Genomic DNA, 57573 nt, shown 5'->3' with positions numbered 1-57573 from the left:
TGTGGGTGGGCAAGGGCACCTGTGTGGTTCTGAGCAGCCAGGTCTCACCATCCCAGCACACACCTGTGTTTGTGTGCAGTGCCCACCATCCCAGCACACACCTGTGTCTGTGTGCAGTGCCCATCCCAGCACACACCTGTGTCTGTGTGCAGTGCCCACCATGCCAGCACACACCTGTGTCTGTGTGCAGTGCCCCCATCCCAGCACACACCTGTGTTTGTGTGCAGTGCCCACCATCCCAGCACACACCTGTGTTTGTGTGCAGTGCCCACCATGCCAGCACACACCTGTGTCTGTGTGCAGTGCCCACCATGCCAGCACACACCTGTGTTTGTGTGCAGTGCCCACCATCCCAGCACACACCTGTGTCTGTGTGCAGTGCCCATCCCAGCACACACCTGTGTCTGTGTGCAGTGCCCATCCCAGCACACACCTGTGTCTGTGTGCAGTGCCCACCATCCCAGCACACACCTGTGTCTGTGTGCAGTGCCCCCATCCCAGCACACACCTGTGTTTGTGTGCAGTGCCCACCATCCCAGCACACACCTGTGTCTGTGTGCAGTGCCCACCATGCCAGCACACACCTGTGTCTGTGTGCAGTGCCCATCCCAGCACACACCTGTGTCTGTGTGCAGTGCCCACCATGGCAGCACACACCTGTGTTTGTGTGCAGTGCCCACCATCCCAGCACACACCTGTGTCTGTGTGCAGTGCCCATCCCAGCACACACCTGTGTCTGTGTGCAGTGCCCATCCCAGCACACACCTGTGTCTGTGTGCAGTGCCCACCATCCCAGCACACACCTGTGTTTGTGTGCAGTGCCCACCATGCCAGCACACACCTGTGTCTGTGTGCAGTGCCCACCATGCCAGCACACACCTGTGTCTGTGTGCAGTGCCCACCATCCCAGCACACACCTGTGTCTGTGTGCAGTGCCCATCCCAGCACACACCTGTGTCTGTGTGCAGTGCCCATGCCAGCACACACCTGTGTTTGTGTGCAGTGCCCACCATGCCAGCACACACCTGTGTTTGTGTGCAGTGCCCACCATGCCAGCACACACCTGTGTCTGTGTGCAGTGCCCATCCCAGCACACACCTGTGTCTGTGTGCGGTGCCCACCATGCCAGCACACACCTGTGTCTGTGTGCAGTGCCCCCATCCCAGCACACACCTGTGTTTGTGTGCGGTGCCCACCATGCCAGCACACACCTGTGTCTGTGTGCAGTGCCCACCATCCCAGCACACACCTGTGTTTGTGTGCAGTGCCCACCATGCCAGCACACACCTGTGTCTGTGTGCAGTGCCCACCATGCCAGCACACACCTGTGTCTGTGTGCAGTGCCCCCATCCCAGCACACACCTGTGTCTGTGTGCAGTGCCCACCATGCCAGCACACACCTGTGTCTGTGTGCAGTGCCCACCATGCCAGCACACACCGTTTGTGTGCGGTGCCCACCATGCCAGCACACACCTGTGTCTGTGTGCAGTGCCCCCATCCCAGCACACACCTGTGTCTGTGTGCAGTGCCCACCATGCCAGCACACACGTGTTTTTGAGCTGTCAGTCCCACAGCTGCCTCATGTCCAGCCTCCCATCACCCTGTTCTGGCCCTTAAGATGGAGTGTTGTTTGAGGTCATCTTCTGTCTCTGAGGATTATTTGCAAATATGGTTCCCTTACATTTCAGATTTTTTTTTCAGAGAGTTATATGGCCTCGAATCTCATTTGTCACTGAATTTCCTACTGTGTGACTATAATCTTTAAGTTGTAACAAAAGCAGAGCAGTTGTCTCTTTCCCTTTCAAATAGAGCAAAAAATTCCACCAGCGTAATACCTATAAAAGTGGGGATTTTTTTTTAATCTGTGGAACTGTGATTCTTCTGCATATGAGGAGTTTTAGACCCTTTCTCTTATCGTAAGAAATGTGAGAAACAGAACTTTGCCCTAGGTTTTGCCTGTTGTGTGACCTTTGTGCAGACCTGGAAAGCATCTCTCTCAAGGTATTTTACAGAATTTCCCCGGAGAATCTTTTAGAAACTGATAGATCTCTGTGGATTTTCAGATTAGATACTTTTAAATATCCATAAGAAAGATGTCTTGGTGGTCACAAATCTCCTTGGTAGGACATTGTTCCTCACTCCCTTTGTTCCTTCTCACTGTGTTTACACAAGGGAGAAAAATCCAGAGTGTGAAAGATCCAATTCTCCACAGCATCAGAAACTACTTTGATTACACTCCATGGAGATAGTTTGTGTTTCTAGCTGTGCAGTTAGAAGCAGAATTAGGTAATAAATCCCAAACTATGAATATAATGGAAAAATTATCTTGACACAAAACCATGGAGCTTCCTCACATATCCCCTGTTCTTCAAAGTTGTCATATTTGATCAGTGAGGTAAGTAACATTCCCAACATGTATTTTACAGGTTGTACAGATACCATGTTTATATAGTTTTCTAATAAATCTTGTATAAATAGAGCAAAAATTGGCTGTGAAGACAATATTTAAATTTGTTTCATGCAATACAACTTTGATATACATCTGAAAATTACCTATACAAATTTAAGTAGCAGAAAGGTGGTCATGTTTGTAGCGAAGGAGTCCTTTTGTTTACTCTCTGTTCTCTGCCACAATGCATGATGAAGGCAGACATTAAATGAAAGCAGCAGTTTGACTCCAGTTGCTTGCTGTCTTTTCTATTCTCTTGTTGTGCCCCACCCATCCTCACACAAACAATAAGGAACCTCAACTAGTCCTGCTCTACTCACTTTTCCCTTGTACCAGTGTCACTTGGCCTTCTCCAACTAGTATTCTGCAACCAGAGTTTAACCAAAGCAGTTCTCATCTCTCTGTGGGTTATGTTAGCAGTGTATTTGGTCTTTCAAAAGAAAGGAAGCTGGTTAACAAGGATTAAATATGGTAAAATCAACATGTTTATGTACTTTTGGTTGTTTGGTTTCATTTTAGAGGAGAACCGATTGCTTTCCTAAGCAAACAGGATGAAAGTCTGGCTCAGAAAAAGTGTGGCCTTGCACAGACACATTGTGGATTTCAGAAGAAAGACATCCTCAAAAATGGCTAGAAATACAAGGCCTGTGTCCTGCTTTCTCTTAAGAGTTCCTCTTTTTAGTCAGAAGGATCAAAACTTGAAGATTTCTCAAAGGAAAAAAATACATGGCTTTGGTTTAATTTAAGAAGCCTTTGAACATGACTTATTACATTTATTTTAAGATGCAACTTAACTTGAAATACGAGGCACAAAGAAAAATGTCCCTTCTCCCCTGCTGTGGCATTATTAAGATCCCCATGACAAAAGAACAAAAAGTACTTGAAATTACAAGGATGTTGGGAGGGGCTGCATAACTTTGCTAAGCACAGCATTTCCTGGAAATAGAACTTCAAGTAGAACTTCTCTAGGCAGCATTTAGCTGTGAAAAACTAATAAATCAAAAGGTATCAGCTTTTGATGGAGGCCCTTCATCCTCCATCCCTGATGTTTCCTGTCCAGGAACCAAAACCATCCACACTGTGACACCTTGTTCCTTTGCAAAATAATAATAGAGTTCTCTGCCCTCTTTCATGTGTGGCTTTATAGCTATTCAGTGAAAAGTAAAATTTTGCACAAAAATTTGCATATTGATTTGTTTTAGTTGCCATGACCACAGCAAATGTGGTAGCCTTAAAATGTTTTTTTATCTTTAGTTGCCAAGATAAAATACTTAAGTAAGGATGATTTGATCTGTTTGGAAGTCACAATACACAGCAGTTGCCACATATGTGAGGATGCATAAGGACAAGTGTATTTGTAATGCAACCTCTTTCCTACTGAAAAATAATTGACCACTAATGCTGCTCTGAGTGCTCAGATCTCCAAAGCTTCACTTACAGCAACAGTAGTTTTAATTGGCTTGCAGTGAGCCATACATGTGAAATGCAGAGCAAAAACTGGAGTAGCTCTACGTATCATTCTCCTTTTCAGTAAGATTTCTTCAGTACAAATCTCTTAGTTTTGAACTGGAGTCTCATCCCTTGCTCCCACCTTTCTTCAGAGTAATTTAGATGATAGCTAAGATAAATCCTACAGGCATGCTCGTGAGTGCAATCAGTGCAGAAGAGGAGCTTGTGACTTAGGATTATAAATTAGAAATTTCTATTTGATACAGCACATCATCTCTACTACAACAGAGATGATTCACACAGCGTCCTCTTTTGGGATATGTGTAGTCATTAATCTGTGCTACAGGCTCCACCGAAGAGCATCTGAGCTTAGAATTTGGTCATGAGTTGGTTCCGTTCCTACATACTAAGAATTTACAGTGGAAAAGTTTGCCTGGGGAGTTCTGCTGTATTCCTCAGAAATAAAACCTGTGGTCTTAAGTATTTGAAAACATTACCTTGCCTCCTGTGTATATGAATTATATTATGGTCTAATGGTACAGTAGCGGCATTTTCCCTGTGATTTTGGCTTCCTTCACAGTCACTAGATGAGCACCACTCAGTGGATCAAGTGCAGCAGATTGTTGCCTTAGGTGATGTTGTAGTTTGGAATTATTATGCAAATTTTCTCCCCTGCCACTAACTGCCTGTGCCATTAGTTAACAAAAAGAAGTAGTTACCTGCTACCATCTTCTTCTTGATCGGTTGGGTGTGGGGCAGGCTATCTCTTTTGTTTTTGGGGACTTTTCCAATTTTTTTAGCTGGGCTGAACGCAGGAGGGTGCCCTGGGGTAGAGGAGAAGCCGTTTTCTGGCTGCTCCTGGCTGCTCCTTGTTGCTGCTGCTGCTTCTTGGTGAGCCGCTTCTTTTCTCCTTGCCACGGCTGTTCTCCTGGTTTCTGCATTTGGGGTCCCGGCCTCTGCTCCGGTCTCACCGCTGCCTGCACCGTCACGGCCTGCCCGCCCCGGCTGGGGCAGCGACCCAGGAGAGAGAGGTTTGCAGCTGCTTTGCAGGACACGCGGCGGTTCTCCGCTTCCAGTTTTCCTTCTTCATTTGGAACAAGAGACACAGGGAGAGACAAATTCATCTGGGAGCTCACCCTGCAGCCAGCCGGGCTGTGACACTGATACTGCCCATAAGTATAACTTTTCTCCAGGAGGAAACCTGCTGGTTTGGGGGGGTGTCTTGGTTTGAGATAAGCAACTGCCAACCCCCCCCAAGCACAGAGAGAAAAGCCTCTCTCCTAACACCAGGGAAAGGGAGGAAAAGAGAGGGGAAAGAAAAAAACACTTCAAACTGCATTTATACTAAATCTACATATATTTTTTCACAGAAAGAAAGAGACAATTAGAAGAGAGTACAAATATACACTCACACAAGTCTGCAACAACAACAAAGTCCAGTTCCCCACCTCAACTTCTGAACGAACACACAAATTCTACTGTCTTAACTACACATTACTTAAGAAGAAGCTTATTCCCCAGGGAGACAAACCCAAGCAGAAAGGAGAGACCCAGAACAACATATTTTACTTTCCTGAGGTACCCTGTGAGCCAGTGGTGGGCCTGGACCTCTCCACCCTCCCTGGGACAGCATCGTGTGTCCTCCCAAGAGGAGGGCTGAGAAGCGACTGACTTAACCACTCCCACACTGGTTCCTACTTCCCTGGAGATGATGTCATAATGTGGTATGGAATACAAAATTACTGGCTAGAAGAGGTCAGCTGTTAGCTCAGCCCAGCTCAAGTCAGCTGACAGCTTCGGCCTAGTCCAGACTTCAGAGCCCAAATCTAGGCCCACCTGGGTGAACCATAACAGGGGGTTTGTTTTTTTTTTTCTTGTGGTGTTGGGGAAGCAGTTTGCTCTGGTCTGTTTACAGTTATATCCATACCTACATATATATATAGCAGTTAAGAACAGTTATCCTTCTTGTATCCATTGTCTGATTAAAGTTCCTTTTCTTAAATTTGATAAAGAGTGGCGTGATTCTTGTGGAGGAAACCCCCCTCCTCCGCTTGGGGGTAAACATTTTGGTTTTTCCCCTCAAACCAAGACAGGTGACTTCTGCACTTGCTGTAGAAACTGGAGAGTGTGGAATGAGGGAGGGATGACACTGGAGAAGGGATGAATACCAACCTGAAGAACTAGAATCTAATTCAGTCATTGCCAGACTGAATTCTTGCATGGCACCTGGCAAGTTATTTAAACCCATTTATTTACTAGGTAGACCTGTTTGCTTATGTTAGAAGACTAATATTGTTCTCAGCTACAGCTGTGGAAAAGAGGCCAGCTGTGCTCAGAGCACACATTGGAATCTTCTGCGTCCGTGGCTAAACAGCCATCCTCCATTTCTAGATTAAATGCATAAAGACAGAAAGAATATCGCCCTCCGTGGTCTGTTTCTTCTTTTCTAAATTGTAAACTCAGAATGTGCAGAGTGAGTTTGGCAGATGCCCTGAACACTCAGCTGAAAGGAGTATCATCAAGCCTTTAGCTCTGTCATGGTTTGACCCCAACTGGCAGCACAGCCTCTGGCAGTAGGCACTGTGAACATCTCCATGCCAATCCACATCCAAAGCAACTTCAGAGATTGGGCTTTCACCTCTAATTCCCCAAAGGTGTAGAAGTGCAACATTCAGATATGATGGAGACCACAGAAAGCCACCACAAGGAAGTGAGTTATTTACTCAGTGCCGATGCAACTCTGAGGCAGATGCTGGCATGGAAAATATTAATAGAAAGCATCACAATATAGTTAAATTCTAATACAGGATCTCAGCTTAATAAAACCTTTGCTGGAGTTTGACCAAGCAGCTCTGTGAGTTCTGGTCCATCTGCAGTGGGCAGAAGCTGTGTGTGAACCCACACCCCAGCACCTTGAGCACCACAAGCACATTTACGCTGGCACGTTGTCTCCTTAACAAATCTATCTCAATTTCCTGTGTCTGTCCTCTGAAAATAAAGATCACACACCTTTTCAATGTTTGATCAGAAGAACACAAGCAACTCCCTTCACAAGGTTCAAGGTTCTTTAAAGGGCAAGATGCCCCAGATGAAGGGCAGAAATTAAAAACCAGGCAAAAGCCCAGAACAAGCATCTGTGCCAACACTGGGCACACGGGATTAAAGCGTGTGGTTAGGCAGGACTGCGTGGCCAACTACAGTGCTGAGCAGGTCCCTGGGGGGGCAGTGTGACACAAGGCATGGGGCAGGGCTGGCACTGCTCCCTCCCTCACCAGCACATCTCCTGCTGCAGCACCATGGGGGCTCCCCAAGAACATGGAGCGTCCCTTGTTTCCTAAGGATGCTCCTTGTGGGAAATAGCATTGCCTGTAGCAGTGCAATGGTGTTGGGTGATACAGGAGAACAGGAGATGGTGTTTATTTTTTAAAGTGTAATTCCAATGTATATCTGAGGTGGACAGAGCAGCTCTGTTCCCTAAGACACAGGGAAAACGGGGAAAGTGGCCCAAATTTGCGTGCTATCGATAGGATCCATGTGGGCTGGATTGTGTATGAACATGCACACACACACACACACGCACTCACACACACACATTTTCCCCTCTGTGTGTGTACATACACATTTCTCTGGAAGGATATTCCTTCCCACAATCAGAACTGTGGCTCTGAGTCCCCAGGTGATGCTCACTGGGGCTGGTTTAGGAACTGGAGATCATCCTGGCTGAGAAGCTGCCTCTGTGGGTCTCCTTCAGGTGAAAATCAACAGGTTATCTCACTGTCCTTTAGAGTCAGAGTGGGCCAAAAGCACAGTTATAATGTGCCACTGCCAGAACAGAACATGGCCTTCACCATGGTTTTGCCCAAAGAGATCAAGCATTTTCTGGGTCTTGGCAACAATTTGGTGTTCCATCAAGTCTGTTGTAAGAGATTTGATTTTGCCATTGCTGAGCATGGCTGCAAAATCTAGTTGTCAGGAAGGCACATTTTGTAAAGGGTACTTGAGTCCTCTGAATACTCCTCTGTAAGCTCTCCAAAATAATCCCATTGTTTGCAACAGGGTTAAGAATGCCAAATGGGAGTGCAAAAAATGGGAAATTTGCAGCCTGATATCCCAGATCAGGTGGTTGAAATCCTGTAGTTCACTGCATTCCAAGAACCATGCTGGGGAAAAGAGAACAGTGGTAGAAAGAAGAGAGAAGAGCAACAGACAAGCAGAGATCAGGAGTCTTACTAGAATCCCCATTCTCAACAAAAATGACAAATATTCATATGACTTCTAATGCTTTGATTTCTGAGAGCCTATACTAATTTTGTATCACTTTTCCAAAGATTCCAGAAGTATCTTATTGAACAAAGGCAATGCTTTAACTGTGCTCCAAACTTTGGTTTTTCTGCACTAACCCAACTTGGGCACAATGTAAAGTATAAATGAAGGTGGATGTGACCGAAATCTGTGTGATGAGGTTTTTTGAACAAACCAATGGAAATGTGACAAATAAATGGTGCAGATAAACTGAATGTTTGTTAAACTCTCCACGTTGTTTTCATAAGGTATTATTTGTTCAGACAAAGAGTTATTTTTGATTCATGCTTTAAACAAATGCCTGAAAGTTCTCATATGTCTGGCAGCTTTCAACAGCAGCTTCATCAATTGTTAACTGCCATGCAGAGTCTGTGCAATAATGCAAGTGTATCAGGGTGACATCCAGCACTACTAATTCATGCCACTGCCAGTGAGCTTTTACTGTATTTGTTATGTGAACTTTATATTATTTCCAAATACAGTCTTGAACATAATTATTGGGGTCACCTCTTAGTCCTGAGCAGGGCCGCAGCGTGGATGGTGGTCGGAAGAGCTGAGGCACAGCAGACACCAGAAGGCTTAGATCAGAAGGCTCACAACTTAGAGAGTTTATTCAAGATAGATAACAGACAGATCCTCACAGCTCATACTAGTAGTAGATAGTTACTAGAAGTTCCTATTACATCATCTCTAGTTCCTAGTAGATCTAATCCTCACACAGTAACATCCACACCTTTTATGCTCTCTCACATCCAACATGCCACTACATTATTGGTTAACCAATTCACCTTGCATACACCACAACCTCTCACTGGCTACAAGCGACACACACACTCCAGGTAGATCTCTTCTCTTTATGGTTCACTCCAAACAGCTTTCCTTAAGGGATGCACTCACTGTCACCCCCCCACACATAATGATTCTGTACTTGTGTTTAAGCTACTGTTTAGATCAGCAGATTTTGTTTCATCCCATCTGAACCAGAATGGAACTTTTCATAGCCACCATAACTAATTTCTCTTCATCTCAACTGAACAAGGCTTACTCACTAAGTTTTGGCAAGCAAGAGAACTACAGGCATATTTTAAAAAAATAAAATAGCTTACATACTGTATCAGAGCTCAGAAATGAACTTCCAAGCATCCTGTTAAAAGAAAACCCAGTAGCCCCTATTTGCCTAGAAAGTGTGGCACTTGAGACCAGCCTATCTGCCCTTCCACGTGATCAAGGAAGGGAAAACTGTTCGAAAGCACCTGAGTCCAGAACCTAAAACTCACTAATACTATTTCTTGTGTCACTGAGGCAAAGCCACAGCTATTTCTAGACCACCAACACTGCATTTTTAAATGACAGCCAGGTTTTCATTTTCCCTGCTATGATTAGTACATTAACAAATCTAAGGACAATAGGCAAGAATGCAGTCACAAAAATGAAAAGTATTACTCTGATGATAATTGGGACAATTGGGAAGATAACAAAATGGTACAGAATTTTGCTCTTTCAGGTAAAATTCAGGAATCAGAACGTGGGATCTACTTGCCAGTGAAAAGAACATGTAAAGAAACTATAATAAACTATAATACAGTAAAAACTATATAATAATAATATATATAAATATTATTATAAACTATATTATAGAAACTATAATATAAATTAATTAATTTTTGAAGTCCCCTTCCAAATGCTTAAAAATTGTGTGATGGGATTGTCCCAGGATGAACTGGGTAAACTAATATCACTTTTTTCACCTCTAATCTCCGTTGTTATATCTGTATTATATATATGCATCTGTATATCTATTATATCTGTCTATTATACCTGTAGAACATTACTACAGTAAAAGTATCATGTGTGTCTGTGAACTGTAACTGTACACAAGTGTCCTAGTTCAGCAGCTGGGAGCAGTTTATCACTGTGTGGGTGTGACCAAAGCTGTGGATTCTAAACCCTCAATGCCATTTCCCAGGAACTGTTAACAATGGACCATTGGCAGCAGCTGCCCAGGACACACCTGACCCCTCAGGCTGGGAGCTGGCTGGGAAAGAAGCCTGGGAGAGGAGCTGGGAGAACTCCTCTCTGGGGAGTCCTTGGCACCTCCACACCCACCTGAGGGCTCAGCTCTGCTCATGGGCCAGCAACGATTCCAAAATCCCCCCTGACTGCCAGAGTCAGATCCCCCAGTGTGGAACTCCCTGCCTTGGGAGAGGGACTGGGTGCTCCCACCTGCACCTGAGGGTGTATAATCTTGGGGTTTTTTGGAACTTGGAAAACCACTCATTGGATCCAGGGGAGGAGCAGAACCTGGACAGGAGGAGACCACCACTCTTGACCAGACTGTGATCAGCATCTTCACCAACAGGTTTTTCCCTTCCTTTTACTTTGGACTCAGAGGAACCACGTGGGGCTCAGCACAGGAGCCACCAAACCCCCCTGTGTTTGTGCCTCAGGGGGCTGGGTTATACTTCTGTGTTTTGTGGGTTAGACCCAATTTCTCTTTGTGCCATTGCATTTATTGTAATATTTTTATTAAATAGTAACTCTGACTTCTAATCTCTTTTGTGTTGGGTCTTTATTCCTGCTGCTTTACAGTAAACCAGCACAACAAGTCATATCAGTTTTCCTGCTACATTAACCCAGAGTGTTGATAGCCCAAACACTGCACACCAGGCTCCTTTTGCTTCTGTTTCTACAAAAATGTCCTGCCTCTCTTTGCTGCACATATTTGCCTCTGGATTTGCACAAGGAATTTTGCACTGTGCTGCACACATTAGATCTTGGCTCTACTTTACTATCCACAAAGAACTGTAAACCCTAAAGGTGCCAATATCTCAGAGCGTGTTGGTTCTGGAGTGCTCTGACTCCACAGCAAAGTATCCCTGGGAAAACTTGCCCTTATCCACAAGGACTGTACATACACTTGGCTGATAAGTAAGCTGAATGAAACTTGTGTCAGCTCACAAATGGCAGCCTTTTATCCTGTTTGGAGATCAGCTCATTACCAAGGAAACAGGAATTTTCTTGCCATGTCACTGGGATTGTATTATTTGTTATTATGTTATTCTTCAGGCTCAGTGTTGACTACCAATCTGGATTGTGAAATAGGAGACCATTGGACCAGATTTCCTTTCCTTGCTCCCTTCACTCATCATCTGAGAGTTCAAGGACTGAACAAGGCCTTCTGAAATTTTTATGCTCTGGCAGAAACTGAAACTTGAAACTCTGGCTGGAACTTGAAACTTGAGATGGCAAAATACAGTGTGAGGGAGATATTCAGCTTGTTCTGAAATAAGAAGCCGCAGGGTCACACTTTGAGCATAACTAAGTCTTTCAAAGCTCTCTTGTCAAGCTCCAAGCACCAACTGCTTTACTTATTATAGCGAAAGGGGAATGGCCAATAGCTTTTCAGTGCTGTAATTAAAGAGCTGCTATGAGTTGCTGACATAGCCCTGAATTTTGAGGAACAGAGATGTAGCTGAGTTTCCTGGGACTTCGTCTTGCTTCACATTAAAGGTCAACACTCAAATGTCTTTTTAATCATTTAAATACATGACATTTTATAGATGTGGAGGATCATGAAATCAGTACACAGGGCAATACAAGTCACATTCAAGAGAACTGTCTGAAAACCTTTTATACAATTTAAAATCTTCAATGCGTGTTCTTTCATTCAGAGCCTTGTGCAATTAGACTCAATATAATAAGGACAACTATTTAAAGATATCTATAGGTCTACATTACTACTTTTCTCTCTAATACTCTAGAATTTACTCAGGCTGATTTCTGTAATGCCTGTGTGGCCAGGAGTTTATGGTGCACCATGAAAAATGATTTACTGTCACTGCCTCAGGAAGTGCTCAGTGCCTCATTCCCCTCACATAATTCACTGTGCCAGTGCACCACCTTAACAGGCATTTCTGTGTGTTCTGAGAGTTGTGTGCCTAAAAGAACCTGAGATGACACATAACTGCAGGAAACCTTTCATTGCTGATTCCCTTTTGTTGAAAGTGTGCTTGAATAGCAGGGCCCAGAATAGATGTTCCAGTCAGTAACTGAGTGAGCTTGGTGAGACCTGCTGCATTTGGCGATCCCTTCTTGCCCCAAGTAATGTAAAATAGGCTAAAACCTGTTGAGTCCCCACCATCCATCTCTACTGTGTGCTAGCACAGTTTTGTAGAGTAGCAAGCATCTGGGGAAACGATGCAGGTTTCTCATCACAGTGGTCCTTCCATTAAATTCTTATTGTAGAAGATGACTTTGAATGTTCCATCATGTCCTAAAAAGCCTAAGCATTGTGAGAGTTCATTGCTCTTTCATGTCTCTATACCTAACCATGATCTATAAAGTAGGTGAAGACTGTCAGGTCTCCCTTTAGAGCATAAGGAGATTTTACTGATATAGACATGACTGAATACCCAAGACCAAGAAATTACTAAACTTGTGTGGTGTGAAAAACCTCTTCATGCATTGCCTGTTGGTGAAGAACTCATTCCCATTGCCCTCTGTAAGCAAACTGTTTGCAGCAGTTCCCAGTTCTGCAGCAAGAGAGGCTGTTCAGGAGTGCTCCCAGTTTGCTGTGCTAGATTATGCCGGTCCACTCTGACCCTGTTTGGTGTGATCATGTGGTTATCACTGTGTATGAAATACAATGTTGCAGCTCTGGGGCTGTCTGGAAAACCCCAGTGAGGAGGAGGGGGAGGTTTCAAAGCAGCAGCTGCAGCACCAGTACAGTGCCTTCCCAAGGGGACTGTGGGCCAGCACAGGTGCACTGCCTGTATTCCTGGGTGGCAGTTAATATTTTGAAAGATTTTGGGAGAGTACTTTCATTTGAAACTTTTTCACACCTTCATGCAAAGAAATGACCCCAATTTCCCTCTCCCCCACATCTACATCCCTGGCTTTTGCAGTCACTACAAAGAGATTTACAGTTCTGGAAAACTACAACACTGACTTCTTTCACATTGGCTTTTGAAGCCAACATATTACTGGCAAAGTGTTTACCAGCCAGACAAACCAGGCAAGCTTTTTATGTCCCAAAGATAATAAAATGGTGCTTGGATCCCAGCCTGCCTGGGGTTTCTGCACAGAGCTCAATATAAGGAGATGGCTATTTTAATCCTCCTGGAGCTGCTTAAGCATAGGTTCTCCTGTTGGTTTAGAAGAGTCTCAACCCAGAACACTAAGCCATAAATACATTTGGAGCTGAGGCTGAAGCAGATTTAATATTCATCTCTCTAGTTTTATTTTAAAATATACCTTTAGATATCCTGATGTGTAGCACTGAGTTAATGAGTCACTCCAGACAGTATAAAGATATTTTTGAAAATTCTATAAAGTGAGGTTTTGGGTTTGTTTTTCTTTCTTCCTTTTTTTTCCCTCTTTTTAATTTTTTTTCCCAGTCACAAGTAGACTTACCTTCACTATTCTGTTTTCTTTTATAACAGAATGAGAACTACAGTTGCATAAATGTTAATGAGCACAAAACACCCCTCAGCCTCACAGACACTCCAAGAGAGGTGACAGGACTTCTGGTTGGACTGTAGCCAGCCACTCTGTTGGTGAAGCCAATGGAGTGGTGACAAGGGGCCTTTGCATCCTGTCCAGCAGCAGCACCTGCACCAAACCTCTGTACTCAGAGCAAAGGCAGAGCTAGAGGGAGGGAGCTGAGCAGTGACGCCCTTTCCCCAAACTGCCCCAGTTCATGTTGCCCTATGGGCCTGGCTGGCTGCAATGTGCAAGGTGTACACCATTGTCCTAGATCAGCAGGTGGGAGCAGTTTATCACTGTGTGGGTGTGACCAAAGCTGTGGATTCTAAACCCTCAATGCCATTTCCCAGGAACTGTTAACAATGGACCACTGGCAGCAGCTGCCCAGGACACACCTGACCCCTCAGGCTGGGAGCTGGCTGGGAAAGAAGCCTGGGAGAGGAGCTGGGAGAACTCCTCTCTGGGGAGTCCTTGGCACCTCCACACCCACCTGAGGGCTCAGCTCTGCTCATGGGCCAGCAACGATTCCAAAATCCCCCCTGACTGCCAGAGTCAGATCCCCCAGTGTGGAACTCCCTGCCCTGGGGGAGGCACTGGGGGCTCCCACCTGCACCTGAGGGGAGAGAATCTTGGTGTTTGGGCACTTCTGAGACTACTCAGCAGATCCAGAGGAGGAGCAGAACCTCAGCAGGAGGAGACCACCACTCTCGACCAGACAGTAGCCAGGTGGGGATTGGTCTATTCTCTCAGGCAACCAACAGTAGGAGAAGAGGGCATGGGCTTAAGCTCTGCCAGGAGAGGTTCAGGTTGGTTATTAGGAAGAAATTCTTTACAGAGAGAGTGGCCAGGCATTGGAATGGGCTGCCCAGAGAGGGGGTGAATTCACCATCCCTGGAGGTTTTTAAGATGAGACTGGACGTGGCACTGAGTGCCATGATCTGGTATTCAAAGTGGGGCTGGATCAAGGGTTGGACTTGATGATCTCAGAGGTTTCTTCCAACCCAACTGATGCTATGATTCTGTAGTCATCTGCACCAACAGATTTTTCCCTTCCTTTTACTTTGGACTCAAGGAAACTACGTGGGGCTCAGCACAGGGGCCAACAAACCCCATTGTGTTTGTGTCTCAGGGGGCTGGGTTCTACTTCTGGGTTTTGTGAGTTAAACCCAATTTCTCTTTGTGCCGTTGCATTTATTGTAATATTGTTATTAAATTGTATCTCTGACTTCTAATCTCTTTTGTGTTGGGTTCGTTTCTCCTGCTTGTTTGGCTTTAAACCAGCACAACCATCTTACAGGTATCTACGGAGGTGCAGAGACAGAAATGCAGCAGGGGGAATTCGTTCACAGAGTCAGAAGCTGATACCCAGCATGGGCACTCCTGGCACTCTGTACAGATCATTCCCTTGCCTGCCAGCCCAGAACCCAGACAAGGCACAGCTGATGCCTGTCTACCCTATAACAAGACTTATGTCTGGGTACTCCCTCAGTGTCTCACATTGAAGTTCTTGAGCCAACACCACAACCATGTGTGGTGAATGGAGCAGACAGTAGGGGCCAGCAACAAAAATGATCCTGTTATTCTGAAGAGTATTTCTGGCAGGATCCAGGGGTGCAAAGCAGTGAGGAGAAAGCTGTATTCCATCTTTAGCAGAAAACATCACTTTGCTGTACTGTGTTGTTGACTTGTTTGCTTGAGCCTTTTTTTTAACCACACTTTTGGGCTTTCTAGTGTGTGCAAACAGGACAAATATAGTGACTCACAAGTGTATACCTATTATTTAGATGTTATATAAAGCCCACCTGAGCACATGATGAATTCACATTTTAGGGTTCTGGAAACTTTTGCTGAAAATTTGTTCTGGTCTATTGCCACCTTGCAGGGATCCTTTCTCACCCCCCACGTAACCAAACCCTCAGTTTGTTTTTAACAAACCCTCAGTTTGTACACTGAAACCCTGTTAGTCACAGCAGTGACCACAGAAAAGGTTTTCCTAACATAGGATCCCATTTGGGCTTTTCATGTAGTGGCCTGGGGCACCATCCTGGTGGGTGAAAGGAAAGTTCTGGAGCCTGTTTTAGATAACAGCTCTTCTTGCACATCATCCATATAGTCATCACCATGAACAACATCATTGGGAACCCACCAGTTAAATGGAATAAGCCTTGCCCTTGCACAGCACACAGCAACCATGACCAGTCCCTACATGACCAGGTCCAGCAGCACATCCACCTCTGTTAAGCCATATTATCCATTAGCATTATCTATTAGCGCCAAAAAGGTCAATGTTTAGCTTTGTATATCATCAGTTTGTTATTCATTAAATATATTCCCCGCAACTCAGTAGATGCTTGACAGGCCTTTTCTCAGAAATTCAATGTAATGCCTTGAAATGAGCTGACAATATATTTGGCCTTTTGACTCACACGCATGCCAAGATTAGAAATATTTCTACCTGGTTATAGTTACAGCCCCTGTAAATACAGCATTCAGTCTGCTGCTTTTGTGGGTGCTGCTTAGCCTATTCTAAGCATCACAGTTTAGTCTAGTGTTTAAACACAAGTTATGTTTTCCCAACAGCTGGGAGACCTGAAGTCATGTTTTACTGTAAGAGGTGACACTCAGTCCAGAAATTCAAGAGAAATGAATCCTCTGAACAAACTGAAAGCTGCACTAAGAGGGAGCTTTAATTCTGTGCCTGCTATGATTTTATGTGCTCCTGTAACTCTATTTGAGAGCTGACTTAGGGAAGACAGGCTCCACATCTGATACCAGTTTGAACAGAAAGGAAAGGGGGAAACACTGATTTGAATTCACAGCATTGTATGTCTTCTCTTACAGGCAATCCTGGAGTGCTGCTCTGCTCAGCCTGCAGTTCCCAGCACATTTACCATGTGCAAGAAGGTGCAAGAACCCGTTAATTCAACTTTGTTGGGCTATTCTGCCACAGCAGAAACTTCTCCCATAAGGGCAGATGGAAAATCACTAATATAGAGGGAATTTCACAAAGGTGAAATATAATTTAGAGGGCAGGGCATTGTATTTATGAATTCCTGCTCTAACTGTATAGCTTGTAATGACCAGTGATCAATGTCTTGGGTTTGTGCATCATCCCAATACGAATGATTTTTTAAAAAGAAGTTCTTACCTTGAATTCTTGCAGATGTAATGAAAATTAGGCAAGAGCAAAACTCAGCAGAAAAACCCTGCCATTTTGCTTTGTGCCTCTGGATGCACATTCAGTTCATTTCCAAGAAAGAGAAAATTCTCTGCTGGCCCCTCAGCTGCACCTGATAATGCAAAGTTCACTTCAGAGCCTGACCTCTGGCAGTAAGGAGTTACTGTGCATTTACCTTTAATAACCAGCTACCTAGCAATGATTTTATATCTTGATGTGTCCCTTCAGAAAAATTAAAGGGGCGTTTCCATCTCCTCCTGGTTATTTTATTACATATTTCCTATATAATCTTACTCTAAGACAGCAAAAATATTATTAACAAGTTGGTTTTTAAGGGCTCTGTCTCATACACACATTTTCTGAAATCTCTTTGTCTTCACCAAGTGATTTCTAAGCTGCAAGCCCTAGTTCTACAGCCAATAGGACTAAATACTAATTTTCAGACATAAATTTACAGCTGTTTTGTTGAGGTTTAATCCCAGCCAGCAACTAAGCATGACACAGCCACTTGCTCAGATACACATCTCCTTCCTCCCAGCTGTGGGATGGGGGAGAGAAACTGGGAAAAACAAAAGTGGAAAAGTTTAAGAGTTGAGCTCAAGACAGTTTAATAGGTTATGCAAAGCTTGGAATTCATTCCCTACTAGCCAGTCCCAGGAAAGCAGGACTCCATCACACCCAAGAGTTGCTTGGGAAGACAAACACCATCACTCTGCTGTCCCCTCATCCCTGCTCAGCAGTAACTGAGACATCCCTGAGTTGTCAGCTCTGCCTTCAACACAAATCCAAAACACAGCCCTGTAGTAGCTGCTGTGAAGAAAATGAACTCTATCCCAGTCCAAACCAGCACACATCCTTAGTTCCAACTTTCCAAATGCCTTTTGAAGAGTCAACTGATGGCAGCGAGACCTGAGTTTTGGAACAGTGCAGAACATTGCTGGCTAATGATTTGTCACTGGAAAAAGAAGCTGAAAGACACAAAATGAGTTGCAAAACTCAACATGAGTTTCTGAGATCCCACTAAAACTCTCTTTTTCCCCACTGGAGTGCTTCTGGGTCTTATTTGCAAGGAAGTGTGACCCTGAACTGCAGACAGACACACACACAGATCTATGCAACATGAAATCACAGGCCTCAAGCTCAGTAGGCAGAAAGCAGCCCTCTCATCTTGTAAGATGGGGATTTTCAAGAGAAGTATCCCATGGCTGCTGCTGTGTCTCCAGCTCTTGCCTGCCTGATTCTTCCTCACCTACCAAGACCAGAATTCAGCTCCTGAAGTGGAGGTTTGTAGATCCAGGGCTTTGGGTTGGTCTCTCCTGAGTTTAACAGGGCACAGATGCCTCCAGCTCTCTCAGATATGCCCCTACAGCCAAACATAAGTGAGGTGCAGGCCCTCACTCCAGGAGGGAAGGCAGAGCTGAGACAGCCATAGGTGATGATTAACAGGATGCAGTCCAGTATTCCCATCTCTTATTGCATCCACCAGTCCTACTGTTTCCCTCCTCTCCTCACTCTTTAGGAACCCTCAGGATATTATTTTGTGCATCTGACTTTCTCATTAAAGCATAACGAGTGGTTTGGCAGATGTCTGTTGTCATAAAAAAGAACTTGACTATCACAAATTGCTTCTCCCAGTCTTGGATCACCTGTAGGAAGCACTTGTGACCAGTTCTGTGCCTGGAGCCAACTGGTGCAGGAGAGTCCTATGGTTTTTGCTCAGGATTGCAGGAAGGTATTCCCAGTGCTCAGATTTGGCTGTGAAAGGCACACAAGGACTACCAGGATGAACTATTCTCAGCTTCACCTGCTAGTCAAACAACTAACTGTGTGATCTTTCATAAGCAAAGATGGTGAACAATTTCCTGCATTGTGCAGTAATTTAGAGATGCAGTTTTGAGAGACTGAAAGGCCTGAAGGAAGATGATGTCAAAGAAAGAAGGAACTTATCTGCGATACAAATGCCACTCATAAAATCCCATTATCTGGAAATGGCCACTTGAACAATACAGTGTCTTTTTTGGGGGAATTAGTGTCAAAAAGAAGACAACAAATACTGATACTCTGCACACTGTGTTTATCTACACAGCTACAGACTCCAAGAGAATGAACTCCATAGCAGTATGCGCTAACATTTCAAACACAGACAAGAGCTCCACACTCTGGTGTGGCCACTTACCCATATGTTTGCTAAAATGTGTTTTAAAGAAATACAGTGTCAGCATCTCCTCTGAGCTTTGACACTGCTCACATCAGAGCCTTATTTTGTGTTTTATCACAGCTTCATCTTTGAAGCTAAACACAGCAGGAAAAGGGGTGAGGGTGGTCAGTCAGCTCACCACAGAATTTGCAAATGCAAACTCCAAATATATTCTCTGATGACAAAGTTTCATCTCCTCCATTCACCTTCAACTTCTCCTGTGCATTTGCCACCATCACATCAGTCTTGCATTACCACTGCCTTGGCGGCAGGAGACAGTGTGAGTTAAAAATTGATAAACCCACACCACAGAATTCAACCTGACCTTTCTCACTGGGGATCCAAACCCGAATTTGGGGATTCTCCTAAATCATACCAATCCATGAAAACCCTGCCTGGTGCTGAGATGAAAACCAACTGCTAACAACCTAAAATTTCTGAAAGCTAGAATAAAGTGGCAAGCCCTAAGCAGTTTGTGCAGAATACTGGCAGACAACTTGGTCAGGGAGCCTTTTTTTTTTTACTTTTTCTATGGCTTGCATTTTGGAAGTAAAGAGGTTTCTATAGTGCCTCCCAGTCCATCCCAGTCCCATCCCAGCACCTTCCAGTGCCTCCCAGTCCCATCCCAGCACCTCTCAGTGCCTCCCAGTCTCTCCCAGTCCCATCCCAGCACCTCCCAGTCCCCTCCAGTCCCTTCCAGTCCCTCCCAGTCCCTTCCAATCCCTCCCAGTGCCTTCCAGTCACATCCCAGCACCTCCCAGTGCCTCCCAGTCCCATCCCAGCACCTCCCAGTGCCTCCCAGTCTCTCCCAGTCCCATCCCAGCATCTCCCAGTCCCTCCCAAACCCTCCCAGTCCCTCGCGGTCTCTCCCAGTCCCTTCCAATCCCTCCCAGTCCCATCCCAGCACCTCCCAGTGCCTCCCAGTCTCTCCTAGTCCCATCCCAGCACCTCCCAATCCCTCCCAGTCCCATCCCAACACCTCCCCGTCCCTCCCAGTGCCCTCCCAGCCCTTCTCAGTCCCATCCCAGCACCTCCCAGTGCCTCCCAGTCTCTCCTAGTCCCATCCCAGCACCTCCCAATCCCTCCCAGTCCCATCCCAACACCTCCCCGTCCCTCCCAGTGCCCTCCCAGCCCTTCTCAGTCCCATCCCAGCACTTCCCAGTCCCTCCCAGTGCCTCCCAGTTCCTCCCAGTGCCCCCCAGTCCCCCCCCGGTGCCTCTCAATCCATCCCAGTGCTCTCAGTCCCTCCCAGTGCCTCCCAGTCCTTCACAGTGCCTCCTAGTGCCCTCCCAGTCTTTCCCAGTCCCTCTCAGTCCCTCCCAGTCCTTCACAGTGCCTCCCAGTGCCCTCCCAGTCCCTCCCAGTCCCATCCCAGCACTTCCAGCCAGCTTTGAAAGCACAAGCACAGCCTGAAATTTCTCTCATAGGTGTGGAGCCAAACTGGTTTCTGCTGTTGCAGAAGCGTAGATTGTGAAAATGCAAAAATTCCCAGGGAGATTCTAAAAATCAGAGCATACTTTGTCATGGATAACTTTCCAAGAACACTGGCAGAGAAGCTGAAGGCAGGAGATAAGAAAACCCTGAGGATAGCTCAGTCCCTGCCCTCCTACACATGGCCTCTCTAGAGGGGATGATTCTCAGCTTTAAAAGCAGCCTCAGCAGCTTGTCAGACAACTGGGAAGCCTGATCACAAACCCATTCATGCTACAGAAGCCCACAAAATTATATTTCCCAGCCTCCATCAGGTCTGGGAAGGTCCTGGATGCACCAACAGCTGTGTGCTGGCAGCTCACAGGGTTCCACACACTCAACAGGACCTTCTCTGCAAACACAGGACACAATGTCCCTCTCTTTTGGACAAGGGCACCTGAAAAGTCATGTTCAAAACATTTTCCCTATAGCTTACACCCTCTTCCTCTTGATTACACCTGGCTGAACCAGAACAAGCAGAATTACAGTGTTGGTTCACAGAAGGCTGAGAAGGACTAGAGGTGTAGTCAAGCACAGCTGCTTTCTGAGAGGCTGCAAGACATCCCTCAGCTGCTGCTGCTCCCTGCAGCCTCCCTTCAGCTGGGCTGGGAGGAAAGGGCTGGGGAGGACCTGCAGCCACAGTCCAGAGACATGCTTTGCCTGGGACCTAGGCAGAAGTGAGCCTTCCACTTCCCTTTCTCTTCATCAGCCTCAGAAATGATGGTAGGAAAAAAAGCAAGTCTAATAAGATCAAAAAATTAAACAATAGTTGGTAAGTAAAGATGCTGAAAATAAAGTTTGACCAATCGATGCTAATACATGCTACAAAGCTGTTACTGAGATGTAGTAAGCTGAAATAAATGGTCTCTTCAATGCCACCTCAGTTATCCATGGTACACTCAGTTTAAGAGGTTATTCCTCAGCTAAAACAAATAGTCTCTTCAATGCCACCTCAGCCACCCATGGTACACTCAGTTTAAGAAGTTATTCCTCAGTCACCTTCAGAAGAGGGTGAACTTATACCATGTGCTCCTCTTTACTCCCCTCCATACATGTCCTGACCATGACATTCTCTTCTGGGGCTGTTTCTTTATGAATTTCCACTCCTCCCTTCTTCATGTGTTCTCCTGGTTCCAAGGGCTTCCAGCTTAAGAAAAAAAAAATCCCTTTCTGACAGTCTGGCTGGTTTTCCTGGGAAGTGCTCATGGTCCCTGGGAGTTATTCCCAGTCCCACACAGTGTCTCACTTCTCTCCCTCCATGCAGCCCTTACTGTGGGCCATTATGCCACACCAGACTGAGCCAAAATTGGAAGCTGAGGGAGACACTCTGGACCAGGCTAGAAAGGCTCTACTGTGCTATGGCCCACAAGAGCACAACTTTTACAAGCATTTGAGCCTCCACTGCAGAATTTCTCAAGTTTCACATTTAAATTCCCCTCTCTGAGGGCTGGAACCTGCCCTGTGAGGACCTCCCTCAAACTGAGGTAGCAAAGTTTTCGGGGAGTGTTGTGACCCAGAGGCAGGTTTGATTACATCATTTGTTTGGGGTTGAGTCTCAGAGCTTTATAAAAAGCAGTCCTGAAGGCAAGGAGAGAGAAAAGGGGAGAGCAGGGCAATGCTCCTTAGCAGGAGCTCTGTTTGAGTGCATTCTGCTGCCTGCCACATGTCCACAGGGGAATTTCATCAGAGAGCAGAGAAACTCCTGGGCTGCTGGAATACTCTAAGCCTTTCCTTGAGATGTCAGCCAAGAGCTTCAGTGCAGTCACAGTGGCCACTGGGCTTATTTTCCTCCTGAAGGCACAACTCTCAGTGCAAGCGCCGTGGAATGGTAAAGTCTTTCAGCTTTCTATTTTATTGTAACTTATTGTAGCTGTGCATGCAGAAACCTAATCTTTTAATCAGTGCTGCCTCAAGACCATGCTCGAGGTTTATTGTATATTGTTGCAGTCTGTGGTTGCTTGGAGTTAGCATCCTTATTTTAATTTCTCAGAATAGGTATTCTGGCAAATGCAGGAAAGGGAAATTTGCCTTCTCATTTAGTCTGCATTACAGAGCTCTTGCATGCTCAGGATGTCTTGCCTTGTGAGCTTTTTGTTTCTCAGAGACTCAGTTAGTGGAAGCATCACATCTTTCCCTCTGCCCTGATTATTTTAAACTTGGGGGGGGGGGGGGGGGGGGGAAGCAGCCCCTGAAGGAGCCCATACACTAGACCTCCTTCTCTTGTACTTAAACAAGATTAGTTGCAGGAGGTCAGCACTCCTCACTCTCCTTTTAGGATTTAATATTCATATATCCAAGCTGATTGTAATCAATTTTCATCCTTTCCAGCTAATTATAATCCACCAATGTTATTATGGGTTACAAGGGAGAATCATTATAAGGGATTGTGTTACTCAGCTTGTTTAATCACAGGACAAATCCTGAAGGTTCAAACATAATCCAGAGCTGTTGCCTTCATGCAGAGCTTTGTCCAGACAAGCATTTTACCACATTTTCCCCATGAGCAGCATAAGGTGTGGAATGTAAACTTTTAAGGTCATCTTCTTGTTTTGTACAAGTATCCTCTGCAAAATGCCTGTATTCTGTGGCAGAATCTCCCACTTGGAGAGCAGAAGTCTCTAGAGCTTGGTGCTTTCTAGAATAAACCTGATGCTTTCTGGGTGCTTTCTGTGACCACACAGAAGGTTTGGAATTGAAAGGATATGCTGAAAAGATATGATGCATCCTGGAGGGAATGCTGGAGAGTTTCTATCTCAGAATTAATATCAAGCAATGACAAGAGCTGCAGCATCTGCCTGTCTCTGACATCTTCCCAAGCAGATGATCCCAATACAATGATTTCCACTTTCCCAGTCCCCAAGTGACATTGGTAATGTATAATTTCCCTGGTTATTGATCAGACAAGGGCAAATACGTTGGCTCCAGGAGCCTCCTCTGCCATGCAGGGGCATGTAACTGTGTTACTTACCAACACTCATCCCAACGGGAGCAAAGAGGCAGGAGGGTGCTCACAGATACAGAGCTGTTGGATGTTCCCTTCTAGATGAGATTCCTCCAATTTTGGGAGCTTGTGTGACAGTCTGTCTCATCCTCAGCTCATTACCAGCCAGAAGAAGGGTAATAACAACCTGGCTCACAGTCTGAGGTTGGAAGCTCTGGATGTCTATTCAGACAAAATCGAGAAGATTCTGCCATCTCTGTCATCTCCTCATCTCCTGCCCTAAGTTAGATGAAATGAATTCAGATGTGCCTCAGCCCTACCTACTGTGCTGTAAAGCAGCAGGAGAAATGAACAAAACACAAAAGAGATTAGAAGTCAGAAATACAATTTAATAACAGTATTACAATAAATGTAATGGCACAAAGAGAAATTTGGTTTAACCCACAAAACACAGCAGTGTAACCCAGCCCCCTGGGGCACAAACACAGGGGGGATTGGTGGCCCCTGTGCTGAGCCCCACATGGTTCTCCTGAGTCCAAAGCAAAAGGAAGGGAAAAACCTGTTGGTGCAGATGATGGCAGAGTCTGGTCGAGAGTGGTGGTCTCCTCCTGTCCAGGGTCTACTCCTCCTCTGGATCCGACGAGTGGTTCCCCAAGTCCCCAAACCCCCAGATTCCCTCCCCTCAGGTGCAGGTGGGAGCACCCAGTGCCTCTCCCAGGGCAGGGAGTTTCACACTGGGGGATCTGACTCTGGCAGTCAGGGGGGATTTTGGAATCGTTGCTGGCCCATGAGCAGAGCTGAGCCCTCAGGTGGGTGTGGAGGTGCCAAGGACTCCCCAGAGGGGAGTTCTCCCAGCTCCTCTCCCAGGCTTCTTTCCCACCCAGCTTGCATGCTGAGGGGTCAGGTGTGCCCTGGGCAGCTGCAGCCAATGGTCCATTGTTAACAGTTTGTGGGAAATGGCATCGAGGGTTTAGAATGCACACCCACACGTTGCTAAACTGGTCCCACCCACTGAACTAGGACACCTACTCTAGTTACTATGACTGTGCTGATCAGTAAAGTCATGATGGTGGTGAACTGGAGATCATCAAAATGCTCCAGGATTACTGTACTCAGGAAAAGACTTGAAGCTTTTCTTTATTTTTGTGTCATGTGGCATAACTGGCCATAATATTGAAAACAATTGAAATTGATTGTTGTGAGGTTATTCTATGTTATGAAAATAATAATTTTGACACTTCATACACAATGTAGTGGTCAATAAGAGCATGAAGAGTAGCTATTGAAGTTAAACCAGTATTTCTTCAAGCCCAGCTCAGATGAGGATATTCTAAAACCTGCTGCCAGTCAATTTCTATCTTCATGCAAGTTTTACCTACAGAAAGTTCTGAGCAGAGGACATAAGGAACCCCCCAAAAAACTCACTAGGAGATCATCCCCTGCAGTGAGAAGGAGAGAGGAAAATAAGATTTCTCATCTTGAAATCTAAGACAGTGCATGAATTCTTCTATGAGAGGAACCTGGGTAATTACACAGCTTTGAAAATTCCTGTGTAAAAGAACAAGTCCTAACAAACTGAAGGCAGAGAGTTTAGTGTTCCAGGTACATATTAATACAGAAGAGCAAAGTGCAGCTGTTTTGCACATCCCTGCAAATTAATCCCAACCGTTTCATGCAGCATTCCTTGGAGAAGAGCTGTGTCTGTGACCACATTTCAGAGCACAGAAATGCAGCCAAGAGCCAGGTATTGAGCAGATGTGTGCATGTAAGGGGAAATATTTACATGCACACACTCACAGGCACACCCAGGGCCTGCAAGATCTGTAAGTCAGGACTGTTTTCTGAGCAGAAGCAAAATTCAATTTGCAAAGAATAAAGATCTGCATCAGCCCCATAACCCAAACTGTTCAGGTCACTCAGGACAAGCACCTCTAATTGCACAGCAATGATTGTAGGTGTCAGGACTAGAGGAAAAATAATTTCAAAGAGTATATAGTAAGTCAAGATATTTCCAAAGATGTATAGAGACACTGTCCCAAGTTCAGTTCCTTAAGCAATGGGTGAGTATTGATCATTTTAACATTCATTCAACCTCCAGCATTCTCTGAGCTATGTGGGTTCATGTTTCATACTCTCTTTTTTTTCAGTCTGTCTATTCATTTCTGTTTCAGGTGGCAAATGCCAGAGCTGCCCTGAAATGACTGCCCATCATTACCCAGTGGAGCAATTGCCAATCCACTGATGGTTTTCAAACTCCTCAACTAGGCATGAAGGGGTTCATTATAGCTGCATTCCATTTAAACTCCCCAGCTTCCTAACCAGAAAAAATTCAGGGATATACCTACATACAGACTCTGTGGCTATTCCTAAAAAAAAAAAAAAAAAGAGAGAGAGAGAAAGAAAGACAGACAACAGTACAACAGTCAACAGTTTATGGGCAGGATCACAGGGAGAATTATGGTTATAATTTGGGTGGGTGAGGAAGGCTCATAATCTTTCAAAGTGTCTATGTTTTGCTCAAGAGCTGGGACTAGAAAGAGAGATAGAAGTTCTGCAAAATTCAGTATATGGGTTTTAGTAGCAATGCATTTCTTTACAGAGTAAGATGAATTTCAAATATTCACAATAATATTTGCTTTGTCTTTAAACAGGGTCAAAGTGGTCTTATATTGGTAAGTACTAATTCTTACATACTAAGTTGTGGCTTTCTTCTGTATTCTAAGAGCGACATGATAAATGTATTCTGCTGAGTGCTTGCTGGGTTCACTATCTTCAGTTTGGATCTGGTCAATTGCGTTGGTATCTGTTATCCATCCATCAGGTTTCATATCTGGGTAACTGAGAGTCAGTTATTGAGTTCTAAATTGCCTTGCGGAATGGCAGGACCTTCAGCAGACTAAGGCTGGCCCTACAACTGCAGAGGTTCCCCAGAGCCCTGTGTCCTCACCGGTCCCAGGCCAGCAGCACATTCCAGCCCAGTTCTGTAAGGAGAATTCCCCCCCAAGCACACATGGGTTTTCATTTTCAAGTTGAGTCAAAGTGCAGCAAATCACCTGTATCACAGTACCGGAAGTCCCTGAGAATCCCAGTAGTGACAAAGAGTAAATCACATTCAGGAAATCTGTGGTAATTTGTAACTAGTCCTTTTAGTCAGCCACTAATCCAGAAGGACCTCATGCTCTTCAGAAAGAAAGAATTCTTCTTCAGAAAGAAAGAAGAATTCTTTAGTAAGAAAGAAGTCTTCTTCAGAAAGAAGTATTATCTAGAAGTTTTCTTTTAATTGACCAAATCCTCTAGCCAGGTATTTTCTCACTTAGAGCAGCATTTTATATGCCACAGCACTGGGAATCTCAGCCAAAAATGCTTGTTAAAGCTCCTGGTGCTGCTCCAAGATTACACAAAGAGCCTCTGAGGCCAACTTTGCCACCCAGAGCTCCTCCCTTGGCCATGCTCTGCTGTACCTGCCTCGCTCCATGTCAGCAGGAGAGCTGCCAGCTCACAACCCTGGCACTGCCAGGGCACAAACACCCCTCCCAGTTTCACAGGGGAGAGGCCAAACTGATGCCTTGAGAGACCCCAGAAAATCAGGACTCTGAGCCAAGTTAAAGTGGTAAGGTCAAAAGGTAGATTCTTTAATGTCTAGGCTTAGGGCCTTCAGGAATATATGATGATATGCCTTTTTAAACTCTGATTTCCGTGGTTTTTATAATATTGTCCACCCAATCCCCAGTTCACACATCTCTTGGTCCAGCCCCATCCTGCCCCGGGCACACCTCATCAGGATTTGAGTCTGGGGGACAGTGGGACCCTCTCTTCATCATCTTTCTCTACCTCAGCACACGCAGGGCCCTTGGAGCTTTTCCAGTGTTCTTTAGACCCCAAGGTTGTTGGCTTATGTTTATGTCTCATGCTGCAGGCCTTCTAATATTCTTCAGCCTTCTACCTCGAAAGGGGTTTAAATAACTGGTGGAATTTTAGACATTGATGTGGGTAGGGGTTAGAAGACATAAACATTGAACTTAAGCTGCCAGAAATATTAACACACTAAATCTATGTTTTAGTACAGTTACAAGTACTTCTAAAATCTATAAAAATGAAAAAATCAAAAACCCCTGAGGCATAGTCCCTCCTTTTTAAAATGGACAAAATTAAAAAAATTTGTCCAGATTTTACTATTTATACTTAGCATTACACTAAAAGATAAACAACAACTATAGCATTAAGTCTTACATCTAGCTATTATGCAAAACACTAATGATAAACATAACTAAACAGTTGTTTTTAGGTTCAGTAACCATGAAGTAAGTTTGTGGAGACATTTAAGAGTTACCTGATTTAGAACTTTAGTTTGCTTCTGAATTGCAGCCAAATCTTTATTAATTCTTCTACTTTGGTCTAGTAAGAATAGCAACTAGTGTTGATGACTTTACACACATCTCCCTGTGGGGCTTGTAAGAAATTGCATTCTGTATAAGAAATTGTGATTTTGGAGTACCAAATGAGACAAACTATGGACTTCTTGTGAAGCTGCAATAGCATCTGAGGTCTGATTTTGGATGATTTCAGAAACGCCTGACACAACTTGGGTAACAAAATCCTGAGTTCTCCACCTTGACAGCAGCCAGCAGATAAACCTCACCCTGCTGGACAGTAAGGAAAACAAGACCTCTTTTACTTCTTTTACCATCAAAGGAGAAGTTTTGCCCTCCTTCCCTTGCTTGAATTAGTTACTTCTCCCTTTTTGGGAATTTGGGTACCGGTGTTCATTTCAGAAAGTGTTCTCAGTACCCACTTTCACCATATCCTGTGATGCTCTTCCATACTGCAATCTGATTTCTACATTCTAACGTGCTGGAGGATAGAGGGAAGGTTCCCCCAATAGATTATCTTTTTCCTGCAACTACTGATTTCAACATATATCCAGAAAAACATAAAAGAAAATATATAAAAGCAAGTTCAAAAGATTAAAGTGGCAACTGAACTTGTACTGAATAGTACAGAAAAGCAGAGGTAGAACATTGATCTGCACAGAGAAAAACAGCTATTAGAGAGACTGCACTAAGCCAGAAAAGAGCCTCTCTATACTCTTCTACTGATCCTGGTTCCTTAAGGTGGCCCAAACCATCCTCCTTTTCCCTTTATCCCTGAAACACTTTGAAGTGCCTCTCACTAGAATTAAGTCAGCAGGAAGGCAAATCAAATCAAAGCATTATCATCACAGTGCAGACTGATGGCAAGATGAAAGTCAAGATATAAGACTAAGGATGGAGTGAGAGCAGATTTGTTGGGTTGGAGAATATGTAACACTGAATGTTGGTGCAGTGTTGGCAGCTCAGGGCACCGTGGCAAAGCAAGAAGACCCTGTATGTGATGAGGCCTTGTCTTGTCAGAACAACCTTTCCAAAGACAGGAGCATTTGCCTGGTCTGTAATGGAATCTATTACATTAAGTACAATAAAAATAAAGGTTAGCCTCTCCTCTGTTTACTTAGCCAGACTGCAGGAATGCTGTTTGTTCTCCCTGTTCTCACTGCTCTGTATGTAGCCCAAGCAGAAGTGCCTGGAGGAAGGACCACAGAGCAGAGAGCTGAGGCAGGAGCTGCTCTGTGTTCTCTGAGGGGCTGCTTCACCCTCTGGGGAATGCATAGAGGCAACCAAACATGCCATAAGAAGACTGTTTCCAGTTAAAGAACTCAAGGAGTTGTTGTGGTGCCCCTTAGCTCAGGACAGAGTGTCCACACAGCTCCTGGCAGTGCTGCTGTGTGGCTGTAATGTGCAAACCTGGGGTTCTCTGCCCCAGGACAAAATTGGTAGAAGTGGATGTTAGGCTTCAATTCTTTGGGTTCTGGCTTTCTGTTTGTGTGATGTAAGTGGGCTGGAAGGAAATCAGAGAACAGAATCACTCCTTCAGAGTGGACAAGCAGCTACAGTGGAGAAAATCAGTTTCACAGACAAGTTGAAAGGAGTGGTGCCAATAGAATTATTAACATGCTCTAGCAGCAACAGTGCCAGCAGAATTATGAATGTGTGTAGCATGTGAGGAGACAACCTCCTGTTGCAGTGTAGACACAAGAACTGCTGTTACCAGACACCAGGCTAATTGTATTTGCAAACTCTTTCATTTTACAGTTGCCAAATCCCCTGCCTCAGTTCAGTGGGTGCTGAGAACCTGTGCTCAGACCCCTCCAGTGCCCCTTAGGACATGCCAGCTTGAGTGAACACAACTGAAACATGCCCCAGACTTCTCACAGAGGGTTTGAATGCAGGAGCAGGGACAGCTACAGCCCTTGGCAATTCCTCTGCCTCACCAGCTTCCCTGTGGACATGTGTGTGGACACATCTGGCTCTGGGGGATGGGCATAGCTGGCTGTGTGCCCACAAAATGGTGTGCCTGAGCTCTGGGGGAAGTGAGGCGCACATGCTTCCTGTGGCAGGCAGCCTGCTCTGTCAGCCTCACGACCCATCCAACCCTGGGCTGGTGGCAGCTCCACAGCTCCAACCTGGCTGAGGGCAGGGCAGAGTGCTCTGCCAGGCTGCAGAAATGCCACACACATTCCTGAGGGTTCTGACTCAGGGCATTCTACCATACATGGAGAGAACTTGGGTGGACTGTGAGAAGCTTGAGCAACATAGATATTAATTGGTCATGAGAGCAAAGGTGTGTTGCTAACACAGGGGTCTCATAGGCCTATTTTATCTTTGTTTTAAGTGATCCAAGAGCTGCTCCTGGGAGCAGACCCCACTGTTGTGCTGGGAAGCTGACAGTTGGCAGAGATGGTGCAGCCTTGGTGCTGAGGGTGTTTGGCTCAGATCACTGGGCAGCCAGACCATCCAGAGCATTATTGCTGCTTTATTTACAGACATCTTTTATGATACAGCCATGAGGGTACAGTCAGGCTGTTTACAGCATGGTCGGGTGTGCTGGTTTAAAGGTAAAGTGGCAGGAGAAATGAACCAAACACAAAAGAGATTAGAAGTCAGAGTTACAATTTAATAACAGTATTACAATAAATGCAATGGCACAAAGAGAAATTGGGTTTAACTCACAAAACACAGAAGTAGAACCCAGCCCCCTGGGGCACAAACGCAGGGGGTTTTGGTGGCCCCTGTGCTGAGCCCCACATGGTTCTCCTGAGTCCAAAGCAAAAGGAAGGGAAAAACCTGTTGGTGCAGATGATGTCGCAGTCTGGTCAAGAGTGGTGGTCTCCTCCTGTCCAGGTTCTGCTCCTCCCCTGGATCCAAGGAATGGTCTCAGAAGTGCCAAACCCCAAGATTATACACCCTCAGGTGCAGGTGGGAGCACCCAGTCCCTCTCCCAAGGCAGGGAGTTCCACACTGGGGGATCTGACTCTGGCAGTCAGGGGGGATTTTGGAATCGTTGCTGGCCCATGAGCAGAGCTGAGCCCTCAGGTGGGTGTGGAGGTGCCAAGGACTCCCCAGAGAGGAGTTCTCCCAGCTCCTCTCCCAGGCTTCTTTCCCACCCCGCTTGCATGCTGAGGGGTCAGGTGTGTCCTGGGCAGCTGCTGCCAATGGTCCATTGTTAACAGTTCCTGGGAAATGGCATTGAGGGTTTAGAATGCACAGCTTTGGTCACACCCGCACAGTGATAAACTGCTCCCAGCTTGCTGAACTAGGACATAGGGGAATATGGTGCTGGAAGCTGCTGTTAGAGAAGAGCACAGGGTGGATTTGGGCAGTCTGAGGCTGCACTCCCTGTACAGGGAGCACCGGCAGCAGTGGCAGCACAAGGGGTCCTCCTCCCATTCCCACCAGCAGCTTGCTGCCTTAATTTGCTCACTCCAGCAGCTGAAGAGCAGTGTTGAGTGGGGAGAACAGACCCAGGGCACAGCCATTGCTCTGCTGACACTGTCCTGGTGGGATCCTCATGGCAGCAAACACATTCTGAAGCATCTGAGTCTTCCCCAAATGTTCCACAAAAGAAGGAAATCAACTATGAAGATAATCTTGCAACATGTTAATACCCTCTGGGAGTTGTAGCATAGGCCAGTGTTAGTACATCCACATGCTGTTCTTTGCTCAATAGTGATCAGACAAAGCCTTTGTAAATACGATTTGATTCCCACTGAATTTATCTGAATGTGCTGGCACAGGAAAAGGAAAATCTGGTTCACAATCAGTCACTCATTTTCAACAGACCTAGCTGAGAAATGCCTTCCAGCTGTGTGTTTATCTACCATGGAAATCTCAATTTCACATACGTAATCCCAAGCTGCAGTGAGCTCAGCTCTTTGAGACATGAGTTTGGAGGCACAGACATTAGAGACACCATGTGACACAAGGCAGAATTTCTATAAAAACTGGGTTTGTGCCAAAAATGTTTTTTGTTTGGTTTTGTTGTTTGGTTCGTTGGTGGTTTTTGTTGGCTTTTTTTTTGTTTTCTATTTTGTGTTTGTTTTTTTTTAATTGAGCAGTAGTGAGAAACAAGCGAAAACTGCTGTAGCTTAAAGGTCTGTGAGTGGAGTTGCAGATTTATGTCAAGAAAATGATAACTGCTAGTAAATATCAAGGTCCATAAAGACTGTGATAACTATATGTCCTAGTTTAGCAGGTGGGACCAGTTAACACTGTGTGTGGGTGATCATAGCTGTGTATTCTACCCTCTCTATTAATTTCCTAAGGACAATGGGCCATTAGCAGCAGCTGCCCAGGGAGTCATATCACCTTCACACCCAGCCTGAGGGGGTGGAGCTGCTAGTGGGCCATCAACAGTTCAACAATACCCCCTGGCTCCCAGAGTTAATCACCCATTGTGTGAGTCCCCGCCCAGGGGGAGGGACTGGGTGCTCCCTGAGGGTACATAAGTGGTGGGTAAGAAGATCTTGGGAACTACTTGTCAGATCCAGAGGAGCAGCAGGACCTTGACAGAAGGAGATCACCACTCTTGACCAGACTACAGCCCTTGCCTGCACCAACAGGTTTCTCACTTCTTTTTGCTTTAGACTTGGGGAGTACCACACGGGTCTCAGCACAAGGGCAAACAAACCCCTTTGGGTTTGTGCCCCAGGACACCGGGTTGTACTGCTGGGGTTTTGTGAGTTGAAAGCAATTTCTCTTTGTGTCAGTGTATTTATTGTAATATTATTATTGAATTTTAGCCTCTGACTTATAATCTCTCTCGTGGTGAGTTCATTTCTCCTGCTGGTTCACCTTTAAACCAGCACACTATAGCATTTTATAGAAAAGAAAAAAATCTTTCCTTCTGAACTGGTGATGTAGGTGTGGAAGTTCCCTTATTCTGTTGTCAGCTCTCAAGGGCATTCAATTTATCCAAACACAGTACTGAAAAAATGATTGGTACTTCACAACATGGTTGTCACTGGCTGGGACTAGACTTCTACTTTATACATCAATTACCTACTTAATTATCAAGTCTCCAAACCTGTGATATGTAATATATTAAAATCTTCTTCAAACTCACTATCTTTTCAAACCTATTTTTAGTTTCCAAGTCCTTTTACAATAAAGGCTTCTCACTGATTTTTCTGACACTGCAGAAGTTTTCGCTCTCTGGCAAGTGTTAAATTTCAGTGTCATTGTCTTGCACTTGAAGTTTAAGCCTAAAAAATCTGTTATTTCCTGATATATCCTGCTGGGAATGTATTCTTGAGTATATATAGAACTTATGTTCTGGATGTATTTATTATTTTCCAAAAAGTAGGTAGAGGATAGTGTGCAGTTTTCTATAATGTCAGCATAACATTTATTAGCTTTTTAAAGAATTTCAGTAACTGCAGGGTGTAAGAGGAGAGAAATCATTGTGACTATCAGCAAACTGGAGTCAAAGTTTTAAGTTACAGCAACATCAAGTTCTATGTATAGTGAAAAGCACTGACTATCTGTGCTGCAAACTATGTCATGTGTCAACCTGTGTCTTGAATAATCTTAACCAGCTTTAAAAAGGAAGCCAGTCAGTCTTAAAGCACCAGAACCGAACCTGTCTCTGTCACACACACAGTTTTAAGTCAGAATCACCTCCACTATCCATATACTTGGCAACTGTCTTGCATGTAAATAGAGTGAGCCTCTAATAACATCCTCCTGACTGGTAATTTCCTTCAAAGAAGATCTGACCTTGCTTTGCTGCTGATGACCTCCTCTTCAAAGAAGCCACAGGGAATATTATAGGTCTGGAGAAGAAGCCTTCTAACCAAAGGCTCAAAGGACCCCATCTGCTTAAAAAGAAGTGAGAAACTGTATCCTTTGTGTTGTAAGCTCCTCAGTGAGGAACAAAAAAGTGTGGTGACAACAGACTCACAGCTAAGATCAAGCTGCTGAGGAGAGTAATTATCCACTGGGCACTAATGAAGTATCTTTTACCTGAAAAGCCTAAAAGAAGAGTATATGTTTATTCCTTTTTGAAAGATATGGCCTCATTGAAGAAGTGGGTCCAGGGAGGTCCAGGCTGGTGATCTCTGCAGACCTTCCTGCCCTCAAAAGGATCATGATGAATGTTCAGAGACAAGGAGGAACAGAAGTTCCAAGTGTTTCTCTTGGTGTTTAAATCCAAATATTCTCAGCTTATAGCTTTGGAACAGCTGCTGGCTGGTAACGTGTAATTAAATCAAAGGCACAATTAAAATTCTATTGATATTAGCTATTCTTTGTAGATCCTACCTCAGGCAAAAGACTGTGATGAAGAAAGGTTTCACCAGAGTTTGAGCAAGTTATTGCAGGTCAAATTATCATAACACCTTCCATTCTTGCAAGGTAGCTTTGCAGTGTGGGTTATGCAATGCGGCTGAATAGAGCCAGACAGTTTGTGCCCTAAAAGTCTGTGCACTGAAATGTGGGGACTTTCGTCTGTCAACATGAAGTCACTTCTTTCAGTAATTCCCTTCAGAGGGCTGGAGGAGCTGTGCGCATTCCTATGGCTTCCATAAGAAAAAGTAATTCACATCAGTAAATAACCCAAATACTGTCCCAGCTCCAATCTCTGCTTGTCACAGCCATGGGCTCTGCAGTGACAAAGCCATCAGAGAGGCTCAGAGCACTGTGGCTGCCCCTGGAGCTGCTGCCTGCAGGTGCCACCCTGTGCACTGCCAGCCCTGCAGTTCCCCCTTCTTAGGGAATATATGCCTTTTCAAGCCAGCCAACCAAGGACCAATTTGCAGGTGGAGCTTCTGAGATAAGAATGGAATCTATTTGGAGGCTTTGGGCCCACACAGGAGTTGAAAACGAAGCCTGCAGAAAGTCTGTGGAGTGACATTAATAGAGCTCTTTTATAAAGTAAAAATAAGTTGCATTAAGATTGTTTAGATCTAGCAATTTTTGGGAAATACGTATTACTTAATAATTAGCTATAGCTGTGAGATGTGAGTTTGCATGGTGTGTATAAGTTTTAAGATTGTGTGTAACTGTGTGAAAAAATAGTTCTGAATATAGTCCCTCCTGAAACTTGAATATTCTTGTGCAAAACCAGTTTAAATATTGGTAATGTAAACATAGTTGTCTTTTCTTTTGCTCCTCTTCCCTTCTCTCCACAACTACCTAGTAACTCTAACTCATGATGAAGAGGACTGAGAAATAAAATACCCAGAAACCCCCATAAAATTAGATACAGTCAAGTGATTAATTTAATTGTAAGAGTTGAACCCCTGAAAACCCCTAAAAGGCTCAGAATCGAGAACTGTGTCTATGGTGATCAGGCATTATGACATCCCTGAGTGGAACATCCACCACAGTTCAGACTGTCAGGAAACGGAGGGGCAGTGAGATCTCTGTGTGAGATTTGTGAGATGTTGTTGGCATTTGGCCCTTTCCTATCCAGTGGCACACTGGAAGGATAAAATTAAGATTAAAAAAGAAGTCTAAAAAATTCAGAAAAGGCTTCTTTTCCAAATGTGTTAAATCTTGACAAATGTGTCTCTGTTAATTTACACAGGTCCTGATGGAGAGAAGGCCTGGCCAAAGAAATACCCATTTTGTGGAGGAGTATTCCAGTCACCCATTGACTTCCACAAGGATATTCTCCAGTATGACTCCAGTCTCTTGCCCTTGGAATTTATAGGCTATAACGTGCCCTCCACTGACCATTTTACATTGACCAATAATGGGCATTCAGGTAAGGGAGCTCATTGACAGCAGGGAATTATGAAGGGAAGGGTTGCAGGAACTCGTGGGGTTTTTACAGAGGATTGTCAGATGAAATTAAACTGTGTTAACATCAGCTTGCTTACACTTACAGAACATCCATGGGAAACATGGGAATGTGCTCAGTACAAATGGGTCACCAGTAAGCTGAATTTTAAATAAAGAGTTTATTTAAAAACTCTAGGCATGTCAGAATTAATTCTTGAGCTTTTCTTACTACTTTGGTTGTGGTGGTCCAAAAGAGAAACAGAATTTGTGATTCTGTTAAAAGGCAATAAACTGATAAAATACGGGGGTGATGAGTCTCTGAAATTCTGGTCTAATCTAAGCAGCTCAACTGAATTACATGGGCAGGGGAGAAGGAATAAAAAGAACCAGGAGCACCATTCTGTTCCTTTGACTTCAGACAGAACCCTGTTTACTGTAAGATAAGACAGGTAAGAAGGCAGAATAATAATCAGGAATAGCACACGAATGTGCCCTCCCCACTGCAGCACTAAAACAAAGTGACAGGGCAGCAGGTAAAAGCAGAGATGATGCAGTCCAATAAAGATCTGCTATATTGACACTGTGTACAATACCAGTTAGTCCCACCATTTCTCTTTCCTTCCTGAAACATTTGAAGACACAGAAATAAGAAGTTAGAAAGCCCTCCTTCTTTGTATCCTCCTCTCTTGAATAAGCATCAAAATAACCTATTACCGAATGGCCTCTGCTCTGCTCTGCTTGGTTAAAAGATGTCAAACATGCAAAAATCTGTTTTCCTCTCGCTCTCTCAGTGAGGCAAACCTGCTCTATTGAACATCATAAGCCAATTCTTCAGTAAGGGCCAACCTCTTAGGACATGATTCTTGGTTTTCCTCTTGAGCAGTTTCTACATCAAAGCCAGGTTGCTTCAGACTAGGAATGGCTGGAACACCTTTTCTTTGTGAACCTTCTTTTCTTAAAGCCATTCTTGGTCCTGGCTAGAAGACTGTACTGTCACAATTAAATGCCTTGAGCTGGTGTGAGTGACAGGCAACATGCAGAGAGGGAAACATTGTCGTGGACTTCAGTGGTGCCAGAGTGCAGGAGACACAAGAACAACACTGAGAGCCTGGACCTCACACAATAGTCACTCAGGTAAAGGCAAATTCCTTGTAGAGCTTTTGTCGCTGTCAGACCTCACACTGTCGCTGTCAGACCTCACACTGTCGCTGTCAGACCTCACACTGTCGCTGTCAGACCTCATCTCGCCCCTAAAACACAGAGTTTGACTACTTCCTAATGAAAGCCAAGACAAAAACATATCCCCCCTCAGTAAAAAGGGGAATTAATCCCAAGGTCAGTGCCCTCCTGGAAAGCGGAGGAGATGCAGCCAACTCAAGAAACCTCACTTAGATACAAATTAATTGCTTGGCGTAATAAAAAATGAGGTTCTGCTGGAGTGATCACTGCACCATCTGCTGCTGCCTTCTCTTTCAGCTGGGGTGGAAATCAGAAGGATGTTCAGTGTTGTGCTGTAGTTGTTGCTACCTGTAATTAATGTGCTTCACCAGCCAGTTCATACAGACACAGCCAGACTGAAAACAGGAGAGCTCTAAACAAACTTTTTAGGACCAGCATAAAACTACACAGGCTTGCAGCTGTTCCTTCACTGGTTTGAGCCTTGTTTGCCCTGAAAAGCAGGTCTGGGATGCTCCAGAAACACGGTGTATTCACACCAAAAAGCAATAAAGATAAATAGCAGAGAAATCAATCTGTTCTTGATATAAAGTGTTTCTTTGTGGAGCACCAAATGTCTCAAGAGAACAACTGAGAAGTTTCTGCTGAGTTGAGAATTACTACTGTCATTTCTACACCAAAAAAAAAAACCAAACCCAGCCTGTTGTCGGGGAGCAGAAGGGAGGGTAATGCAGAGATCTGCTTCCAGCACCTCAAGAGAGGAAATGCTCATTCTTAAGGCCTGGGATTGTTTTGCTGCTTGACAGCAATGTTCTCAGTTTTCGGAGCAGGGAGGAGAGGGGGACATTTATTTGCTTTTGCCATGTGCTGCTAAAAGAAGAGTAAGAGGCAGAGGAGTTCAATATGACAGAAGATAAAAAATACCATGATAAATATTAATTTGTTAAGCCATTTTCAGCTATTATAATGGAATTAAAAGAAGGCACATAAACATAAGTTTTGCTTTGACACATCAAGAATTGTCTCTTCAAGAAGTCCAAGACAAATTTTCATTCTTCAGGAAAAAGAAACATTTCCATTAGCAACAATTCCCATATTCAATTCCTTTATTTAAAAGAATAGAAAAAGAGTGTGTTCTAAATTATCTTGATTTATCCAGAAAGGGCTAAAGAGAACTTAAGTGTGTATCTCCCACCACAGACTGAGATGGGTTTGAGTTAAAAATCTGCTTTGTCCATGCTCGATATGTAATAAGACACAGTACTTTTATTTGTCCTGTTCTTGAGAGTCATTTGCTGTGGGGTCATTTGCTGCCATCTGGGTTTGCTCTGTTTGCAGTGAAGATGTACCTGTCCCCCACCATGGCCATCAGGAACCTGCCCTTCGAATACGCTGCATCGCAGCTCCACCTGCACTGGGGCAACCGCAACAAGTCTGAGGGCTCTGAGCACACCATCGGGGGCAAGCACTTTGCAGCAGAGGTGAGACAGCTCAGGTCAGGGAAAGGGACAGAGAAGCTTGGCCAGGTGTGCTGGTTTGAAGATAAACTGGCAGGAGAAACAAACCCAACACAAAAGAGATCATAAGTCAGAGTTATGATTTTATAAAAACATTACAATAAATGCAATGGCACAAAGAGAAATTGGATTTAACCCACAAAACACAGAAGTAGAACCCAGCCCCCTGGGGCACAAACACAGTGGGATTTGGTGGCTCCTGTGCTGAGCCCCACGTGGTTCCTCTGAGTCCAAAGTAAAAGGAAGGGAAAAACCTGTTGACGCAGATGATGTCACAGTCTGGTCAAGAGTGGTGGTCTCCTCCTGTCCAGGTTCTGCTCCTCCCCTGGATCCAATGAGTGGTTTCCCAAGTTCCAAAAAACCCCAAGATTCTCTCCCCTCAGGTGCAGGTGGGAGCCCCCAGTCCCTCCCCCAAGGCAGGGAGTTCCACACTGGGGGATCTGACTCTGGGATTCAGGGGGGAATTTGGAATTGTTGCTGGCCCATGAGCAGACATGAGCCCTCAGGTGGGTGTGGATTTGCCAAGGACTCCCCAGAGGGGAGTTCTCCCAGCTCCTCTCCCAGGCTTCTTTCCCACCCCGCTTGCATGCTGAGGGGTCAGGTGTGTCCTGGGCAGCTGCTGCCAATGGTCCACTGTTAATTGTTTGTGGGAAATGGAATAGAGGGTGTAGAATGCACAGCTTTGGTCACACCCACACAGTGATAAACTGGTCTCAGCTACTGAACTAGGGCACCAGCTCCCACTGGTCCAAAGTGGAATCTGTGTCTTGGGGATATGGCTGTAAAAGGCTGCAAGGTTCTGCTAAATCTATTAAAATCTACTTGTAGTGTTTTGACCCATGGCTTCCTCAGTAACCATTGTATCTAAGGAAGTTACAAGTATTCCACACATGTCTTCCATGTAGCAGGGGGGAGTGGTTTAGTCCCCCTTCCTGGGCTGGGGAGCTCGTGGAAGGTGTTGGAGCCTGATCCCTCCGGTTGTTGGTGGTTCTCCTGTCCTGGGTGAGATTGTTTCATGCTTGTTCCCCTTCCTTGAGGGTTTTAATTGTGTTTGTCTGATTCATTTGTTTCTTTTGGTTTGGTTTTGTTTCTTCTCAATTTTCTGGTTGATCAGTCCCCTTCTCCCTTTCCCCTTTCCCCTGGGGGTGGGATCCTACGTACTGTGTATACAGTGGGTTGTAAATGTTAGAAAATATAATTTCTTCTTTTTATTCAGTTTAGTTTCTTTTGAGTATGTTTCTTTTCAGTTTTTTTTCCTTTCCCTTGCTGGGAAAGTTCTGGGAGAGGAAAGGGGGGCCAGTCCAGGGTTGGTAACAGCTAGGCCAAACCTGTGACACTACTAAACCATGGATTGTGCACCTTCAAAAAGTGGACTCTGATGTACTGTCATTAAGTCAAGGGATTAGAATTTAGGCTTTTGTCTTGAGTTGAGCTGGCAAAATGCCAACTGCCCAACACAGAGTGTCAGAGCCTCCCTCTCCATGCCAAGAAAAGGGAGGAAAAAACCCCTGGAGACCTAAGATTTAAACTTTAATTATATGTATTTATACAGGAAGGAGAAAATTAAAAGAAAACAACAATATAACACATGGTTGCACAAGTTAGAAATAACAAAAAATAACTCTCCACTCCCCATCGAACACAAATTTCACTATTTTAAGTACAAATCACTTCAGAGAACTCAGTCTCCTGTGGGACAGCCATAAACCGGAGAGAAAGGCTAAGAACAAACATTTTACTTCCCTAAGATAACATGGTGGTAAGCAGATGCAGGCCTGGGCCTCCTGGGACAGCACAGTAAGTCTTTCTCAGAAGCCATGAAGGAACTGAGAAACTCGTCTTACTCTTCTGTATTTATATTTCAGTTTACATCTTCTGGTATGAAATATTTCTTTGCTTGCTTAAGGCAGGTGATGTCTGTCTCTCCTAATCTACATAACATTATCAGGGCCTACTAAAATTGAGGCTTAGCTAAAACTAAAAGTACTGCATTTCTGAACTCAGAAATAGCACCAGATGACTTAAGCCATTCCAAGATAATTCCTAGGCATTTGATACCGTGGCTCTTCCCTGTAAACCAGGTATATCTTTTGCCTGCTCTGTTTACCTTTACTCTCCTTCTTCCACCAGTGAAGAACTATCTGTTATCTTACCTAACCCTAAGTGATGGATTTGGGTACAGAGATTTACCTCAAAATTATTACAAGAGAAATCACTCAGAATAGTTTGCTTGCATAACAGCACTTTAGGAATTCATTTTTTCTCTAGTTACATTTAACACTGAATTTTGTGTTTAAATATTGGAGTTCAAAGGTAGTGTTTTTCAGAAAAATTTACTAGTAAAGTAGTACTTTAGTACTAGTAAGAACTTGTAGTGGCACAAGTCAAGATGCCTTGAAGCTGAAGTCATTGATCCTCTTTCCCCCCTCATTTTGGGGAGTGAGAAGTGTGTGTGACTTGGCTACAACAGGGTGGGAGTCCCAGGACCTTTTGCTTTTCGTTGACAAGATCTTACCCCCAGAAATCACTGAAGGACTCCCTGTATTGTCTTATCCTGAGGTGGCTGAATTGGCCCATTTTAGCTGTGAAACAGAAATGAAAGCATGACCCAGGTGCTCTTGTAACAGAGTATTTCCTTCTTTGCAGCTGCATATTGTGCATTACAACTCTGAGAAATACCCAGATGTAACAGCAGCAATGGACAAAGCTGATGGATTGGCGGTTCTGGCTGTTCTCCTTGAGGTAGGATGAAGGATCCTTTGGGGTTCTGTTGTTTAGAATATGCTTTCAATCATTATCAATGTACAAGAGTTCCTAGATTATTCAACAAGACAAAGGTTCTTCCTTTTCTATTTCACAAGAAAAAAAGGTCAAATTCCAGCAGCACATACAAAAACAGGAACAAATTTTAAGAAAATAAGAATTCTGAATATTTCCTTGTGTTTTTCCATAAATTAACTTCAGCTTTGTTAAATCCATTTTTGCATTCCTTTACAAACTGATGATTGGCAGAATTTATCAAACAGGAGGCAATAGTGAATTCCCAGCTCTCCTCCTCCCAAGTGCCTGGTGTAGCACAAAGCAGTTTTGATAGAGCAGGAGCAGCTCTGCCTTTGGCCACCAGTGTAATTAGGATTTAAGCACAGTCTTCATGCTCCTAACTTCCCAGATTCTTTGAATCACAGCTTACAGTAAACAAGTAAATTCAGTGACTTTTCAAGAGGACAGAAGGACAGCTTTCCAATTTTCCTCTCTAAAGCCCCACTTACAAAGATAATAATGATCTTAAACAGAATGTTTTTAATAGCTTGTCCATATATGTCTCCTTTTTCTTGAGGATTAGAACTCCTCAATAAGATAACTGTAAACATAATTTTTAAATGTGAGGATTTGCTGCAGCAAAGAAAACCAAAATCCCAAGTTTTCACATTTCCATAAAAAAAGTGAAAATGTTCTACTCAGCAGACAAAGCTCTCGTTAATATTACCCCAGCTCACTTCTCAGCAGCTCTTGGATTTTGACAGTAATTCTATGCTAAATTTCAGTTCATTTGGAAGTTGCAGCTGTGAAAAGTGTCAGAGTATTGTCTATTATGTTAGGGAATAATACTGGAATTCTGGTTATTTCTAAGCAATGGTGTTTAAAAATCAAATTAGGGAACAATAGAGATCAGGTCTTTGGGAAACTGTCAGACAGCTGGTGGCTCTTACAGTTGATCTAAGGACCCCAGTTCACTCCATCTGGTTGTCAGAGGAGTTGCTAAGCACCAATTCTGAAGAATTCATTAAAAAGGACATTAGATTGAAAACTGCTGGTAGCATTTGAAAATCGTGGTCTTGTTTGATAGTTGAGCTACAGCCCTTGCCAGTGGGCTTGTGGGCCCCAACAGTGTCATTCTTTACCTTCCTGGACTGTGAGGAGCAACAGTCTTAAAAATGTTTGTGAGTGGAAAAATGTGGCTTTCAGTAGAGACCAGCAGGTGATCTGAGAAGCTGAGGACTCAAGCCTCCTGCCTCCCCTGTTCTCAGAGGACATGGTTTCCCTCCATGTGCACAGCCCCATGACCAGGAGAGGCCAGCAGGGTCTTCCTAGCACACACCACATGCTACACTGTGGTTCTTAGGGCAAAGTTCTGACAAAGAGGCTATGGTGGCTCTGGAGTGGGAATGCAAGTGTGTCTCCATGCTAATCCTTTGACTTATGAAAGTACCTATTCTGGTACCTGAACATCTGGGCAGTGGAGACACCTTCTGCCAGGTCACCCAGCCCTGCTGTGTGCCCCCAGACCCACTGGGGCTGCAGTGCTTTGTGTTAGGGAATTTATGCCTTGTCAAGCAAGTGAACCAAGGATGAATTTGCAGGTGGAGCTTCTGAGATAAGAATGGAATCTCTTTGGAGACCTTGGACGCACACAGGAGCTGGAAACTGAGCCTGCAGAGACTCCATGGAGTAACATTAATAGAGCTCTTTTATAAAGTTAAAACAAGTTGCATTAAGATGATTTAGATCTAGCAATTTTTGGGAAATATTTGTTACTTAATAATTAGCTATAGCTGTGTGATGTCAGATAGTTTGCATGGTGTGTGCAGATTTTAAGATTGTGTGTAACGGTGTGAAAAAGTTGCTCTGAATATAGTCCCTCCTGAAACTTGAATATTCCTGCGCAAGTTTCGTTTAAATATTGTTAATGTAAATATAGTCGTCTCTTCTTCTGCTCCTCTTCCCTTCTTTCCACAACTACTGTAGCCCATGACGAAGAGGACCAAGAAATAAACTACCTGAAACCCACATAAAACTAGATTCAGTCAACCATTTTATTTAACAATCAGGGTTGAAGCCCCTGAAAGACCGTAAAAGGCTCAGTTGAGAACTGTGTCTGTGGAGATCAGGCATTGTGACAGGTTTGCACAGCTGCTCATGGTGTCATCATTACAGATTGGACCCTTCAACCCCTCCTACGAGAAGATCTTCAGGCACTTCAGGAATGTGAAGTACAAGGGTAAGTGGCTGCACCAGACTGAGGGTGGCTCAGAGGTCAGGGGTCACCCTCAGGGGGAATAAGCTGACTGAAGGGACAGTCCAGAGACCCCACACAAACCTGTCACAGACTGTGAGATTCGTCCAAGTTCTAAGCATTTCTTGGAGGAGTGTATGGATGGCAAGCACCAGGTTTTCCCGACTGGGCCTTACTTATTGCATGTGGTGGGTTTAGTTAATATGGCCACAGTTTATCTTACAGAATTCAGGTTTGCTATCTAAGACAAGATTTGTACAGAGAAAACCTAAAAAGCTTCTTTATTAAACTGTGACAATCTCTGCTGAAATAGTGGTATGACACCAAAAACATTCTACTTACTGAACAGCAAATTCCCCTCAGCAGTGCACACACATTCACAGGAATGCCCTTTTCCAGATCAGAATGTCCAAGTGCCTGGTTTCAATGTTGGAGAGCTGCTCCCCGAGAGGCTGGATGAGTTCTACCGCTATGAAGGATCCCTGACCACTCCTCCCTGCTACCCCAGTGTACTCTGGACAGTGTTCAGACATCCTGTCAGGATCTCACAGGAGCAGGCAAGTTCCAGGAGGGCACATTCAGACCTGGCTGGTGTCAGCTAAAGAACAGTCAGTGCATACCCTCATTTCCTGGATTTCTCTTATCTTCCTGTAAAACTGAAAGATGACCATCACTAAAATCCCTCAAGTGGGAAGAACAGCACAGAACTGATATAAATCCAGATCCCATTCTGTTTGCAGTTAGCACATTTTCAGTTGACCAGAACAAATAAATGACAAAAACCAACATAACAATTGGTACAGTGTCAGCTTAAAAATCTCACAATCAAGTGAGATCAATTTGTGTTTTCACTATGTACTTCCTGCCTTAATACTTTCCAAAAGGTACTTGCAGATTACTTTGCTCATGTCCATATCTGAACCCTACTCACCAAGTATTTTAGTGTTACTGTCATCCTGACTGACTTAGGTGTGACAGGTTGAGTAGATGTTAAGTTCCTAAAAGCATGTGATATGTTATTTGTCAGTCTTGAATCCCCTCATGTTTCTTCCAACTTGTATTTTTTTGGGCCCATTTAATTAACTACTTTTGTTTTTAGGTGGCCACTTCCATACACTGTAAACTCACATTCACTATCTTCTCATCCACATAATTACAGACACTGGGGGGAAAATATTACTATCAAAATCTCTGGTCAAAATCATGTATGTTCCTTGTTATTAAAATCCATTCTTACCTTTGTCCACTCTGTCAGATTGTGTCTTTTCCAAAGTAAAGAGTTCGTTCCCCAAGTAGCCTTTAATACTGCTGAGGAGTTAGATTGTGCTGGGGAGATCACCTGGAGAAGGCCACCATGAATTCTCCCATCCAGTTCTCCTGGAGCTAATCATGGGCAGGATTAGTTTTAGGAGGATGAAACAAAATACAGGTATGACTTTGGAGAGGCCACACTGCTCACACATTATTCTGGATTTGGGCGCACAGGTCACATAAGACCTAAGCATTACTTGGTGTGTCCTGTCCCCTTTAACCACCCCTTGGATTTGCAGCACAGTCCCAGTGTCCACACACTGGCACTGCCTTCCCTGTGCTCTGGAAGCTGATCAGGTGCTTCCCTTGTAGCTGTTGGCCCTGGAGACAGCCATGTACTGCACAGAGAGGGACGACCCAGAGCCCCTGGAGATGGTGGACAACTTCAGGAACGTTCAGGAATTCCAGGAAAGGCTGGTTTTTATCTCCTTCCGTGAAGGTGAGTGGTGTGAGAGCTTCTGTGCACATCTGGAACACTGAGCTGGCAGTCCTGGTGTGCTGCACCACCACACACCCACAACAGGCTCCTTTCATAAAATCATAGAATTATAGAATGAGCTGAGTTGGAAGAGACCTCTGAGATCATCAAGTCCAACCCTTGATCCAGCCCCACTTTGAATACCAGATCATGGCACTCAGTGCCACATCCAGTCTCATCTTAAAAACCTCCAGGGATGGTGAATTCACCCCCTCTCTGGACAGGCCATTCCAGTGCCTGACCACTCTCTCTGGAAAGAATTCCTTTCTGATATCCAACCTGAACTTCCCCTGGCAGAGCTTAAGCCTGTGCCCTCTTGTTCTACTGTTGGCTGCCTGAGAGAAGAGACCAATCCCCACCTGGCTACAACATCCTTTCAGGGAGTTGTAGAGAGTAATGAGGTCTCCTCTGAGCCTCCTCTTCTCCAGGCTAAACCATACCAGGTCCCTCAGCCTCACCTCACAGCACTTGCGCTCCAGTCCCTTCTCCAGCTTCGTTGCTCTTCTCTGGACCTGCTCCAGCCCCTCAATATCTTTCCTGAACTGAGGGGCCCAGAACTGAACACAACACTCAAGGTGTGGCCTCACCAGTGCTGAGTACAGGGCAAGGATCACTGCCCTGGTCCTGCTGCCACACTGTTCCTGATCCAGGCCAGGATGCCACTTGTCTTCTTGGCCACCTGGGCACTCTGTTGGCTCATGTTCAGCCTTCTGTCCCTCAGTCCCCCCAGGTCCCTCTGCCTGGATGCTCTGCAGCCACTCTGTGCCCAACCTGTAGTGCTGCAGGGGTTGTTGTGGCCAAAGGGCAGGACCCGGCACCTGGCCTTGTTAAACCTCATCCCATTGGAATCAGCCCATCTCTCAAGTCTGTCCAGGTCCCCCTGCAGAGCCCTCCTGCCTTCCAGTAGGTCAACACTCCCTCCCACCTTGGTGTCATCTGAAAACTTGCTAATGATGGACTCACAGCACATCCCTTTGTCCCCTTCTCTTCTCTTGCTGCATTGGTCCTTGGGTAGCTGTACAAAAATAAGGAACTCAATATATAAAATTCTTTTCCCCACAATGGGTATCAGTCAAGACCTGCAACCTTTGTGAACAAAGGCGCGGAGATAAAAGAAGGAAGACAAGATTGGCCTTGTCATGCTTAGCAGAAGTATTTGCTGTCACTACAGATACTCAACAGTTGCACAGCTGAGCTGTTGCTGGAGCTGCCCTTGTCTCACCAGAGACATTGGCTGGTTCTCAGCAGTGTCAGGCTTTGCTTTATGCAGACCGCACATCCAAAGGGAATCCCAGTTTTGCCTTGCAGGGGCACTGTTTTGGGGGACTCACATAAAATCAGAAGAGGTCCTTGAGGAATTCAAACCTGACAAATAAAAATCATTCATAACACTGGATTGTATGATCCAGTGTCACAAATTAAAAAAAACCAACAACTTTGAGGAAGAGCTGATTTAAAAGTATGTACACAATGATAATGTAGAGGTTTGAGGGAGGGGCTTGCACAAAATCTGTCTGTGGTGAGGACCAGAGCTGTTCCCCACAGCAAGGCACTTGAAGATGTTGTTGGTGCAAAATGTATTTTTCCAAACCCTTTGTTGTCTTGCAAACAAATGCTCTGAAGCATCTGTGAAGTTGGCACATGCATGGCAGGCAGATGAATCTAGAAAAGCCCCTCCACTGTTGGAAATTCAGAGTAAAGTATTTCTAAAAGGAAAAGCACACTTCACAAAAAAGATTGGCCAAGCAGTAAAATTTCCAGTTCATCAAATGTGTCAGGACATCCTTTCAGCTTTGCCTGCAAGGCTCAGTTTCTTCAGTGTTCAGATGAAAGAACAGAAGCCAAGGAGTTGTGGATCTTGGGGAACGTCACACAGCAGCTGCTGCAGGGACACTTCCCTGCAGGCACAGTGCAGCACCTGGTCATGCCATTGCTCTCGGCAGAGATAATATATCTCTTCTAATGTAAACCTGTAAAGGAGAAGAGTGAAAATTAGAGATCAGCCAAAAAAAACCAAAACAACAAAACAAAAGAAAAACAAATAAAAAAAGAAAAACAAAAATCCTCCAAACAGATAAAACATTTATCTGAAATCAGAGATGGTTTAGATTTGTCCCCCAAATTTGGCTGATCTCTTTGTCAGTTCAGCTGCATCAAAAATTCCAGACAGAGCAGTGTGGAACATCAGCAGCATTTGGCCCTTCCTTGAATCAATCTCCACCTTTAAGATAAACCCCAGAGACAATTGCAGAAGTCCTCCTGTGGCTCGGGACCATTTCAGTTCTCAGGGAAACATTTTACAATCTTTCTAAATCTTCCTGTAAGAGGAACATCATTCTACCATGAAGTTTCTTTTGAATGCCTTCTCTGAAATTATTGCATAAAACTGGTAATTATTTAAATAAGTGTGTCAATGCTACTGTCCTTTCTACTTAAGAACATCTCTTTCATTGAGTTCCAGTTATTTAGATCTTTATTTCTCTGCATTTTTACAGTATTTAACAGTTATGAGCTGACTATATGGCTTGAACCAAAAGCCATGACTTCCCATTCTCCAGCACTGCACTAAATCTCTGCATTTTATAATCTCCAGAACTCCAGGGTCAGAGATGCATGTCTTTAACTGCTGCTTCCCCTGACTTTTACTTTATTTACCATTCCTTCTGCAGTGAACACAGTGGGTCCTCAGGAGCAGCCTGATGGACCAGGAGCATAAGAAACATAAAGGCAGCAGAGCTCTCAGTGCAGCTCAGGGGTTTTCGTTTCTGTTCACTCAGCAGAAAGCTACTGGCTAGAAAAGCAACTGTTTTAACTTGTTTTAACATCAGAGTGGCAGTGATTTAAGGAGAGATGGGATAGCTCCCAATCTTGAGGTGCAGAGAAACAGCAAAATGAATCCTTTTGTTTAAGTACCATCAGGGATCTAAAGATGTTTCCTGCAATGAGTGAAGCCTTCACCCAATGACTTTGTGGTTTGCACTGAGCATCTTGAATGGGGCTGAGGTTCTCACGGACCCTTCTGTCTGTGCAAGGCGTCCACCTTGTAAATAAAGGCCTAGAAAAGTGGCTTTCCCCAGAACCAGATGAGCAGTGTTCATCTCCAAGATTCCCCGTGGAAGCAGGAGTGTGTTCCTTCCAGACATCTCAGAATTTGAGCCTGTTTGGATTACAGTGCTGAGTACTGCAATAACCCACCCCAGCTTTTTCCAGGCAGGCAGCTGAAGTATTGTTCTGTACTCATTGTCATTCCTCCATTTGCATTCTTGCTTATTTGTTGCCAAAGGTATTATCATGTTTCCCATTACTAGCAACAGGTAGGTAAATATTTAAGTCTAAACTGGTTTAGTTGTATCTTTTTTTCTATTTAAAACTGCTCATGAATCACTGCTGAGAGAAGTCACTCTAATCAATCCTTTCTCTTCTCATTTCAACTGTTTACAGTTTGGAGCTCAGTTTCAAAGTCTGACCAAAACAAAGACTAAAACTAAGTACTGGTGGCTGCCAAAACTGTGTGTCACTCTGCATCAGTTTACATGTTAACAAAAAATTAGATTTCTTCCTTTCTGAAAGATCACAAATACTTTCCTGCTGTGCATGAAGAGTCTCTGCAATCTCTGCTTGCTTGTGGGTCTCTAACCTCAATTTTACTGCTTCAAAGTCAAAACTAAGGAAGAAAACAACCTCCTTACCAATTTATCAGCTACCAAAACTGATTTGTTTGTATTGTGTCCATAACAAGTGGAAACCTTATGTCTTGACTGTAACATGACTCTGCATTACACAAGTTATTTCTGGGACTATTCAGAGCTCACATCCAGGACATACACAAGTTATACTTGTTATTTTGCTGGTTCTGTTCCTTGTCTGCTCATTGTACACTATATAAAGGTAGTCATAATATTGTGTTCTATCTTCATGCCTCTTCTCAAGTCCCTCTGCCACCACTTGCAGAATATGGTCATAGAACCATCCCCCAATTTAATCTCATTTAAAATGAGAATTGCACTAGGAGTTCTCTTGTTGCTAGATTCTAAACAAAATACATAAGAAAACTGCAATTTTACCAAATTATCAAATCCTCAACAGCCTCATGATTAATATACAAACTGGTATTGGTTGCACAAACAGTATTTTGAGTAAACTACAAGATGACTGAAGAGTGAAAGAGAGAAAGAACTGGAGTATGTGGGTCTTTCCTACCTGTGTGGGTTGGCAGCTGGAAGGATCCCTTCAAACTTCTGCATCAAGGGTTGTGTACAATGATTGGAACCAGCAGAATCAGGATTTGCAAAACCAGCTGCAAAGGTCCTGAGACCAAGGCTTCACCTCCAGTGTCCTTCTTAGATCTACGACAAATAATAGCCAAAAATGCTATGGTAATGGCAGTGCAGAAACACTTGGGGAATAGCAGAGGTTCTAGAGAGTTCCTCATGGTTAGGGCTGGTTCCCCATGGAATGCCAGTGATCCAAGGTTTACATTTCTATACCCCCGTTTATCTAGTGGGTTTGGCAAGGGTGTGTTGCCAATTCCCAACCACAGCCAGTGAGTTTTGGGGCCAGACTGGTCAGCCAGAAACGAGAAATGCACTTTTGCATCTGTTTCTTCAGCTGAGCTTTCAGCACCTCACTATATTCCCTCTAAATCACACTCAAAGGCAGAAGGTAGAGAGTTCCAACCCACGATCCCAGTAACTACATGTTTCATCAAGGAATCCTCAAACATTTCACAAAAATAGGCTAAGTATTATTATTATTTCCATCCATGGGGGGAAATTTGCCCCAGATGTGACTTTCTCGACGTTGTTGTGAACCAGTGCCAAAGCCAATAATCACATTTGGTTCCCCTTCTGCTAAGCCATATTTTTTGACTCTCACACAGAGGTGACACCAGCTATAAAGACATTTTCAATGTATCTTTACAGCTGACATGACTTAGCAGGGCTGAATTGTGTGGGTTATTGCCCATTCTGCTGTTCCCCAAGAACTGCTCTTTGTAGCCATGAAAGACATTGCTCAGTGCTACTTTTAATAGAAACCCCATTTAGCCTAGCAACATTTAATTACAAAAGCTCATTGACTTAATCAGTGAACCATAGAAAAAACTTTCAACTCATTTCAAAAAAGGTATTCATGGTCCCCTCTAATCTCACGTTCCACCTACCATGGTCACAAAGGCTCCCTCACAGGTGCAGCTCCTCACCTAAAGGAAAGAAATATGAAGATAAAAAAAAAGGAGAAAGAAAAGGTTCCCATCAAAGCGCAATAAAGTGCAGCCTGGTGCTGGGTGCAAGTGCCCAGCCTGGTGCAGCTGCAGCACAGGCAGGGGCAGAGCACTCCCATGGGCATGGGCAGGACACAAATCTCTGGGCCAGGCAAACCCAGAGATTTGGGAAAGAAATCCTGTTGTACACACCTTAGGCCCCCACTTGGCAGGTTTTCAGAGCAGCTTTTGTGTGCCAGGGCTGCCCCTGGCACAGAGCACAGAGGCCACCAGATGTGCCGCTGGACCCCATGTGGTACCAAACTGGGAGTGACTGCAGAGCTCAGTCACCCAGAGGGTTTGGGCCAATAATGAATATCTGAACTTAGGCTCACTCTTAGCAATAACCACGTTTAAAACAGTCTCTAATCTTAAAGGATTATGCAGCAGAATTCCCATATGTTTGTAATACATTCTGGCTGTCAGCATAATATTCCAGTAAAATCAGCTCTACATTTACACAGCTGGAATTGGTTGTGGTGTTCAAACCTGTCAGTGCCCACAAGCTGAGTGGGAACTGGTGTCTAGTTCTGATGATGGTACCATGCTGGCACACTATCTAAGGACATTTTCAAGAGCATTGTCTCAGACAGAAATGCTCCCTACCCTTCCTCTTCAAACTATAGGCTCTTTTTCCACAGTTATCTACTTGGTGTTGTATTTTCTTTTCCATTTGATGCACCTTTACTATTGGACTGGTTTAAAGGTAAAGTGGCAGGAGAAATTAATGAAACACAAAAGAGATTATAAGTCAGAGTTACAATTTAATAACAATATTACAATAAATGCAATGGCACAAAGAGAAATTGGTTTAACCCACAAAACCCAGAAGTAGAACCCAGCCCCCTGAGGTGCAAACACAATGGGGTTTGTTGGCCCCTGTGCTGACCCCCCACGTGGTTCCTCTGAGTCCAAAGTAAAAGGAAGGGAAAAACCTGTTGGTGCAGATGATGTCACAGTCTGGTGGAGAGGGGTGGTCTCCTCCTGTCCAGGTTCTACTCCTCTCTGAATCCGACGAGTGGTCCCAGAAGTCCCCAAACCCCAAGATTCTCTCCCCTCAGGTGCAGGTGGGAGCACCCAGTCCCTTCCCCCCCACCCCCCCCCCCCATTCCGCCAGGGCAGGGAGTTCCACACTGGGGGATGTGACTCTGGGAGTCAGGGGGGATTTTGGAATCGTTGCTGGCCCATGAGCAGACACGACCCTTCAGGTGGGTGTGGTGGTGCCAAAATTAAAATTAATGAAGGATCTAATGGGTCAAATGGGATAAGGTTAAGCTCCAGGGTTTACATTGATATAAGTGAAAATATTTAGATGGAATATATGAAACCTGTCGGTTTGAAAGATTTCTCGTGTTGCTTAGAGAGAAACAGTAATTTGATAAAATATGAAAAGCAATGTGTTAATGAACTAAGAAAATGCAGTTAAGAAAAGAGAGCTCAACGTTAGGATCTTTGGGGAGGCCAAAATAAATAAAAATACTTTCTTTGCCAAACATGTGCATGAAGGTCACTATCAAATATAGCATTATATTCGCCTCTCCAGTCAATAATATTAAGTGTCCTATGCTTTCCCCCTGCCCAGGCTTTGTTGTCTCTGCTGTGATAGGCTGCACCCTGGGAGTCCTCACTGTCCTTGCAGTAATCTTCTGGCTGCTGAAGAAGAAAAGGTAATATATGTGACTATCACATCACTAAGAAAACTAAAAGGCAAATTAAATCTTCTCTCTGACACAAAGAGGTGCTTGTGAGTCCAAAATTTTGGTTTTATCTAAGACATGATCTCTTCCTCCAAAACTTGGATTTGTTTTTATCACTGTAGACATTATTTCCCCTCTATCAGATACTCCAAAGTAATTCTACGATGTTTATTTGGCTGAAAGGCCTCTCAAAGTTGCAGCCTTTGTGGCACAGTGGCTACTGCTCTGCAACTGTAGAAGTGGTTGGGGTTCGTGAAAAGCAAACACAAATGGTTGTTTTCCCACAAAATAACAATTACTGAACAGTGCTCAAATAAACCCTTAAAGGATGCAAAGACAGAAAATAAAGAATTGTGTATGAGCATCAGGGACAACACAAACCCCAGAATATTTCCTGGAGTAGTAAATGAACGGAGGAGAATGAAATGTTAGGAAAACCTCTCCTGAAGGACACAACAATTTAGGGGAAGAAATATGTACTGTCAAAAGATCATTCAGCCACTGTTTTGCCAACAAAGCCAAGTCCTGGAGAAAAATCTAAGGTTGCAAACTTTCCCTCAGCCTAATGCTTTCAGCATTGACTCTGCACACAGAATGTGTTCTCCTGGAATATTTGTAACAAAAAGCTCCTGTGACATCTGCATTGGTACAGAGAAAATAACCTCCTGCATGCATAATGGAACATTTTAAGTAACTGTGCTGGTTTAAAGGTAAACCAGCAGGAGAAATGGACCCACCACAATAGAGACTATAAGTCAGAGTTACAATTTAATGAAAGATGTTACCATAAATACACTGACACAAAGAGAAATTGCTTTCAACTCACAAAACCCAGCAGTACAACCCGGTGTCCTGGGGCACAAACCCAAAGGGGTTTGTTTGCCCTTGTGCTGAGACCCATGTGGTACTCCCCAAGTCCAAAGCAAAAAGAAGTGAGAAACCTGTTGGTGCAGGCAAGGGCTGGGGTCTGGTCAAGAGCAGTGATCTCCTCCTGTCAAGGTCCTGCTGCTCCTCTGGATCTGACAAGTAGTTCCCAAGATCTTCTTACCCACCACTTATGTACCCTCAGGGAGCACCCAGTCCCTCCCCCTGGGCGGGGACTCACACAATGGGTGATTGACTCTGGGAGCCAGGGGGTATTGTTGAACCATTGATGGCCCCTTGGCAGCCACGCCTCCTCAGGGTGGGTGTGAAAGTGATAATGACTCCCTGGGCAGCTGCTGCTAATGGTCCATTGTCCTTAGGAAATGAATAGAGGGTTTAGAATACACAGCTTTGATCACCCCCATACAGTGATAACTGGTCCCACCTGCTGAACTAGGACAGTAACTAATGGTGCTTTTCCGTAATTGGCACTACAACTATTTAATACATTTGTTTCATTTTAGTTGCAAAAAGGGAGGGGAAGACAACAGAGGAGTCATCTACAAACCAGGCACATACAAGGAGGAAGAAGACATCTCCAAAATTTGATGCCCTGCTCTGTCACAAAAGCCCCTTTTCATTCACAGCACTGATTTACTTTGGATTGGTGAAACTCATCTCTTGTTCTTGGCTAATGATAAGCCCCAAGAGAATTCTAAAAACAGATGTCAGCCAGAAATTTTGTGAAGCCCTAGTTCTCCCCTTGTTCTCTTGTCTTCCAGGGAGATAAATCAGTGGACCCTCTGAGCTGAGCTCCTCACCACGCTCTTTGCATGTTTGCTGCTTCCTCAGTCTGGGGGCTTTAATTGAATTTCACAGTTCATCCTAAACTCCAGATTTGTGGTTGGTTCAGCACAGGTTTTCCCACAGGTATTCCAATCTGAAGGCATTCATTGAGCTGCAAACATCCCTCCCTCTAAATCAGGGTATTGATTTTAGCATCACAATTATAAACAAGGTAAAGGGCAAATTGTATTTGAGAGAAGGACTTGAACTGGGTTGTGCAGTGGATACAGGTTTTAAAAGTTTTAAAAAATTAGGCCAGAACATTCAGCAGCAAACTGGGAAGAAGGAAAAGGCAAATGTAGATGGAGTGAGAGCCACAGGAGTTATCAGTGGGGTTCAAACCCAGGGGCTCAGGGCTGACAAAACACTCCTGCTGAAGGAGCAGCTCCCCCTCCAGATGTTCCACCCCTCACATATCTGGGGTAGAGCTCAGCCCCCACTGCCACTGGAATTACAGGAGCATCTTGTCTTATTATACAGCTTTTATTTATAGTGTGGGTATGAATGATGTGGAGATAATTCTGCTTTTTAGCAGACTTGTCATTTAATCATGAAATCCCGATTGATTTCACAGCATCTATTACAGCTGCAATTAAGCAGCTGATGGTTTGGCTGATTTAGTTTTCTGACTTTAGTAACTTAATTCCTAGAAAGTAATCTGAATGGTGTTTTCAAACCTTGCAAGCTACATACTCGGGTCTCATTATACAGTTTTGTAAGTGAGAAGCGCACACTTAACTCAGTTTTCACAGTAGACAAGGACTTGGGGGAGGAAAGACTGTAGCATGCAGAATTCCTCCTGGGTTTGACATTTAAAAGGAGGATCTGAACTGCTGAACTTCAGGGCACACACAGGAAGGGAGAGAGGCAGTAACTGCAGGTCTGAATGCTGCAGCCTGAACTTCACACCTCCATCCATTTTCCATTCTATAGCAGCACCACCACTTTTGTCATTTTAAATAAATAAACCTTTATTATCTGTTTTCTCCTTTAGAGGTGGCAGGTGCATACATATACACATACATACACACATGTGTTTCAGCACAGAATGGTTTAGATTCTTCCCTTTCCATCCCCAAGGAAACTGTTTAATGTGAAAAGCATTTTGGGTGCCAGCAGAAAGAACTTACTGATACTTATTGTACATGAAATTTAGGAGCAGAATCTTACAGCTGTGTACATGGCATATTCCAGCATTTTTACCTCACATAAACAAACACATAAAGACCATCTTGTTGAAAGGTTTGAAATTATTTAGAAATCAGCAGTTGTGTGCAGTAGGCAACATTACTTACTGTTTGAATAAAGGTGTTTAAAGACAAGATTAGATAATAAATTTTTATTCTTTTCCTTTTGTTTCTCTTGTTTCTTCTAGAAGAGTAACATTTTATTGTGTATTTTAATCTTCAGCTCAACTGATTCAAAACATCCATCTATCACTCTCTTTTGCAACATTCTTGACACCTGCAAAACGAAACATAAAAACCTCAGCCAAGGAAAATTCTCACAATAGCAGCTCTGAAAACTTATCACACATTAGGCAGAAAGTGTCTCCTTCAGAATTCCTTCTTGAGAACAAAATGAAAAGGGTTTCAAGCAAATGATATTCCTGCTGCTCCTACTTATAACACCCTCTAACTGCATGGAGTCCTCCTGGGAAATCCTGGCTGCCTTTGGAAATGGGAACACATGGCAAATTTTGTTTTTCTTTAATATTTTATTAAATATTGAGCTGAAAGAATCTAAGCCCATGTATTTTCTGGGCTCTGTAGCTACTGTCACTTAATAACCCTGAATATCACCTTTTTTTACGGATTTCCAGGGGATTCCTTGTGTCATTCTTCCATACACAATATCTCAGATGTCTGGGAAAACTCAGGCATGATCAGACATATGTAGTTTCCATGCCACCATAATAAACTCAACCATGTTACAAAGATCTCAGTTTACTCCTTTTGAAATGGAATGACCCATTTTTAAGACTCCAGTAGCAGAAATGGAGCCTAAATAGCCTAAGCCAGTGAAGTGAAGGAGTTAGATGCCACTAGGGCTGCAGAGCTCTGTTCCTGTCCTTGGGATAGAAGGAAACCCATTCCTGTGCGTCACAACACCCTCCCAGAGTGACTTGGAATCTCAATTCCAAACTCAGGAGCATCCACTGCCTGTGAGCAAATCCTAATACGCTCCCAGAACTGCTGCACTGTGTGCCTTGCCTCCTCCTTCAGTCAGGAATTCCTCCTCTCAGGAAGGACTTATCAAAACAGCAGCTACCAGGTTTGCTTTTTCCTCCGGAAAGGACAAGTTTCTTCAGGACATCCTCTCACAGTTGATAAACAAAGTGTGAAGTCAGTTTGGTACAACTTCAGCTGAACAGTCACAAGACACTCTGCTGAAAGGTGTGTGCAGTGGGATTGTGATAAATACCTTATTTCTGCATTTTCTCCACTGTGGACAGTGCAGGGATACAGCACGCAATGGACAACCAAACATGTTTCCAAAGTGACAGAAAGTTGCACATGTATCATCTCCAATGTAAAAAACAAACCCCAAAGGATTACTTTTAATATATACACCTAAAAGTTATTGCCCAAAAAAAGCAAATTTTAACTTCTGAAAAAGTTAAACAAAGGGAAAAAAGTTAGACAAAGGGGAAAAAGGCTTCTTGACTTCAGCTGAAATGGTGGGAAGAAAATGGAGCAGTTTTGCTATTACAAAGCTTAATGTGTTGAGGTGAAATGTTATTTTCATTAATTCTACAGCGAGATCAATACATTAAGTCTCATCCAAGTTTAAGACCCAGTCATCAATTTTAAACCCCTTACCCTTAGTTAAGCATATAAATTTGATATGGAATCATTTGTGTTGCTACTGCAGAAAGCCACAGCTGAGCAGTGAAGGTGCCCAAATGTGCAGTGCTGTGAGGAGGTTGGCACTAGGCACTCCAAACTGCTGCCTGGCAAGAGCCAAGGGATTAAGTGAATAGGTATGGACTTTGTCCTGCCCTAAATGCAAGAAGGCTCTGAATGTGTAGAGAGATTAGAGAATGTCTTAGACGCTGTAGCTGGAATCAATCATAGAATCAAAGAATCGATTGGGTTGGAAAAGACCTCCGAGATCATCAAGTCCAACCCGTGGTCCAACTCCAATCTGCTTACCGGATCATGGCACTCAGTGACACGGCCAATCTCAGTTTAAATCCTCCAGGAATGGGGAATCCACCATCTCTCTGGGCAGGCCATTCCAATGCCTGATCACTCTCTCTGTAAAGAATTTTTTCCTCATATCCAGCTTAAATTTCCCTGGCAGAGCTTGAGCCCATGTCCCCCTTGTCCTATTGCTGAGTGCCTGGAAGGAAGTCACTCTCCTGCAGAACAAGCAGCCTTCCAGCTTTTGAAGGGAGCCACCTGCAGGGAGCAAAGTCGAGGTGCCATGAGGATGAGGAGAATCAAGGATGGCTCTATTCCCTGGGAAGGATGCAGGAAAATCTGCACAAATCAAAATACTGATCAGCAAGTAACAGGAATGTCAACAACATCCACAGTTCACAGAAGAGATGGTGGTGTCACACAGTTGACGAGGTGAAAGGAAAAAGTGTCATTTTAAAGTAATCAGTTTTTTAGAAAACACAACGAGCAGACCATCAGTTTGTGCCTTTGCTCATTTTATAGGGGCTGGATAATCTGCCCCACTTTTCATTTCCTCTGCTATCAAGACCTTAAGGAAACCAAAATTGTGAGCTCACAGCACTTGATTCCATGAAGTGGCTCAGAACAATCAGCACCACCACCAACCATTGCCTTTTTATTATTTGCAAGTAATCAGAATTTCTGAAAGTCTACAAG

The 57573-nt window shown here is 44.2% G+C and overlaps 1 protein-coding gene across 1 annotated transcript; it reads left to right on the top strand.

The window, feature by feature from the left end:
- Nucleotides 1-22082: 22082 nt before the first annotated feature.
- On the top strand, nt 22083-55081 carry CA12 (carbonic anhydrase 12). Its single transcript, XM_071568780.1, has 10 exons — nt 22083-22357; nt 26122-26142; nt 35372-35551; nt 38083-38225; nt 40908-41003; nt 43197-43260; nt 43675-43832; nt 44899-45025; nt 51907-51991; nt 53410-55081. The coding sequence occupies exons 1-10, from the start codon at nt 22267-22269 to the stop codon at nt 53492-53494; spliced, it is 1050 nt and encodes a 349-aa protein (XP_071424881.1). The 5' UTR covers nt 22083-22266; the 3' UTR covers nt 53495-55081.
- Nucleotides 55082-57573: the final 2492 nt, after the last annotated feature.

Source organism: Pithys albifrons, chromosome 13, assembly GCF_047495875.1.
Source record: "Pithys albifrons albifrons isolate INPA30051 chromosome 13, PitAlb_v1, whole genome shotgun sequence".
NCBI lineage: Eukaryota > Metazoa > Chordata > Aves > Passeriformes > Thamnophilidae > Pithys > Pithys albifrons.
The sequence above is the reverse complement of the archived record's forward strand: the minus strand, read 5'-3'. Positions and strand labels throughout refer to the sequence as shown.

Bases quoted from the DNA above. Each gene is read 5' to 3' on its own strand.
- CA12 (XM_071568780.1), top strand. From the start codon at position 22,267: ATGTCAGCCAAGAGCTTCAGTGCAGTCACAGTGGCCACTGGGCTTATT. The intron at 35,552-38,082 runs GTAAGGGAGCTC...CTCTGTTTGCAG, and splicing joins GACCAATAATGGGCATTCAG to TGAAGATGTACCTGTCCCCC. The intron at 51,992-53,409 runs GTAATATATGTG...GTTTCATTTTAG, and splicing joins TGGCTGCTGAAGAAGAAAAG to TTGCAAAAAGGGAGGGGAAG.